General features: G+C 33.6%; 4 protein-coding genes and 1 pseudogene across 4 annotated transcripts; 4 read left to right on the top strand and 1 right to left on the bottom strand.

The window, feature by feature from the left end:
- The first annotated feature begins 3,296 nt into the window (after nt 1-3,296).
- On the top strand, nt 3,297-9,329 carry LOC148176910 (fatty acyl-CoA reductase 1-like). The gene is made up of 5 exons (XM_088032683.1): nt 3,297-3,517; nt 3,560-4,067; nt 8,386-8,578; nt 8,624-8,875; nt 8,923-9,329. The coding sequence occupies exons 1-5, from the start codon at nt 3,320-3,322 to the stop codon at nt 9,311-9,313; spliced, it is 1,542 nt and encodes a 513-aa protein (XP_087888809.1). The 5' UTR covers nt 3,297-3,319; the 3' UTR covers nt 9,314-9,329.
- Nucleotides 9,330-17,697: 8,368 nt separating this feature from the next.
- On the top strand, nt 17,698-20,885 carry LOC148176909 (thrombin-like enzyme cerastocytin). The gene is made up of 9 exons (XM_088033231.1): nt 17,698-17,714; nt 18,006-18,027; nt 18,070-18,084; nt 19,873-19,905; nt 19,950-20,011; nt 20,091-20,214; nt 20,305-20,415; nt 20,483-20,578; nt 20,631-20,885. The coding sequence occupies exons 1-9, from the start codon at nt 17,698-17,700 to the stop codon at nt 20,883-20,885; spliced, it is 735 nt and encodes a 244-aa protein (XP_087889357.1).
- A 19,238-nt stretch (nt 20,886-40,123) lies between these two features.
- On the top strand, nt 40,124-42,131 carry LOC148176908 (fatty acyl-CoA reductase wat-like). The gene is made up of 5 exons (XM_088033230.1): nt 40,124-40,321; nt 40,366-40,873; nt 40,926-41,716; nt 41,765-41,907; nt 41,951-42,131. Exons 1-5 carry the CDS (start codon nt 40,124-40,126, stop codon nt 42,129-42,131), a joined length of 1,821 nt encoding a protein of 606 aa, XP_087889356.1.
- A 7,238-nt stretch (nt 42,132-49,369) lies between these two features.
- On the top strand, nt 49,370-51,196 carry LOC148176907 (fatty acyl-CoA reductase 1-like; annotated as a pseudogene).
- A 9,829-nt stretch (nt 51,197-61,025) lies between these two features.
- Nucleotides 61,026-63,226, bottom strand: LOC148176906 (phenoloxidase 1-like). Its single transcript, XM_088033229.1, has 4 exons — nt 62,240-63,226; nt 62,031-62,195; nt 61,531-61,987; nt 61,026-61,477 (listed from the first exon to the last, which is right to left on the bottom strand). Exons 1-4 carry the CDS (start codon nt 63,224-63,226, stop codon nt 61,026-61,028), a joined length of 2,061 nt encoding a protein of 686 aa, XP_087889355.1.
- Between the last annotated feature and the right edge of the window lie 8,863 nt (nt 63,227-72,089).

The raw sequence follows: 72,089 nt of genomic DNA, 5'->3' as shown, positions 1-72,089 counted from the left end.
TTCTAAATTTATCAGTTCATAGTAAATTAAAAACCATCTCAATTGCTTTTTTAATTTTTGAAATCGGTTCATAAATAAAAATTCTACAACGCCTGCCGTTTTTTAAAAATCACCCTGTATTTAGATTCAATTATCGTTGGCCGCAAAGAACAATTCAATTATATTTTATATCAAACCTTAGTGAGGTCCAAAGGTTGATCCTGGCCCGAAATTTGGGACTGTACCCAAAAACTGTGTCGAGGAATGTACTTGATAGGGATATTTTTAAACACCAAAAGTTGCCGACATGCATGGCAGCATTTTGACAGGAACGTCAAAATTTGTAAACATTGATGAGACATTTGCATTTCGCGTTGGAATAACATTAAAAACTGTTGAATTCTTTCGAAAATATGAGGTTATTGCATTAAAAATTGGGATGGTTTTTAAATAAGTGGTTTCTTTGTTTGTTATTAACAGTGAAGTAATAGAATCTCGCCGACTATAGTTCGTACAGTGAGAGTTTGAATGACAGAAAAGTCACTAAATCTACGCAATAAAAAGTGTACCATACGCGCGAAATTTAAAATAACAAAATAACCCCAGTTACTGACAACCCTGTCAACCCATTTGGCGTAGGAATTTAGTGTTTTTAGTGTATTTTGTAGCATTATTTGCTGCCAATCTATATGTCAACTGTCGAAATCTCCCAATCTCTCACCGGATATACTATAGCAGTTTACTATTGTGTTTTTGAAACACGAATGTTTAATCAACTAATTAAAGGATTAAAGAGGACAAGAGAAGTGATGCAAGTGAAACTAAAATGAAATCTTAACCGAAATCTTGGCCTACTCGTCCACAAAGTAGTAGTAAATTCAAAATTTGATAAATTAGCTCTAACCTTAACCATTCTAGTTGGAAACTGTCTGATTTTACTTCATGAATGTTTGCAACTGTACTGCATTTGTGTAAATTCAGCACACATTATTAACTTTAGGACCAAATGCCCTACTTATGTCAAACTCTAAAGGAATCTTCAAATTCTAGCATTGTTAAATTTTTGCAATGAATTGTTGTCAAAGGCAAACACCACTTTTCTTGTAGTTTATAAATAATAAGCATAAAGCATAGATGTCAATTTTATCTCTAAACCGAGCTGCAAATCAGTTTTTGCTCCAAAAGTTTCTTCACACACGTTACTCTTTCTGCATTGATGTACAAAATGATATTATGAAATCTTGAAATCATTAATCTGATATAATCTTGCCCCAAAAAGCCTATAGCCTAGGGCGACCTCTTCGTATTAGATGTAACAGATGTAACCACCAAGCTGCTATTGAAGACTTCGCACTTCAATAGCAGCTTACGCACCGGTCCAGTGTAAGAAAGGACCGGTATCTCTTTTTTTAGTGTTTTGCCAACTACTTTCAACTTACAGTGCAGTTTTTAAGAGCCAGCAAAGTTCATAAATTTAAGTTTGTAGGTTAGTGTAAACAAATTCATTTTGACATATTGACGTTTTACACGATATCCCCCTCTTCTTCAAAACACCCCAATTAGTACCAACTTTAATGAATTTTACTAACACAATACAATACACTGGTCGTTCATGTGTACTAGTTAACACTAAAATGGGGGCCACACTATCAATTGGTATGACATATATATTGATACATTTTTTGTTCACGCAGCAATTTATTAAACACGAACCGTAAAAGAAGAACTTGGCAGGTGACAGGTGACAGCCAGACTAATTAGTTCTGCCAACTCTTTAAAAACACAATTTCCTACTTTGAGTTCTCTTATAGATAAAGTCCGTTTTTTTTTTAAACCACCAACACCGCACTCTCCCACCACTTTACAACCGGCAACGTCGTCGATGGTGACTTTTTGGTGATAAAATCAAATAGGTTAGTTGCCTAATTGACAATTTGATTACACAAAACGGCCTTTCAGGCTGTGCCGAGTCTTTTCACTATGAAATCCTTTGATTTGCAAAAGAAACGTTTTTAACGGAAACAGCCTAATTTTCAAAAATGTCAAAAATTTGGCAACTATTTTCTCACCAAAAATCTCCCTAGGCAACGTTGCCGGTTGTAATGCAGGGGAAAATTGGGGTGTTGGTGGTTTAAAAAAAAAACGGACTTTATAAACGACTCCAAATTGAGTACTTTAATAGACCTATTAAAGCGGCAAATTCAAAAAAGATTTTAATAGAGATTTAACAAGTTTTGGTAATGTTGTGCAAGACGATTAACTTCTACGCATGCCGTAGTTGTGTCAAGGTCAAACGTTTTTGCTGCCAATTGTAACTGATAAAAATCGCTAGGGGCTGCTTGCTGCCAACTTAACTTTTTGATGAGTGGGCCGATAGTAATGAGCTCTGGTTTACCTAAATTATTAGCTCAATTAAGACAATATTTCTATTTTTAAAGTCATATTAAAACATTTTTTATACAGCGCCATCTTGTGTACTTTTTGTGCACCAACTACAGAATTGACAGAATTGACAGATGACGAAATTTATAATGATCAGATGTGACAGTTCTCATAAATTTTGAAAAACCCAATTATTTCAATTAAAAGTTTTTCGGCCAAAAAGTTTAATACAACTCTTGTGCGTTTTACAGCGCTCAATCATTAAAGCACTAGTTACCACACGCGACTATGTTATTTAGAAGCTTTTTTCTCTGGGTCACGAGTTCTGGGACACTTGGATTTTAGTTTCATTTAAATTTATTGGTACTTCTTGCGTCTAGACTTTTTATTGAATTTCATTACTTTATCAGAAATTTTAAAAATCTAAACAAATTAGCATGCAATTTAGTCTACAATCGACCAAACTAATAATTTAATACTAAAAGTTCAGTACACTAAATATTCACAGAATGTGAAGAACACACTTTCAATTTTAACACTAAATATGGATATTTAAGTGGACTAGATGAAATGAGCACAATTTGAGAATTGCACCTCAGGTCCTTACAGTTTTTGAATTACAAATACTTTAAATTGACCAATCAGATAATCGCTAGATATGCGCTGTGATGACCAAATTTAAATGTTTGTAACTTAAATACTATAATCAACTCAGATTTGGATGTAAAATTTCCCGTCAATAAATAAAAAAAAATACATAAAATATAAATTTCATGTTTCAATAGTCCTCTTTCGTTATCGACCCTTGACATTTTCCCGCTTTCTTTCCGCCTAATTTGGTTTTACAACCAAATGCCCATCATTTCCGGTTAATGGGTCAACTTGATTGTATGAAAATGAAGAGTCTGGTTCACCGACAATGCGTCATTACCCACTTTCCTTTAGTCACACCAGAAGAATGACGCAAGTACCATCGATCCCCGACTTGTACGCCAACAAGAATATCTTCATAACCGGAGGAAGCGGGTTCATTGGTAAAGTTCTCATCGAAAAACTCCTTAGATCATGTCCAGATTTAAAGACTATCTACCTCTTGATGAGGGCGAAAAAAGGTCAAACCCCCGAAGAAAGAATAAAAAACATCACAGCTCTTCCGGTAAGTTCGTTCCCAGTTAGACTTCTTCTTATCCCCTTGTAGCTCTTTGATTTGATCAAGTCCCACAACCCGAAAGTGCTGAAGAAGATCAAGTTTGTCCTCGGCGACGTCAGAGAGCTCGATTTGGGTTTGAGTCCACAAGACCGGAAGTTGTTGCTCCAGGAAGTGAACGTGGTGTTTCATATCGCTGCTTCCGTTCGTTTTGATGATTCTTTGACCGATGCGGTGATTTTGAACACTCGAGGAACTAGAGAAGTGTGCAAGTTGGCTCTAGAAACGAAAAATTTACATGTTCTGGTTCATATATCCACGACGTATTCTCAAACTGATAAGAAAGTCGTTGGTGAGCAGTTGTACCCTGCTCATGCCGATTGGAGGAAGACGATTGAAATTGCTGAAAAGATGGATAAAAAAATGTTGAATGCTTTGACGGAGAAGTATATTTCCCCGTTGGTCAACACTTACACTTTTAGCAAGTCTTTGGGGGAGCATGTGGTGCATGACTTGTGTGCAGGAAGAATACCGGCTGTTATCTACAGACCTTCTATTGGTAAGTACAGTTGAGCGTTTCGTTCTTGAAGAAAAAGACACTAGAAGTTCCAAGAAAATTTTCTGGATCTTTATTTTATAAGTCTTCACTTATCGTTTTTTTTTTTTTAACTTTCTCACAAGTTTGAAAGCTACACTAGTCATAAAATTTTAGACAAATTTTAGACAAAATTTGAATTGGAAATGTGAAAAGTTATTAGTAAAGTAGAATTGTCCCTTGATTCTGAATCCAAAGCCCGTTTTTCTTCATCAAGTAAAGACTCAGAGATATTTGTAAAATATTATTTTTTGAGTACACTGTGTTCACTTTTGATTTTTTCAGTTTTGCTTAGCAACTTGCAAAATAAGAACGTTGATAATATATGGTTGAAAAAATAATTAAAATTAAATCCCAATGACATAGAAGTCGCCGGAAGAGTTAGTTTTTGCCAAAATATTTGAGAAAAACTGATAAAATCGAAAAACAAACTGTTTTAAAAAACTTCGGTGAACTTTTGTATTTGTATATTTTTGTTAATCCTAGCGACTTTTGACTTTTGGTATGGATTTTAAATCTCATTTCTCATTTAGGAAAATTTTATCAAAAGGGAAATAGGTTGGTACCACAATATTGAAATCGAACTATTGAAGATTAATTAAAATTCACATGTGTTCCTGAGAACTTTACTAAATGACTTTATTATGCCAACTAGCAAAATACAGGGTGTCCCAGAACTCGCGCCCCAGAGAGCAAGGGAGGGTGCCGACAGCAATACAGATACAATACAATTTTTGATTTGAAATTTACCAAGTTTAATAGTATTCAAGAACTGATAAAACGTTAACAACCAATCCCAAAAGCTTATTCGAGAAGTGGAGTAAATGGCCATCCCAATATCCTAGGCAACGAGAGTCTAATGTTTAACTGACCAATGGATGATAGTGTGTGTCCATAGTTACCAATTTCCAAATTCTGTTCAGCTTCGGGATTGGCTACAGTTTTTTTGTCTTACCTCGGTTATTTTTTGAGTTAAAAAATTATGGTTTCAAAATTTTGGTTCAGAATTGTTGCCTCCATAAGCCCCTTCTCTCTGGGGCGCGAGTTCTGGGACACCCTGTATAACTAACTACCTAGTCTAAATGCCACGTTTGATTCTTTAGATTTTTCCTTATTCTTTTTGATTTTCGTTTGCATTCTCAACATCTGATTAGGTCTTAATATTTTATATTTTCTTACATTTCTCCAAATTCTATGATTTTTTTTAAAACTCGCCCTCTAGTTGTATCAAAGTCAACAATAAATATATACAGATGACTCAACGAAAAGAAAACAGAGGCGTTTTTGGGCATTTACTCGTAGATTTTCAAAAAACGTTGAAACAGGTCAATTTTGGTTGGGAGGGGGACATACAACAGACGTAATTACATCTTTCTACAGTCAACCTCCTTTAAGGGGTAAAATTAATCCCTTTAATTTTTAAAGATAGCTATAGGTCATAGCATTTTTTGAAAAGACCCATTGAATAAATAATATAAAAAATTATTAGAACTACACAGTTTCGATTCATCTACGTAACAGCATAACAAATCATTAAAATAAAACTAAAATATGTAAATTTCATGAAAAAAAAACCTTTGGTAGACCTCATCTAAGGGGTGGAAATCACTCCAGGAATTGAACAATACAAGAATGGCAAAACAGAGTGAATATTTCGGTACAAATCAAGTTTTTCTTTATACAAAAACCATTTTTTATGGTTTCAGTGAATAGTATGGATTTGCTTGATTTCAAAGTAGTAGTTGATTTTATCTATTTCGTTGGTTTTACTGTTTTTTTCTTTCATTTTTTTAAAAAAACTAGTTCAAAAAAAATAGTGAAAGTTTTCCTCTTCAACAGCCATATACAATTATACAATTTTATTTTGTAAGTCTCCTGTACATTGTAATAACCCAAAAAGCCCGCCAAAAACATTAACATGCACAAAACATATATTTAAAACTGGCGCTAAAAGACCGCGAAATTTAAAATCCAAAGTTTGGCTTTGATCGTCACAAATGGTTAGGACCTACGTTGTGTTTGAGAAAAACAAAATTACTAAAGAAAATTTAGAAAACGGACCTCGGTTCTTTAGTGTAACGGGCAAAAGCGACACAAACGGAAGAGTGAAATAAAACGACAAATGGGTTGGAGAGTTGTATTAGTCAACTTTGATCTTTGATGTTATTTGCTTTGGAAAAAGTAGTGTAGTTAGTGACTTAGAACATGGAAAATGAAAAAACTAGTAATACAACGGACCGTTAGACCTGTAGTGAGAGTGTTTAGTCAAAACGTCAAAACGTACGAAACTCGTCTACAGTCATGAAAAACAAAAGCAAAAATTTCAGGAACACCACCACTCATTACAAGACCGGCTGGACTAAAAACCCAGTGGGATAAAAACCTAGCCTTCACAGTCAACTACTAAGCTACCCATAATCCTCGATCTTTTCAAAACCGATTACAAAGATTACAATGATTTGAACAAGAAAATTACAATTATGAAAGCGTAGTAACGTGTCTGTACGATTTGTTTTGGATTTGCGAGAAATTTGAATGAATTGCAAGTTGATTGTCGTATTGCGGTCTGCCTGCCTCTTCTTCTCAGATTTCGTCCAAATCGTGGCACATTAGAGTACATCTTTGGAATCTTCGGATAATAAATAACCCGGCCGACTAGCACCCGCAACACTCCACTGTAGGAGTACCTCAAAGGCCTCCAGTCAGAATACGGACACCCGAAAAGATAAAGCGTTTGAATTTGCCGCTGAAAACCGAACGACCAATGACACTCATTCCCTCCACATTCTCACTCTCGCGGGAAACAAAAGACGGTTTTAGCAATCACACTCTAATATCGACCGTTGATCATTACGATAAATCACCTAAACCAAAGTCCCGCGTGGTATCGGCTGAAACAGACAAGACATACATGATGACTTGGGCCCTCTTCTTTTTTCTTCATTTGTTAAACGACAAAAAAAAGAACAAGAATTTTTGAATCGCGGCATCGTACGACACGTTACGACTTGTCAGAAAATAGAATACAACAACGTTTTATGACGCGCTCAAAATGGCGCCCCCCAACCGAAGCGACGCGCCAGAATTGGCGCGCTTTTTCCCACGCCCATTCTGAAACATGCAAATTTGGAAAAGTCCTCGAAAACCGGCATGCGCCCCCCAACATTAAGTATTTAATCACCTAATTACAAATACAAGCAAAAGTAACAACTTTCCTGGGAGAACCACCCACGCTTCAAACCCCATTTTCCTTAACATTTGAACACGAAAACCTCCCAGAAACCTGTTGACTTACACTAATTAAAGTTTACAATTTAATAAAAAAAACACTAAATGTTAACGCATGCAAAACAAAACTAAAATAAACGAAACAAAACAAAACAATGCACAAAAAAAACACAAGCTGTAGCGCGAAATCACTACAAAAGAATTGTTTTACAACAATGGCGGCACCACTCAAACAAAAACGACCTGCTCTGTTTGGAGTACTAGGCGGAAGTGATCTCCACTGGTCAACATCCCTTTCCATGATCCCTTTCCGTATCTTCCGCTAGGCGGGCGGAGGGCGCATGGCGGTCTCACTTCCGCTCCGCAGCGGCGTTACTTTTAAATTCAAATCGTGCCATTACAAGTACTTTCTCATTCGTCTCGTTCTGAATTTTCTTCCCATTGCACCATTCGCGTAAACGAGCATATGCTTGTTCATACTTAATTCTTGATTTTTTTGGTAGAAGTGATAAAACTACATTTGTTGCGGCTTCTTCTACGTCTGATGGAAGAGATTCACACTCACTCATTCTGATAAAACAAGAAGAATTGCAAGAAACTGCACTTTTGCAAAATTGTTGATTACAAATTTACTCGTGTCCATAACGTCGGAAAACATGCATCTTTGATCTAAACTTGATCGAAATAAAAAAGATCTGTTTTTAATTATTTTTTTTAGATTTTAGTCGTAGATAAAAAGTTGTATTTAATACGTGGGCTAACGGCCATTAAAATGCTCATGCTCTTACGATAACTCGGGCTAACGCCCTCTAACGCCGCTATTTTAATAATGTCTTTATCTCACTGATTAAATAAATAACTATCATTGAATTGCGTGTGTAATTGGTTGTCTATAATAAATACATTAAATCATTCATTAATAGCCTACACTAAGGCATGATTTAAGCCGACAAATCATGCATTTATAGTACCTAAAAACAAACGATCGCCGGAAAAAGTAAATAAAACATCCTTAAAAGAAAGTTTCCTTCTCAGTAGTCTTCTAACTTTCCAGTAATTGCCACCGCCAAAGAGCCCATGCCAGGTTGGATTGACAACATCAACGGCCCCGTCGGTCTCCTCACCGCCTCCGGAAAAGGCATAGTGCGCATAGTTTACAGCGACCCCAATATAATGGCCGATTACGTTCCCGTCGACCTTACCGCCAAAGCGATGATAATAGCGTCATGGAAGCAGGCAACTTACAAGTAAAAAAGTCCCTAAACTTTTTATTATCTTACCATTTTCTTTAGAGACAACACCAAAAAGCTCGCTCCGTCGTTTTACAACGGGAGCAACTGTAACACTCAGAACATCACGGTGGGGGAAATGGTAGAACTTGGCTATGATGTGTGTCAAGAAGCCCCTTTGGATGGAGTCTTGTGGTACCCCAACTGTGGGGTCACAAGAAATTACTACAGTTTCTTTCTACAAGTGCTCGTTTTCCACGTGTTACCGGCGATCTTCATCGATTCAATACTGCGAGTTTTAGGGAGGAAACCGATGTTGGTAACGTTTCGTTGTCACCACCTGTTTGATCGATACCTTTCAGGTTAATGAAAATACAGAGACGAATTTACGCAGCCATGTTGGTCATCGCTCCTTTCTCTTTAAATCAGTGGGGATTCAAAAACGACAACGCAATGAGATTACAGTATGAGTTGCTACCGAAGGATGTTGAAACGTTTTCATATCGGGAAAATGAAATTGAAGTTCGAGACTATTTTGTAAAAGGATGTTTGGGGGCCAAGAAGTACTTATTGAAGGAAACAGGGGAGTTGGAAGCATCCAAGAAACATTTAAAAAGAATGTGGTTTTTGGCACAGTTTGTTAATATTTTGTGGTATTTTTTCTTGTTCTGGTTGGTTTTTGTTAAGATTGATGTCCTTTCATTGGTTGGGAATAAGTGGGAGGAGTGGAGAGTATTTTTAACTAGTGATTAAGTTTCATATGTCGACACGAGAGGACAGCTACCTAAAGTTTCTTGTAGGCATTTATGTCTGGTTTATTCTTATTTTAATAATAAATAGAAATACTTAAATACACCAATTTTTTAAATTTAAGAAACCTGGAAGTTACAAGACTGACGAAATTTTAGAAATGTATATAAGCCAAGTATTCGACCTAAGTAAAATTTATAAACCTAAAACAGTTCGCAATTGTGTAATAACAAAAAAAGTAAATTATGTCTGAAAGGATTCAAAACAAGTTAAGTAGATCTTAGTAACCTATAAGAATATAAATCTAGGATAATAATTTTAGGTTTGTAGGAAAGTCAAGAACAACCTATGAGTCTAATAAGAGAATTATTTACCCTTTAACTTTTGTAAACGTATACAGGGCTTTACGGAAATGTAGAATATGTTTTTGGTAGTTTTTATTAATTTTAAGGTAAAGGTTAAAATTCCAAAATCCGGACCTTACTCGGCGCCACTGATATGCACAAAATAACCTTGACAACAACGCAGAGCATTTTGTTCATTAATAATGTACCTATGCATAGTAACCTCAGTAACCTTAGTAATCATTGGCGTAGCATGAAAATTGGAATCAATTTTTTTAATTTTTTTTTTAAAATTAAGACGGCAATTTAAAAATCGAAACCTGCCAACTTCCTTCAATTACAATAAGCTGTAATAGATTTTTTTCTGCCTCTATTTCAAAATCACCCTGTATATACGTTTTGACATTTTTCTCATAAACTACAAACGATGAGAATTTGAAATTTTGGGAACAAAAATAAACGTAGATGTGCGAATATCTACGTGTCTCAAATTTTATTTAATTTTATTTAAATTATTTTACAAAAACAACCATAAATTGCAACGCTGGTGTTCAATGTTCTGCATACGGAATTCTATCAGTTGGCGGAGCGTGCAGCTGAGATGTGACGTCAAACCAATCAAAAAGTGTTTTAGCTCCCGCCTGAATATTTAAATTTCTTTAGCCAATTTTGGCAAAACCGTCATGTATTTTTCAAAAATTTTTGCACCACTGCGTTATTTGAACAATATTCTACAAAATTTGGTACAAAAACCTATAGGTTACATTTTTTGCATTCTCCCTATTGTAAGAATAACAATATCACTTTAGCAGTAGATTGTATAAAAGCACATTTAACAATCCTAGTGCTGTTAAAAATTTGGCAACAAAATTAGTGTTGGTAAATGCGCTTTTTTGCAATTTCTTGATTTTGCTCACCTGTTTACATCTTGGATTCTACTTAGTTATGGCCAACTAGCATTCATAATTTTTAAAGCCTTAATTTATACATATTCTCGAGTTTTAGTTTTTCAAACATAGTTTTTCAGATGTAAAAACCCCAATAACGTTATATGGTTTCGTAAAAATCTTTGATCAAAATAAAAGATTTAATTTTGTTTCTGTCAATCTAGCAAGTGAGGGAAACCGAAAGAAACGCAGTTGACACACTCCACTTGGTTTTCCACTGTGTCAATTCTCCTGCCGCCGTGTCATTTGTCATTCAACGCTCGTCAGCCAGTGGTCTTCAACCCTCTAGTCAATCACTAAAGTACGCTGAGACGTTTCTGCACACTAAGTTCAAGGAGTTAACTGATTTATTATTGAAGTCTGTCAATTAAGTTTACACTGGACCAGACTGTTTGTACAAAATTCAAAATAGAAAATTTAAACTGGTCTCTTAGCAACACGCGAGTGTATCATCCAGACCATTTCCACGCGGCCTTGTGATTGGTCAACTTCGTCATGTCTTTTCTCAGTTCCTCAGTTTTTCAGTTTCTGTTGGAGCTGGAACCGATATGTCCAGTTTCCGGCTAGGCATAAGTTCTGGGACACTCTGTATATATTGTGTGATTCATTAAATTTCCATTCGCAGTTTGAGAATTTTTGAGAAAAAAATTCATGTCGTAACTAACACCATTACAGTAGTTTCGACTTAATATTTGCGAGATTTGCTAGTTATCGAACAAGAACTCAACGCACGTCCAAAATACACGGCCACCTAGAATGGAAATTTAATGAATCACACGATATAACCATCAAACTTTTCAGTAATTTCCACTGTCAAGGAGCCTATGGCAGGTTGGGTCGACATTCTGAACGGGCCCATCGGCCTAATGACCGCCGCCGGAAAAGGTGTACCTACTACGTGTAATTTACAGCGATCCCGACATAATAGCCGATTATGTTCCCGTCGACTTAACCGCTAAAGCAATTATAATAGCGTCATGGAAGCAGGCATCTTACAAGTAACAAACTTCCTTAAAAGGCTGTTCTACCCCTCAACTAAAATTCGTGTTTTGAAAAATATGCAACCCAACATACTAACCATTTGACACATGCCAATCATCCATAAGGGTGAAAATCGTCTGTAAAATTAGCATATTTTCTACCACAGTTCAGCAGTAAACCAGGCAGATGAATTTGCCTTGCTTTGGAGTTTGTTTCGAACGTTTTCCCGATTTCGAAATATTATGTCTCTCGAAAATAATAAATGAAAAATAAAGAGAAATAATAAATGATGGCATCATCTAATAAACTTTATGTTTCAAGTAAAAAATGTTTCGTTAAAAATGTGTATGTTACCATCACAATTTTATTTTCAAAATTACACTGTGCGACAAATTCAAATTAATTTTGAATGTGTTATGTAATCCAAACAAAGTACATACCCAAAGAACATCCTTCCCTCAAAACCTTCACAATTTTTAACATATGTTAAGTAGTTGAAAAAAACACAGAAAAGAGATTCTTCTTCTATTTTACTTATGATTTTAATGTATGTATGGTTATCAATATTTAAAATACACATAAAAAAAACTAAAATAAAAAAAATTATATGCAAATCATAACTTGTTTAGCCGCCAACTTTGATACAATTTTTTTTACTCTTTATTACAAAATTCGATTTTTTTACAATAATTTTAAATTGATTGTATTTGACAATGTACAGACTTTTACTTTGGAAACAAAAATGTTTAAAACTTACAAAGTCATAGAATTTTACTTTTAAAATTAAATATAAAATTTGGTGGTGACTTGCGGTTACGAATCCGCGGGTATGTAATAAAAACAATTCTACCAAATTTTAAAATGGATGCTTGGGTACTTCCGAATAACACAAAATATTACAGGTAGGTAAAGAATACATATGTTCTAGAGCTACAATTTTTCTTATAAAATTGAAAAAACACTCAATCACGATTTTTTTTTTCGATAAATCGCTTATGCCAAAGGTATTTTTACCATGGCAACATAGAAGGTGGTGTGCGGTTGAGTCTTAATAATCTAAAAATTAGATGTAGAAGTTGTTTTTAATCGCGGAAAATGCAAGATTGTAGAAAAAATATTGTGTGTATTTCGAGCGCAAATTCAAATTACCGTTTTCGAGAGGTTGCCGCCCATCTTTAGACTTTTTGTCTCTTTTAATCGGCAATGTAAATTTTTACGCTCTTAATTCACAAATAGCTATTAAAATTTGTGTAGTTGTACTTTTGCCATCAGCTACTTATACAGAATGTCCCAGAACTCGCGCCCCAGAGAGAAAGGGCTTATGGAGGCAACAATTCTGAACCAAAATTTTAAAACCATAATTTTTTAACTCAAAAAATTACCGAGATAAGACAAAAAAACTGTAGCCAACCCCAAAGACGAACGAATTTGAAAATTGGTAACTATGGACACATACTATCATCCATTGGTCAGTTAAGCATTAGATTCTCGTTGCCTAGGAAATTGGGATGGCCATTTACTCCACTTCTCGAATAAGCTACTGGGATTGGTTGTTAACTTTTTATCAGTTCTCGAATACTATTAAACTTAGTCAATTTTTGTTTTGAAATTTACCATCTGTATTGCTGTCGGCACCCTCCCTTGCTCTCTAGGGCGCGAGTTCTGGGACACCCTGTATTAACGTGAGTTTCAAAATTATGAAAGATATCCATCGATCTAGAAGGATTCTAAGTAATACTGGTGTATTAAATTTTAACACTAATTTGTTTTTACTTTTTATACGTGGACGTCAAAAAACTATACATTTATACGTATCACGAAAAATTAAAAAATAACATATCTTGGCACAACTAATTATTTCAAAAATTGAGAACAAATGTCCACCTTAATGAATGTTTTCATCATTTTGGAAAAGTTTAAAAAGTTGCTACAGTAGCACAATTTGAGATATGTATAACGAAATCATTGAAAATGTAAAATCATGCTTTGGATAATTATTTTAACAAAGTTGGGGAAATTGCCAAAACACAGAAGTAACAATATAGAGCTATGCTGGTATCTAAAAATCAAATAGTTACGGGAGCGCTAAAAAGCTTTCAAACGTATAATCTTTTTATTTTAACCTGACGGTCATGTATGGGAGACAACTCGGTGCTGACCTTTTTGGTCTTATGGCTACTTGAGAAAACATTCCACCCTGCCTGCGGCAAAGGACCAAATGGCCAAATATGCAATAAAATGCATAACTATTAATGTATGAAATGCATTTAATCCGTTGTCCTATATACAGGGTCTATCAGAACTGGCGGACCAAAATCATCCCATGGATAAATGATCTTCTGCAGATAAAGAGAAAATTGTTTAAAAAAATCCATTCTTGTTGGCTTTTAAAATAAGAACGGTTTTAATTGACCAATCGTGTTGTAGATGTAAAATTACCTTAAAACATATATTTTTTACCATAGAAACCTATTTAATTGTTGCAAAAAATAATTGACTGTTATGTCATAACAAAGTATTTCTGACAATTAGACAGTCATTCCAAACGTTGATTTGTGGTTTCATTGTATTTAATAATTAATTATGTTTACCCCGGAAGAATATTTTGATATGGTCTTGTTGTATGGAGAGTGTAATCGCAGTGCAACAGCTACTATCCAGCAATACGCACTTCGTTTTCCAAATAGGGAACAGCCTAGCCGAAATGTTATTTTAAGATTAGTACAGAGAGGAAGAGAATCTGGTAATTTAAAAGTATGCAGAAGGGAGGTTGGGGGTGCCCCAAGAACTGCGAGAACCGTGGACAACGAGGAAGCGGTTATTGAGATTTTTGAAGAGGAACCTGAAACGAGCATTAGTATTGTGGCCAGAAATCTTGAAATGTCCACCTCTTCTGTTCAACGTATTCTTAAAGACGAACGAATGCACCCATTTCATTATACTAAAGTGCAATGTCTTACGCCGGAAGATTATCCTCTAAGAGTGGAGTTTTGTACTTGGCTTCTGCGGGAACATGAAGCAAATGAGAACTTCGTCAAAAGCATATTGTTTACAGACGAATCTTGCTTTCAAAAAGATGGATTTTTCAATCAAAGAAATTTTCATGTTTGGGGGCGAGATAATCCGCACGTCTTCAGGCAAAGTAATCCCCAGCAAAGATTTTCTGTCAATCTTTGGGCTGGAATTTTTGGGAACGCCATAGTAAATTGTTTTGAGAACAAGTTATACGCAATTATAAAACATCACATTCTTTCAGGTTGGCCCGTACGAATTTCCCGCCAGACTCAACGGCCAAATTTATACAAATTTTTTAGTTGATGATTTGGACATGCTGCTAGACAATATTCCTCTACAAAGATTAAGAAATGTTGACATTAACAATATTTGGTTCCAACATGATGGATGCCCAGCACATTTTGCAAATGTAACTAGGAACCATTTAGATGTTAGATTTCCTAATGCATGGATAGGCCGCGGAGGCCCAAGACGTTGGCCCCCCAGGTCGCCAGACCTTACGCCCTTAGATTTTTTCCTTTGGGGACACGTCAAGAATTTGGTGTACCGAAATATGCCTGAAAATATTAACGTATTAAGAAACCGCATTCAAGAAGCATTTGCTTCAATAACAGCTGAAATGGTCAGTAATGCTAGGGCAAGTCTACTAAGAAGAGCTGCTCTGTGCATTCAAGTGGAAGGAAGAAATTTTGAACATTTACTTTAAAAACTATTTACCTATTTTTTCAAATTTATACCGCTAATTCATTCATTTTTGTTATTTCTGTATTCATTTACTAATCTGTTTTTCGGATTCTGTTAATTTTAAAGTTTGAGTTTATTATTTCATTTTGTTGGTCTTAAAATAAACTTGTCAATTTTTATGAGAAGACGTCACCTAAAAAATTACGTCAGTGTAACAACAATGCAAAAATATTTAAGATGCATCCATAGTTACAAATAAAGCAGGAAAAGCTAATTTTCAGGTAACTTAACATCAGCAACACGATTGGTTAGTTTAAATTGTTCATTTTCTGATCACTATTAAAGATGGATTTTTTTAAACATTTTTCCAATTATTCCCAGAAGATTGTGAATACATCGTTTCATTTTGGTCCGCTAGTTCTGATAGACCCTGTAGAATAGACTGCTTAAATGCGATGTTGTAATGCAAGTTATTAATTGAGGTCTATTTCAAGAGTCAAAAGCGAATTTTTTGTCAACAAAGATGAGTTTGATTGCACTTAATCTAAACTCAAAATACTACACTCAACTGAGAAAAAGAAAGGTTCTGAACAGTGACTTTTTAATTATATTATCGATTGAAAACCATTTGCAATCGTTAATCTAATTATTAAAATGTCGACAAAATGTCTTAAAATTTATTTTTAGAAATCTTGCATGAGGGTTAAAATGTTATTATATTCAGATGCGGCAGTCTTCAATTCTTGGTAAGAAGTAGGTATAAAGTTGGGGTCCCAATGGTCAATCGCCGGTCGGCCGAGTTGTAGTCGTCGAACCGTGATTAGGATTAGAGACCCCCTGTTGTGAGGGGCTGTAAATCATGGCAACATTGAAGTGTTGGTTGCCGACTTTTTGAAAATTGGGGATCATTTTTACATTACATTTTATTTTTTTCTAAAGAAACTATTCATGTGGGGAAAAAACCAAAGAGTTTCCCGGATGTAGAATAAAATCCCTCATCTATCGAGTCGTAGTTCAAGCAAAAATTCCTAAAACTGTGCCCGTAAAACGACATGGCGTTTTTTCAGTTTTTATTTTTTTTAAATAAATTTATAAGAAATTTTTAAAAATCAAAGAGTTTCCCGTGTACATTTTGATAATATCTACACGTACAAAAAAAATCAAAACTCCAACTCCTAATTTGTGGCCGTAAAAAGTAATGGCGTTTTGCGCTATTTCCTATGCACTTCGGCCGGGGTAGGACAGAGCCTAGGAGCCTAGGAGCCTAGGACAGGCTTGGAGTTGAACTATCCATAATTGAAGATAGGGCGTTTCAATGTAAAAGTTCGTACATAAATTGCACAAAAACGAAAAGAGCTATTTAGATGCGGTTTTTTGTGTTTGAAAGAGCACAAAAAGTTGTAGTGACGTTACCCTTTGAGATTTATATCTTGGTTTTATAAATATTTTTTTTTCGATTTTAGAAAGTTATATTTTTCTTTATTAAAATTTGACTTAGTAACAACGCTACACATTTTCAAAACAAATCGATTGGCACAAGAAAAAAGTCAATTTATTAATTAGGGCGGCTGTAGTTTTGGTTAAACTTTTGAAATTTTAGCGATTTCGGAATGGTGTCTGTCTTTTTCTTTCGCCTCAGGCAAAGGCGACCCTCAGTGTAAAACCCCTCAATAAAGGTTATTGCTACGTAATTATTTTCTTTTGTGGGGCGATTTGTTGATTTACAACATAGTTATGGTTAACTAACTTTTAACTAACTTTATTAATGAATGCAGTTCAATTTTCGGGCGAAGGCGGGTGCATTATCAAATTAAAAATCAAGAAAATTTGATAACAAAAGTGGTCAGTTTTTGACCCGTCGGCGTGGATAGAAAACTATAATTCTACCTTTTTGGGTATTAAAAGGATTTAATTTTGAGGAAAAAAAGATAAAATTTTAAAATGACTTGCGGAAAACACCGGAAAAAGTTTTAAATATTTCATTGGCCACAACGGATCAAAGAAACAGTGTTTTGTGGCACTGTAAACGAACCCAAAGCTTTGGCTTGCGCGTATAAGTTATTAGAAGAAAAGGAGAAAGGATGTTGTCCAGAACAACTAAAAAATCTGAACCTGGACATTCACTGTGGAGATTCACCCCCACATGAACCAAAATTTCTCGCGGGTTTTCATATGTCAGAACAATCCATTTTTGGCAGCCTCACCAGATGGGCTGATAGGCGACAATAGGCTCGAAAATTTGACACCGCAGGAAAGAATTCTTGCAAAAAAATTAAATTTTGTTTGATCACTGGAGCAAACACGATTTCACTAAACAAAAACCATCAGCATTTTTATCAAGTCCAAAGACAATTGCTAGTTACGAGAAGAAGATACTGTTTTTTCATAGTTTGGACTCCAAAGGGGTGTTTATAGGATGAAGAATTTTGTGATGTAATGTTAATCAAACTAAAAGACTTTTATATGTCATGTATGTTACCCGAAATGGTAAAGAAATGCCTTTAGTGGGCTTTTCACATATTTTTTGTTTTTTCTTTTTGTTTTTATGTTTGAGTAAACATTTCATGTTTTTTCTGTATATTGTTATTTTTTTCTTTGTATTTTCTTTTTGTTTTAGTAGATTTTCTTTTTGGTTTTGTAGTTTTTTTTGTGTTTTTTTGTTTTTTTTTTCATTATATTGATCTGACCCTCGATTTGACCATACCCCAAACTTTACCTATCCAGAAGTGAGACGAGTGAGACCGATGCATAGTTGCTTCGAAACTGAAATTTACCGTTAGGATTTTAGCAGTTCAACCTTAAGGCGAGTGCCAAGACATTTTTCTTATGGAGAATCCCATGTAAAGTATCGTCTAAATATTTCGCTTATTTTTTCATGTATCAGTTTCGTTCTTATTCTCAACTGCTTGTATTCATATTTTCTTCTAAAACTAAGAATCAAACATTGGAAAAAACATTTAATTTAAAAGTTAAAGGACTTGAAAATTCGATAATTTAGGGGTAGTGTTACGAATAGAAGTTTATGTCCGATTTTTGTGAATTTTTAAACTTAGAATTAGTAAAGAATACTTTCAAAATCACTTTCCCGCTAAATTTAAATCGATATCATTAAAATTGGTCTAGTTATGAGTGAGATAAACTAAAAAATTTTCAATCGAAGCTCTGAGCTTTGCAGATAATTTACGACTAGGTTGATTTATAAGCGTACCCTCATTTGCGGTTTCTTCACCATCTTTGGAAGTTGTAAATCAAGGGATTTCTTCTAAAATTTTTACCTGCTTGTTTCGCACAGAGGATAATAAAATGGTTACAATTAGAAGAGCGTTATTAAAAGTGCTAATAAGTACAAGCACATCGAAGTTTCATAATGCTTGATGTATGAAATTATAGAAACAACTATGTAGTATGAAAATTCATTTAATTTATAGTCATGTTTTCAACTAAAGTCTTTCAATGACACACGAATTAATTTCTCGACTACTTCACGGTGTTGGACGTAAAATTTAGAAAATGAAATTTAATAAAATAGTAATTTATTATTATTTTTCTTATTACATATTTTATTATTTATGTTTATTTTTTTCTTATTTCACTAGAATTTAAAAGTTCATAAATGAATAAAAAATGTTGAAGGAAACAAAATTGTTTTGAATGGTATGACTCTATGGAGCGACCTGACCGGATGCAATTTACCTGATGTTTGCAATATTGGATTAGAGTTTATCTAAGAAACTGACCGGAGTTTTACTAGGTAATGACAATTTCTTTCATTTTGCCGCCGGCCGGTTCAACTTTTACTGAAAAACCCACTAAATCTTGTTCCTTTGAGAACAATATAAATTTTTTTTGGGAGAATAAAAAGGTTGACTTCTGGTAACTAGAAAAAAATGGAACATACATTGTAAATTCAAATCATAATTGGTATTACCAAATCCAAGGGCAGTTAAGAATAACACGAAAAAAAATGTGTATTCTGGGTGTTTGGTTTGGACAAGAAAGTGATATGAAATATGAATATATTTATGAAGACACAACTTTTTGGAAAAAAACATGGAACCAAAATTGATTAAGTTTTATTTTGATCACATGTTGCTGGAATTAATTGACTCTAGGAAACAAAGATTGTCTATTCCGATCCGCCGTCATTGAGTTTGTATTACCTATGTACTAGTTAATTGTCAATATTGTAAATAAGTACCTATTATGTAAATACCACTTTTCTTATAAATACTTACTAACATGTACATATTATACACATTATTATACTATGTATTTAGTATCTTTTGAGTATACCTTCATACCAAATACGTATCTATTTGGAAACAAATAAAATTAAACATAAAACAGATAAGTTTAGTTTTTTTTAGAAAATTTCTGTTTGGCATTTTAATATTAAATAATACTTTGATCTATTTATTATTTGACTAATTATTTTTTGAACAACGTACTGATGTACTTACAATTTTAAAATAAAAGTTTTTTATTCATATTATTTTACCCATGAAAAAGTATTTCTACCAGACAGAGACAAAATAAGCATTTATTATTTTACAATCACTTTACGATAGCACAGTAAGGGGTGTTGTATAAGAGAGTTACCGACAGGTCACAGTTTCCATATCAGGTAAAGGCTTCGATTTCTGTTTGAATTTTGCATTGAATTTTTAGGTTGCTATTGTTTTCAAATCTCTTAAATTGTTACATTGTGGAGGGACAATAATTCATAAGAAGTTTGTTTTAACAGCGGCACATTGCTGCTATGACAGAGACAAAGATCTGAGACTCTGATCTACATGTTGTGGTTGGCAGTCTAAAATTGTTTGATACTTTCGAGATTCATAACCGTTTCAAGAAAGTTCAATCTATGATTGTTCATAACGAATATGACATAGAAATTGAAGAAAACATAGAAAATGATATAGCGTTGTTGGAAGTAAGCACATTGTACAAATTCTAGAGTATTTTATATTATTGTTATTTATATTATTGTTATTTATATTTTATTACATTTTATTTTGTACAGATATCTAAAGGATTTGGAGACTGGACAAGCGACGTAAGTCCCATTAATATTAAAAGTATTCCAACTCTTTATGGAAACTGTTTTGTTTCTGGATTCATATACACTGGACAAGTAAGTATATAAAAATTCTATCTAATGTATTTATTACAGAGAGGTACTTTAATTAAATATTCTACAGACTGAATCTTCTCAGTACGTGCTTATGTATGCAGAAGTTTCAATACTAGACTGGAAGATATGCAACGAAATATTTTCAGAGTCACTGTCTAGACAAGTAATTTGTGCACGCGGTAGTTCAAGTACTTGTTTCGTAATAAAATTCACAGGATCGCTCTGGAGGACCTTTGGATTGTTCAAATCAATTAGCTGGATTGGTTGTCGGTGGTTGGGAATGTAGTGGTGAAAAAAATCTTACTAATACTTATACAGACCTCGTTCAATTCTTGGACTGGATAAAGTCCCACATTCCTAATGACACGCTTACAATCACTGATTCTACTCCACCCTCTTCAGCAGAGAGAAGAATTTCGTCACTGTTTTCTTTAATAATGACAATCGTGCCATTGCTCAGAATATTTTAAGACACGTTCACGTCAAACTTATGTAAAATTTTCCAAATCCAGGTCCGATACTTTAAACTTCTTCTGATTCATTTACTTTATTTTCTAGAATTTAACAGTAGTTAATTTCTGGCTATTATCTGGAAATTTTGTAGGATGTTCTAGGTCTCTTAAGTCCCAGTTGCTCAGTGCGCGCTTAAACCACGCTTAACTATAAGTGTCTCTTAATAAATCAGCTAAGTGAAGGCTTTACTAAGCCACCTTTAGTTACTCTTAGCTTCAAAGTTTTAAAAATTTATCTGCGCTGACATAATTAAAAAAGAAAAACGGAACCAGAGATTTTTACAAATAATCTTTCAAATCTTTGCTGGTAGTTTTTAATTTAGACTCAGATAATTTGAAATAAAAATCGATGATCGTCCCAGATATTAAAAAAATTATTGATTGATACTACATATTTCAAATAAGAACCTTCTCAGCTCATCTCAGCTCTCTCAGCCAGTTCAACCGGTTGATGTATACTTTGCCGCAGTGCTTTGTTGAATATTTTAATATCGTTATAATGGCAGAAATCATGCTTTTACTGTAGAGACAATTTTTTACAACCAGCAGCTTCCAATAAACTAATAGAGACATGAAACATAAAGTGCTTGTAACTCAAAAACTGTAAGGGCCTGAATATTGTGCGTCAATCAACTCAGATTTTGATGAAGAATTCCTCATTACAAGAAAATGCCAGCGATCTAATATTCACCAATTATGGCTCATTTTTTAGGAAATGACAATTTAATTCTTAAATTAAAATTTTTATTAGTTTAATTGTTCAATTATTATTATAGTTCACTCATTGTTTAATTTTAAGGCTAATAAAAGATAATACTAGTCAATAAATTTTGGAATAAATTTTACTGGAGAAGTGTAATAAACTTTCTATAATTTAAAAGTATTAAACGCCGTTTTCATTACAAAATCAACTATAAAAAATGAATCCGAAAAGACTCTCAACAAAATCAGTTGTCATATATCCCGAGGTTGAAATTTCAATGTTTTCCGAAAAAATGTTGTATCTAAATATAATTTTGTCGTTATCTCGCTTATTTGCAAGCAAAGTAAAATTATCAGAGAATTTCTCGTTAAATACAAAATTGTGCGGATTTTTAACATACGTCTACAAATAAAGGAATTAGAAGTCACTAGGTGGCCCTCGGAATTCTGTAGACTCGCTTTTTTCGTGGACCTCGCTTTTCCGTGGCGTTGAATATTAATTTGGGATTGTTTATTTGTTAGATTATGAAACAAAAAAGGCGAGTTTTACAGAATTCCGGGGCCACCTAGTTAATTGTATTTTGTCATTTAACATTTAGTAAAGAAAGTTTTAAATCAACTTAATATTTTGTGTTTTTTGATTTTTGAAACTCTGATACAAATAATTTTCTGAAAATTTTTTGAAAAAAAAACAGAGTTAAAGGTTTAAAAAAAATAACCAACGGGCTTCGCAATTTAAAATTTAACAGTACTACGCAGAACATTCATAAATCAGGCAGGCTGCGCCTTTAATGGTTTCTGAGTCCATTGCAAATTCTATTACAATCAAAGAAGAAAAAATATAAGTCACTCTCATTTGGACATCACGTCATATCAAGAAAAAAAGATAACAGAATCTCGCGAATTTATATAAATTGGTGAGTTTCTATGAATACATTCATTAATTCGCAAATAAACATTGCATTTCAATAATCCCCGATAATAAGAATTATTATTCACACAGAGTGTTTGAGATTTTCGCTGCCATATTTGAAACGGACATACAGAAAAATTGCCGAGTCAAAAAAATAATTTGATATTTCAGCAATAATTATAAATGGGCTACAATAATAATTTATATTTTGGAACTCATTTTTTGGAAACGAACTATTTGTTTAAGTTTATTCATTCATAAATTGGTATTGACCAGAGGCTGATTTTCTTTTGATGTCGTCTAACTCCTTATTTTCAATTGATATCTTAATGTCTTAATATCTTAATGATTTTTTCTCATTGTCTAGTGATTTCTCATTGATGACATGACTTGTCAGAGATTAATACTTCTCAAAAATGACACTTAACTTCCTCTTATTTCCTCGCTAATTTCCCCTGATTTCCTTTAGATTTCGTCTAACTTTCCCTGATTTTCTTGTGATTTCGTTTGATTTTCCCTGGTTTCCTATTGATTGCTCCTGATGTACTAATGATTTTTCCAACAATTTCGTCTAAATTTTATTGATTTTTTTTATTTCGTCTAAGTTTCCATGATTTCGTAACGAATTCCTCTGATTCATAGTGATTTACTAAGACTGATACACTGATTTCCCAGGAATATTGATCTCAGAAGTCAAAATTTTCAAAAATGGCATTCGCCAAACTTCCCTTAATTTCTTTGTATTTATTTTTGTCTAATTTCCTCAGAATTTTCTTATAATTTCGTCCAAATTTCCCTGATTTTCTTATGACTTCGTCTAACTTCCCCTGATATCCTAGTGATTTCCTCTGATTTCCTTTTGATTGGCCTCTGATGTTCTAATATTTTTCCCTGATTTTTTAATGATCACGTCTAACTTCCCCTGATCTAGTGATTTCCTCTTATCTCCTATTGATTGACCTTAATTTTCAAGTGATTTCTCATTAATTTCCCTGATTTTCTCGTGATTTTTTTGGGAGGCATCTCGGGTATCGCTGTTTGCAAAAAAGGTTTATTTGCGCTCTTTCTTGAACTTGCAAACTTGTGCAATTACACAATAGATTCGCAGTTTTTGAAGAAAGACTGCTGTTGATAATTTTCGTTTATGACGACAGTTCAATTCATAGAATTCCACAGTAATTAAGGCGATTTCTAAGTTAGTGTCCGCTAAATCATAAAATGGTTGGAACTCATGACAGGTCCCACAGCTTCTCAAACGCAAAACCGACAGCAAAAAATTGAATAAATTTTGTAACTTCAATTATCCCCGATAACATCATTGCGACTTTAATATTCTATTTATTTTGTATTATTTTATTTCTATGTTTAAATGAAAATTTATGCAGAAGGCGAATTCTGTTATTCTTGCCAACTTTTTTTGGATAAGTTTTGTTACTGCTGTTCTATTATCGATACCGTTTTGGTGGTTTGTTGTTTTCCTTTTCCAACCCCTGTTATCATAAGTTATGAAGAAAGATGGAGAACACTTAGTCAAGAGTCGTACCCGTACCACATTCACAAAAGAAAATCGTAAGTCGGGTAAATAGGATGTGATTATTACTGATTTACAGCAGCCCCATTTTATGGCTTAGAGGACACCAACTCAGAAATTGCCTGTACTTTCCGAAATATTTTATTTTTACCGAAATAAGGACCTAAAGAACTCATTTAGCACACCCAAAGCAAATACTTGTACCCGAAACATGCGTAAAAAATCTATTTTCTTGTAAATCGAGAGTAAACTTTCGTAATTAATTAATGTCAAATTGTGTTTTTTCAGAGCTCGGACAGATTTTAATAAGTGCAGTTTCTTTCGAAGAAAAGAAGCCGCTACCGTAAACTATATTTTATGTATTTAAACATTTTGTATAAACATCGTGTAATTGTAGATGTACGGTTTGGGGTATGTTCAAGGGTTCTGTTTTTTTTTTGTTGAATTACAATAAAACGACCATCAAGATGGTCAGTTTTTTCTGGTGAGAAAGGGTGTGGAGTGATGTCGATACTTGTCGTAAATAACAAAACTAATTAAGAATTATGTAGTGTGATAGTTTACTCTTTTTGTGTAATGAGTACCCCAATTAAGCCATACATCCTTGCATTTTTAGTCTCCCTAATATCTACTGCTTTAGAACGATTAAAAATCGGCCGAGTCGTAAATAGTACTTACGTTTTGGGGTATTTATGTTCAACGTTTTTTTTTTAAACTACAATAAAACGACCATCAGGATGTCCGGTCGCATTCTTTATATAAGTTTCGCATTCTTTATCTCTTGTTAATTTATTGTTTTTTTTGAGTTCATATTTGTTTATCGGTTCATTCGTAATGAACATTATTTTATTCGACCGTACATCATTAATTCTATTAGTTCCTCCCAAATTACTACAGACCCTGCGAAAGAATCGAACAACATTCGAAGCTCGGCTATGAACTTCTAGTTGTCGATACCAAATAATGATTTTAAAATTTTCTCATTCCGAAAGACATCGGTAAATTCGCTTAATTTGTTTAATCCCTCTAATATCTGCTGTCTTACAACGATTAAAAATTTGACCGAATCGTAAATGTTCACCAAAATTTAAACTCATCGCGTCAATTTAATTTATCTGTTGAAATTTTGTTAACTGTAAGTATATAGTATCCTTTTTACGTCTGCTTTGACTTTCGATAAGAATTGACACTTTCAAAAAAGAAGAAGAATAAGTTAGGATTCATTTGTAGATTTTTTTGTAACTTCTCCCTGTACCAAAATCACACGCTTGCAATAAAATTTCCATCGGTAACTGTTTCGAGAAATATCCCAATATGCGACATATTAATGAAAAATCGTATTGTTTCGAAACGCTATTGTTGTAGTAGGTCGGGAATGGATTAAAATTTAGAAAGTCGAAATTGATTACACGTTCGTTTCTTTGATTATGCTTTAAGTAATAAAGTCTTCGTCACCCGGAAGGGGCAGTTTGTTTAGATACCACTTCAGATCCCAAGAAAAGAGGTAAAAAATACTGGTCATAACACTCGGGCAATATTTGAAGCTCCGCTGTCAAGTTACAGTTACAGCAGGTACCAAATAGTGATTTTATGGCTTAATTGCAGTACTCACTATACAAAAGCATTAAACCGGTAAAGTATAAAAGCGGCTCACTATAGCAGATTCTTAAATTTTCTTATCTTTTACATCTTTTGTGTAATGAGTTCCCGCAATTAAGTCTTTCACACTTGCATTTTTTGTCTCTCTAATATCCACTGCCGCCGAACGATTAAAAATCGACCGAGTCGTAATAAAATTCGATACTCGTCGCGTCCATTTTATTTATCTGTTCTACTTTTGCATAAGTACCCCTAAAAAGGGCCTGTTAGATACTTGATATTTATGCAAATTTTTTATACAGACTGTCAACAAATGTTTGTCCATCAAATGATGATCTGTGATTGAACAATGAATTCGCGCTTTCTGATTTTTAAGTGTAAGTTACGCATACATACGGAAAACACACCTTGATGTCGAACTCGATTAAATAAATCAATCTCCGCTAATGTTTCCTTCGTTGCTGGGACCGATTTAAATAAGTGCCGAGACAAAAAAAAAACCGCTACCGTACATGTTGTGTGTACAAAAAATCAGACCCTTTTGAGATGTTTATGACTGAGTCTCTCGACTTAATGGTCATGGTTTTGTCCCCACGAACATTAAGGGTGGAACACCGTAAAGCAAAATTTCAGTTTTCGTAACTATGCAACCCAACTTTTAGTCGACCTGACAGCTGTCAGTCATCAATAAGGGTGCAAATCCTCTGTAGAAATTTTCTTTTGGAATGTTGTTTTAAGATCCAAATTTTCTACCTAAAACTACCCTGTCCCGCACCCACCATTGCACACAATAGAGTAAATGTTGTAAAAAATCTTTAACTAGCCGCAAGTGTGTCCTTCAATGCCAGATGTTTGTATCTCTTTGGCTTTTAAATAACTACGAAAGATTTGATGTGTTGATGAATACATAATAGATATTTCGCGAGCTGAGAATTACATACAAACTGACCTAAAAACTATAAGGTTCTAACTAACATTTGCATTAAATTGATCAGTGTTCACGTTATCAGTGATATCTTTTTAATTTATTAAGCATTTATTTAAAAAAATGGCCTATTTAAGTCATTTTGGCTTGTTAAAATATTAACTCACTTCTTTTTTATTACAAGGTGATTTTTTAAAAACGGCAGGTATTATAAACCGATTTCAAAAATTTTAAAAACAAATTAAATGGTTTTTAATTTCCTATAAACTGATGATTTTAAAAATTTTCTAAATGTCTTAGTATCTTTTGGGCGATACTTTCTTATTTTAAATTGACACCCATTTTTTTTTTTCATAGTTTAGAAGATATTAATTTTCTTGATTCAGAAATGTGTAATATGTTCTACTTTTACAAAAAATATTAAAAAAAAAATATATCAAAAATGAAAAAATTTAGGCAATAAAAGTTAATAAAACCTACGTGCGTGGTGTCAAATAACACAATATCGTTATTGTAATGTCAAAAAGCAGCAAATAACAGAAAGAACAAGTTTTCTTTCAACAAGATGGGGCTACACCTTACAATGCACAATGCATTTCTCGTAGGTGTCAATTATGCAATAAAAAAAAACGGAATGGCGTTTCAGCAGTATTTTAATTAAATTAGGTAGTTGTTTTTTCTGATTTGTAATTATTATTGTCTTTTGTTATTAATAATTTCAAGAAAAAATGCCGATCCTTTCTGTTATTTGCTGCTTTTTGACATTACAATAACGGCATTCTTTGTTTGACACCATGCACCTAGATTTTATTAACTTTTATTGCTTTTTTTTTCAATTTTGATAATTTTTTTAAAAATATTTTTGGTAAAAGTAGAACATATTACACATTTCTGAATCAAGAAAATTAATATCTTCCAAATTATGAAAAAAAAATGGGTTCCAATTTAAAATAAGAAAGATGTGTATCGCCCAAAAGATACTAAGACATTTAGAGAAATTTTAAAATCATCAGTTTATAGTAAATTAAAAACCATTTAATTTGTTTTTAAAATTTTTGAAATCGGTTCATAAATAAAAATTCTACAACGCCTGCCGTTTTAAAAAAATCACCCTGTACATGATAGAAAATGTTTAAAAAAATCGCAAAACAGACAATTTAAATTTTCACGAAAAAACACTTAGAACCTTATAATTTTCACGTCGCGATATTTTTAATTAAAAACGACAGAATCTATTACATAATATCATTTTGGGCTGATTAAAGTATTAACTTACTTCTTTTTATACTTGATAGAAAATGTTAAACAAAATCGCAAAACAAAGAATTTAAATTACATATTACAAAAAATCACTTAGAACCTTATAGTTCTCAGATCGCGAATTATGTAACCAGTGGGATAGAGACATCATTATAATTATGAGTGTGGTGAGTGACTTGTCAAGGGCGTTAGCCCGAGGCATGTAATAAGAGCACGAGATTATGACTGCTATTCTTCGTGTGAGATACAACGTTTTATCTGCGACTAATAGCCTACTTTTTTAATACAAAATAAAAATTGCAAAATTAAAAGAAAATTGTTGGATCAACTCTAGGTGTTGACAAAAATTATCAAAAATACAAATTTATTCCCACCAATTTGATGTTTGGGAATAAATTGTATTTTTGATAATTTTTGAGCAAAATTAAAAATCCAAGTAATAAGATATTCATGACAAATAAACCATCTTTCGAATTGCAAATTTTAGTAATTAAAGTTATACGGACTACGGTAAAAACTGTTGTTGACTCGAAACCCATGAAGTAAAAATTGTATTTGAAAACTCGGATTCTTTTATGACAGGATGAAATTTTGGGTCTCTTCAGTGCAGGCATAAAGGGACAGACACCCCATGAAGAGTATTAAGTACTTAACTGCATCCAGAAGAATGTTGAGTTGCCTATCTTCGCAAAAATTGCCCTATTTTGTGATGGACTTTTTTCACAATAACTAAAAAAGTTGCGACTTTTAAGAAAAAACGGCTTCGTACCATAATGTAAAATAAAAGTTACTATAACCTCGGCATTTTTTTAAAACGGTACGGCTTATAACTTCTTCTGAAAATGGATTTTAGAATTTAAACGTTTTATTTTTTATAAAAACAATTAACAACTTTTTTCAAAAACCGGCTTCGTACCCTAAAACAAAAGTGTTTCAGCAACTTATTCATATTTCGTTCACCATTCCAACTCAGGATGTGACCGCAATTTGGATTTTCGTTTTGCATTGCCAAGCGGTATTCTGCGCTTTACGGTGCGGGACCCTTAAAGCATTTTGAAACATTTACCACGTCAGCAAAGCCAGACGAACGAAAACGATTTTTAAAAATTTATTTCTCGAAAACCAAACGGCCGAAAAGGACGAAAACCGGCCACTTTGTTAGTTTGGAAACTCGTCGATTTTTCTAGCGGGGCAAAAGGAGCGAGAATGGTACGGTTCGGGAGGAGATAATTTTGAAAGTACGTACACGCTCGAGCTCGAACATCTCAACTTTAGAGTGAGGGTTACCCTACACGTTTTAGTATAGAGTTAATTACTTTTTTTAGTCTATTAACTGCTGTCGTTTCAGAATTAAATGTATTGTACTTTCAATAATTATGAGGCAATAAAAACGCAAATGTTCAATTGTTGAATTGAATTTGAAAATAAAATAAAGTTGGAATAAACAAATGATTACCTATATAAACACAAACTTTTTTGATAAATTTTACTTGTTGTGACCACAACAGAAGATTTTTGGGCGTTTCCATCAGCAAGAGAGAATAAATTAAAGGTTAGTGATGTTGCTTTTTCACTAAAATTTAATATACATTTTTATGGCAAAAATTCTGGACGCCAAAATCTAAATTCATTTTGGATTTTTTGTATTAAAATTTCAAAGTAAAAGATCTTTTAGGTAATTATTGACAATCTACCATAAGTTTTTATTTTTTACAGAATGGGTAATATTAAAATTTTGCCTACCATCAGTTGTCGAAATGCTTCCGCTAACTCAATTGTCAAAAACTTGAAAAACTTCAGCAAAGAAACATACTTTGAACTTTACAACGACACTAATCAAAACATCGTCGACACTCACATCTTCAGCGTTGATGACTTCGACTTTAATGGAGTTTCACGTCCAAATAAAAATCTCAATGGACGTAAAATTTCAGCCCATGGTCACATCCGCGAAAGAGAAGAACTCACTTTTATCGCCGCTAATTGCCCTTTCAAAATAAGAGTAACCTTCGACGATGGCACCGTTGATGAATTCCGCGTATCCCAAAAAGACGCAATCGGCGAAGGAAACGGTTTTTGGACCATCAAAGCATATCATGAGGTCCATGGCTACAGATCTGGGAAGAACACGTTTGTTGTTAAAATTCAGAACACTGACAAGCAACTCCGTGGCGAAAAAAACGCTGACGGGAACGAGGAAATGACGAAAAAAATATCCGAAGGTGCTTTAAACGTACTTCATGAGGATAAGGGAATTGATGCTAACATTGTGACTCGAAAAATGAAAGATCAAGAAAGCTCAATTTGGGATAGCTTGAAGTTTGAAGCAAACAATCTTTTTAACCATGCCAATAACTTGGAGCAAGAGACATCCTTATTGTTTAAAAAAATCAAGGAATCTAATGATCACAGTCAAGCCCACAAAGTTAAGAGTATGTACAAAGGAGTTGTCGCTATGTACGAATTAGCTGTGCTGAAATTTAAAGAACTTGCGAAGAAAGACAAGGATTTCATTGATAAAATCAATTTTACCAAGGAAACTATCGAAAAGATTGAGAAGCTGATTAATGAGATTGAAAACTTTGATGATTAAAAAGCGAAAATGAAGTATTCTCTACAATTTATATTATAATATTAATAAAGCAGAATCGTGTTACTATTATATTATTTTTCATGTCGTCTTTTGTCTTTTCATTCAAGGCAGACCATACGTAAACGTTTTGCTAGAAAACTGTCAATCGCTCAAATATTTTAGTTTTTATACGTCAAAACAGCGACGGTAGTTTTAATCAAGACGTTTCTACAAAAAGTTCAATTTCAAATTTTGTGCGAGAAAAATGAATTAAATTGACAATTTCAACTATAGTAGACACTGAAACTTGGACAGAATTGTCATTTGGTTCTCATAATTTCTAAACTGGGCTCTACGGAGGTCGTTTGTCTATAACCAAATATTTAATTTTTGACTCAGTTGTCATTTTGACATTTTAGCAGTAATAAAACCACTCGGCTACAAAACCCTTCGCCCAAGACCAAGTGTTGTAGCGCAAAACCAACTGTCGCTCTCTTATGACGGCGCATTTCTTTTTAACGTCAATCATAATGACAATAAAGCGAGGCTTTTTGAAATCACAAGATTTAGTGTTTACCATAGTTTACCTAATGTTATTGATTTTCGCGTTTTGCGTAAATATAAAAAAACTAAACTGAAGCTAGTTTGCTCAAAAAAATTTATTTCACAAATATTTGTAGCAAAACAGGCTTCAGATTTAGAATCAGAAGGCAATTCTACTTTAGAAATAACCATTCACTGCCCCAAAACAAATTTTGTTTAAAATGGAATTTTGTGATTAGGTACCATCCAACAGACAAAAGCCAGTAACAAAGATACGCAACAATTCTTAACTTCCAGTGAATTGCTGCTTTAATGATTTTGTCCACAACCGATATATCGTCGTCTAAGCGGCAAATAACAAGGCAATATCAATTTGTACAAAGTCATACGGGAGCGTATTTCAGACGAATAAATGAAGTGATTTATGAAATTTGGAATAAATGTAGTTTGAAAGTGTTTCATCATGATATTGAAAACTAACGTTTTTTCTCAAATTTAAAACACAATTTGCATAAAATTTAAAATGAGAACGGAGACTTTTTTATCACAGTTATGTTAAAAAAAAAGAGTTAGCGAATGTTTCCACTAAAACTCTAAATTTCACTTCTTTGGGCGTCGCGACGCCAAACTGGCTGTTTCACGGTGGAATGTTGTAACGGAATAGTGATTCGACTCAAATGATTTTTGGATGTTTATACTCTTTCGAGATTAGAATTTGGAATGCTTAAAAACTAATTTGTGATGTCTCACCCCACCCTGCCACAGTTGGTACAGAGGGGGTGGATTTATGAATTGGTGGTGTCCTAAACATTGGCAGTGATAAAAAAAGCGTTATATTCTAGAACTTAATCAACCATTAGTCGTAAGCATTTGAACAAAAAGCGCATATTTGTTTACCAACTAATTTTGTATTTTTTTTTTAAATATAAATTAGGCAATTTTGTGCTCTGAATTTACTTTAATTAGTTCAATCAAAACGAGAAAAAAAATGCATCATACTTTATAAACAAATTTCGGTATTTTTAAATGCTAATGAAACGAATAAGAAAGTGTATCTTTTGTGACTGCCGAAACCGAAATCTGCAGAGCGGGCTAAAAAGGAGCGTTGTTGCTCAGTGCGCGCTTAAACCACGCTTAACTGAAAAAACATCGTCTCAGACATAAAAAAAATCGGAGTGAAGATACATTTTTTAATCGATACTGTTTGTCTTATTTCTTGTATACTGGCTGACTGCTACTATTTCAAATAACAGTCTTCTCATAGCCAGTTCAACCGGTTGATGTGTACTTTGCCGCAGTGCTTTGTTGAATATTTTAATATCGTTATATGGCAGAAATCATGCTTTTACTGTAGAGACAATTTTTTGCAACCTGCAGCTTCCAATAAACTAATGGAGACATAAAACATAAAGTGCTTGTAACTAAAAAACTGTAAGGGCTGTCAATCAACTCAGATTTTGATGAAGAATTCCTCATTACAAGAAAATGCGAGCGATCTATATAGTAAAATATTCACCAATTATGGCTCATTTTTTAGGAAATGACCAATTAAATTCTTCAATTAAACATTAATATTTTTATTAGTTTAATTGTTCAATTATTATTAGTCTATAAAGTCACTAGTCAATAAATTTTATAATAAATTTTACTGGAGAAGTGTAATAAACTTTCTATAATTTAAAAGTATTAAACGCCGTTTTCATTACAAAATCAACTATAAAAAATGAATCCGAAAAGACTCTCAACAAAATCAGTTGTCATATATCCCGAGGTTGAAATTTCAATGTTTTCGAAAAAATGTTGTATCTAAATATAATTTCGTCGTTATCTCACTTATTTGGCAAGCAAAGTAAAATTATCAGAGAATTTCTCGTTAAGGCTATGTCCTACCTCGGCCGAAGTGCATAGGAAATAGCGCAAAACGCCATTACTTTTTACGGCCGCAAATTAAGAGTTGGAGTTTTGATTTTTTTTTGTACGTGTAGACAATATCGAAATGTACACGGGAAACTCTGTGATTTTCAAAAATTCTTTATAGATTTATTTAAAAAAAATAAAAACTGAAAAAACGCCATGTCGTTTTACGGGCACAGTTTTAGGAATTTTAGCTTGAACTACGACTTGATAGATAAAGAATTGTATTCTACACCCGGGAAACTCCTTGATTTTTTTCAATTATGAATAGTTATTTTAGAAAAAAATAAAATGTAATGTAAAAATGGTCCCCAATTTTCTAAAAGTCGGCAACCAACACTTCAAAATACAAATGATTTACAACCCCTCACAGCAGGGGTCTCTAATCCTAATGACGGTTCGACGACTACGGCTCGACCGAGTCGGGATTGACCATTGGAACCCCAACCAGATACCTACTCACTACCGAGAGCTGAAGATCATGAATCCCATAACATTTTAATTTCATTCTTATCAAGATTATTATTACTAAATTTTTTTGCCAGGCTAAAGCTCGCCCAATTACCAACGAACGAAAATTCTAATTATCAAATAAAATACACTCAATTAAAAAAATAATAAATTTGCAACTCTATTCACTGACTGCATAAACGTTTTGTACAAAGTGGAGTTTTGAAATGATAAAATTTGAATTTCATTTAATTGGCCACTTTTCTGACAAAAGTACTCCGCACAATTTTCGTGATTGCCAAAAATGTGTTGTGGGCCATTCAAAATATCTTTCTTCAAATTAGCTATCTTCTCTTGTAGTGGACAATCTTCATTTTTTCTAAATTTAATTGCGCAAACCACAGAGGTTCGAAACTTCAAAAAATTTCGTAAATTTGTGACCGTCCGCGGTGTTTTGGCAATTTCCCTAATCTTATTGCAATAATTACGCAAAATATGATTCCGACATTCAATTTTTTCTATAAAATATGCCGGACCATACAGCTTCCGTATTCTATTTTTTTTTAAAACACTTACCCTTCTTATAAAGATAAACAAAGCTCTCTTCTTTTTTTTAAATTACCTAGTTAACTCCTTCGGATTGGCACATTTCTAAGAAGTAAAATTCTGGTTTGCTAATGTTATTTGCAATCAGTGTTTACAAATATTTAATACTTTTAAAATAAAAATTTCTGAAAGAAAATATCTTATCTTTCGTATAATTGAGATGCACTCTTGTTTTGAGACGTCAAATTTTGAGTTATCTATTGGATCTCAAAATCTATCCTTTGGATTTCAAAAATATGTACCTAAAAAGTAATTCAGTAATCGCTATGCTTTTTCCAAATGTTAGCTTTGATCTTTATTGATTTATCAACTATAAATTCCAACTCAAATACAGGTGTCCCTGAACTCGCGCCCCTGAGAGAAAGGGCTTATGGAGGCAACAATTCTGAACCAAAATTTTGAAACCATAATTTTTTAACTCAAAAAATAACCGAGATAAGACAAAAAATCTGTAGCCAATCCCGAAGCTGAACAGAATTTGAATCATCCATTGGTCAGTTAAACATTAGACTCTCGTTGCCTAGGAAATTGGGATGGCCATTTACTCCACTTCTCGAATAAGCTTTCGGGATTGGTTGTTAACTTTTTATCAATTCTCGAATACTATTAAACTTAGTCAATTTTTGTTTTGAAATTTACCATCTGTATTGTTGTCGGCACCCTCCCTTGCTCTCTGGGGCGCGAGTTCTGGGACACTCTGTATAAAATACATTTCAATTTTAGAGATGCAAAAATAGTAAGGTAGTTAGGCTAAGTATTTTTTTTGATCCAAGATTTTTATTGTTTGTTAGTTTGTTGCAAATTAATCTCATATTTTCCAAACCGATGAAAATAAAAAATAAGTAAATAAATTAATAAATAAATAAATAAAAAAATAAATAACAACACATATATGTACTTACAAGTGGCACACTAATCTTGAAAGGAGGTAATTGGGTGGTCCCCCAGAATGCAAAAAAAAATGTTGAAAAAATTGCAGATTCTCTATTTTTGCAGGAGGACCAAAAGAAAATTAGCAAAATGGCAACATTGCTGCACTGTTCCTCCAATAATTTAAATTTCTAGTATTCAAAGCCATAGTAACCTCGGTTTTGTATTGTTGGCGTTAGTCGGTCAGGTCGGTTCATGGACGAGTAATATAACCATGGTTTCATGTGAACGATGTCACACTGATAGAGATTGTTGATTACAAAATTTTATAAACAGTTTTCTGCCATTTCTAACAAGATTTTTTCGATTTTTTTTTTGCACCATGCCTTTGCGTAAAATGTCCCTTTAAGTAAAAATTTTTTCTGAACCTAAAATTACTGCCCAGAAATCGTTAATTTTGGCATTAAACTTTTCCTCTTTAATCCATAAAAAAGACATGATTTTTTTTAACATTTTTCTGGTGATCTATGGCATTGTTCGATGATACAGTATCACAGTGGTGCGCGACTTTCCGGACACCTGTATGTATCGAGAGATCAAATAAAAACTCACCCTCAGTTGGGTTTGTTTCTTTTGATTCTGTCATGTGAAGTGTCGGTTAATCACATTTTAAAGACAATTTAATATTATACTTGGAATTCTTCTAGAAGGATGGATAAGCTTTCTTGCTTTTAGGACTCTACCTGAAAACTGGTAATGACTATGGTTTTGTCGCAAACCTCACTCTAATTTCTCTACCTATCAAAGCACATTTACACATATTTTAAAACTAATTTTGTTTTCGAAAATAGTTTATATGAAATATTTTATTTTATTTGAAAGTGCTGAAAACACACATGCGCCAGATTTTTAAATTTGTTGCAATGGATTTTATTAATAACAGCGTAAACATTCAAGCAAAAGAAATAACAAGATGGGAAAACAGCTTTATTTTATTCATTTTAATTTATTATCATTAATGATAATTTTCCAATACATTCAATTAATTTTGAGGGACATCGTATTTAGAAATAAGAAAAATCTATGAAACAAACTCCGAACCAAGGCAAACTTATCTGCCTGGTTTATTGCTGTACTCCCGTAGAAAATATGCTAATTTTACAGACGATTTTCACCCTTATGGATGATTGGCATGTGTCAAATGGTTTGTATGTTGGGTTGCATATTTTTCAGAACACGAATTTTAGTTGAGGGGTAGAACAGCCTTAAATACAAAATTGTGCGGATTTTTAACATACGTCTACAAATAAAGGAATTAGAAGAGATTAAAATTTAGACTTTTTTAGTTCGTTTGAAAGTCTATTTAACTATAAATAGGTGCACAGACATAACAAAATAATTTAAAAAAGCTGTAAGGATGTCGTTGAAAAAAACTTTTCTTCGATTAAAATTTCCATCAAGTACGGAAGATGAAATTTCCCAGACGCTTTTATTAAGTCTTAAAAAACTTCAGAAACATACGAAGCAATAAAATAAAAGATGTATTGTATCAAAATTTTGGTTTAATGTTTTAAACGATGTCAAATTTCTTGTTTCATATGTGTAACCAAATTAGTAACAATATTTACAGTTACAGTTAAAAATATTGTAATGAAGTTAAGAATTACCTGTACAAAAACTTTTCATAAAGAAAACATAGTTATCATGATTTTGTCTGACAGATCTTACACAAGTGAAATGTGAAGAATACAAGAATTGTTCTAGTGTAGGTAACATGTTTCAGTCGCACTGTTAAAACATAATGCACCATTCTCTTTTAATTTTGCTTGGTAGGTTTATAAAGTTCTATTCCTATTTCAAACGTTTTTATAAAAGCACCTTTTAGGGTTAATTCTAATAAAAACTAACCATATTAACACTACGGAAGAGCCCCGAAAATTTACTGGTAAGAGAGTTATATAAACAGAGGTACCGCTTGACAACCTTCCCGATGTGACAGCTCAGCTCGAATTCTGACCAGCGACGAGTCTTGGCACTCGCCTTAAAACTTTAAAATCTGACCATTTTCTTTAGAGACGACTCCAAAAAAAACACTGTTAATCTACAATGGGAGCAACATTCAGAACATCACAATTTAAAAATTGATTGAGATTGGTTTGGATTTATGTCCAGAAGCCCCTCTGAAGAGGGTTCGGTGGTAAAACTTGGAAAAAGAAACTGTAGAAACTTTTAGTGAACTTACAGTTAAGCCGCGATTCCACTTGCTTGCTCTAGCCCAGACCAGACCAGACATCCAAGATTTGAGTGACGTTTTTATAATTCTTCAGCCCCTTTCTGCGGTTGGGCCGTAATAAAACATTAAGATGTAATTGCATCCCTGTTTGCTGATGGCTTGTCTGGGCTACGCCAGACAGGCCAAGTTGGTTCGGTTTCATGGAACATGACGGACATTAATATGGTGCACTTGGTGATAACTGATATTGACTGATATTCGATTAATTACACAGTAAATTTTGTAATGGAAAAAAGGGTGTATTAATTTTTTGCTGGTTTTGAATTTTAATACAACGGCCGCCGAACCGCACCAACCGGGGTTGTCCGGGAACTCGCCAGACACGGGAAGTTGGTTGAGTTTTGTGGAACGGTGATGTGGACTGGTATTTTATTAATTAGACAAAAATCACATTTTAATGCAAATTTTTCCAAAATCATATTTTGTTGACTGCGTTTCTTAAGTATGATTTGTAAATTACTGTTAAGATCCAATCAAGTGATCAGTGATCAGTGATCACTTGATTGGACCTTAACAATTACATTATTTTGTGAAATATACAGGGTGTCCGGAAAGTCGCGCACCACCGTGAAACTGTATTATCGGACAATGCCATAGATCACCGGAAAATTGTTAAAAACAATCCATGTCTTCAATTTTTCGAGATATGATAGATTAAAAAGACAAAGTTTGATACGAAAATTAACAATTTCTGTGCAATAATTTTACGTTCAAATGAATTTGTTACCTAAAGGACATTTTGCGCAAAGGCATGGTGCCAAGAAAATCGGACAAATCTTCTGCAAAATGCCTGAAAACTGTTAACAAGATTTTTGACTTAACAATCTCGATCAGTGTGGCATCGTTCATGTGAAACCATAGTTACATTACTTGTTCATGAGCCGACCTGACTAACGACAACAATACAACAGCCACGTTACTATGGCTTTGAATATTAAAAATTTAAATTATAGGGAGGTTCAGTTCTGCAATGTTGCCATTTTCATAATTTTCTTTTGGTCCTCCTGCGAAAACAGAATGTCTGGAATTTTTTTTAACAATTTTTTGGTACTTTGGGGGTGCACTTTCCGGACAGTCTGTATGTATAAACTGCTTTCATCATGCCTTCATTAAATAAAATTTAATTAACTCCACAGATGCCAGTTTCTCAAAAATACCAACTACTTTGCAAATTTTGTCTGGATTTGTCTGATTTATCAACGTCTCGTTGAGTTCAAATCTAATCTCAATTATCAACTTGCTACAAATAATTTACTTCTTTTCAAGAAAGAAAACAATTTTGTCTGGTATTTATTACAGAGGCAAAGTTGATTTAGACGATTTTTGTGTAATTAATAAAATAGCATTTAAAATTCTGTTCCACAGAACCGAACCAACTTGCCCTGTCTGGCGAGTTCCCGGACAACCATGGTTGGTTTGGTTCGGAGGGCGTTCTATTGAAATTCAGAACCAGCAAAAAATTTAATCCACCTTGCGTTTATCATTACAAAATTTATATTATTTCTGTGTAATTAATAGAATATCAGTCATAATCAAGTGGATCATATTTATGTCTGCTGTTTCACGGAACTGAACCAACTTAGCCTGTCTGGCGTAGCCCGGACAGACCACCAGTAACTTGGGGTGCAAAAACGTCACTCAAATCTTGGATGTCTGGTCTGGTCTGGGCTAGAGCAAGCAAGTGGAATCGCGGCTTTAGGGTAAAGTAACCCAGAAGGTATAAGGCTATATTGCACTAATAAAAATTTTGACCGTCAATTAGCGTCGGGTAAATTTAGAATTAATCGCATTTCAGTCACTATTTTTTAGTCGTTTTTAGACAGTAAAGTAGGCAATTTTGTTATAAGTAATGAAAAGCGCTCGTTGACATGGAAACACTTTTGCTGCCTAAGCAGAAAAAATACTTTTTGTGACAGTTACTATTTGAGACTTACATTTTGAATGGCACTTGCTCGATTTTAACTTTTAAACTCTTTGAAACCAATATTCTTCACAGTAAATGTCATCAATGTTTGCTAAGAAATTGCTTGCAATTTTCTTTTTTTTTACCTGCAATGCGTATTTTTTTTGGACTCTTCGTGATAACGTGTTAGCCTAGGTTCTAGCTGCATATTCAGATACTTTTTTATTAAATTTATAAAATAATAGTGTTAGTATTTGGTGTGCCCAGTATTAGATAAAATCTTACTGATTTTTCTATATTCGGCATAGGAGTGCCCACTATTGGATGACGATATTTTTGATTCGTTTTGAAGTTTTTAGTTTTCTTTTGTTTACTAAATCACTTGCAAAATCTATTTTGTTTTCTTTTGTGTTATTTTACATTTCAGCACACCATATAATTATTAATAATAGACAGGGCCGATTATTGAATAACTAGGAAACCTACTTATGATAAAATTCTCAAATAAAAATAAACATTTAACATTTCATTAATACTGTTTGTATCTAATTTAAAATAGTAAAGTGTACTGCTCAAAAAAAGAATGATGAAAAGATAAGTAATTCTGTCAAAATCTATTTCTCCTTAGTAATGTCTTAATATTTCATACCAAAGTAAGGTTACTACCACAATAATATAAAAAAAAAACCGTTTGGAAAAGAAAGCTTTATGCTGTGTCTTGCAAATTTTGACGAATTACGAGTTTTTAACATTATCTAGAAATTTACAAATATTTTTACAAGAAATGAAGTTTTTCTAAGAAAAATGACAACAATCATACAGGCGTAGAACAAAAATTCAATTTTATACAGCGTTTTGAAGTAGAGAAATCTGCTAACGGTGCCGATAATTGTTGGTTTTACCATATCAACCTAATAAAAGTTCAAAAAACTCAGTGATAATTTAGGAGAGACTAGACAAAGAAAAATAAAAATAAATACAATTCTAAGAAAAATTTCCACTCTCCCATTTCCAATTCAACGCAAATTCCTGTCGTGTCGGTAAACTTTGACATTACAAACTTGCATAAATAAAAATCTCATGCAAATCCAACTATTGTTCCAACATACGCCAAAATGAACAAAACACCAACAATCCCGGAGTTCTACACCAACAAAACCGTCTTCATCACCGGAGGAAGCGGCTTCATCGGCAAAATTTTGATAGAAAAAATCTTGCGATCATGTCCAGACGTGAAGACCATCTATCTCTTAATGAGACAGAAGAAAGGAAAGAGCATCGACGAGAGGATTAAAGCAATCACTGACTTACCGGTAAGACCAAGAGAGTGTATTGAGCATACATAAAGTTCTTTTAGATTTTTGACTTGGTCAAGTCCCAAAATCCCGAAGTGTTGAAGAAGATCAAGGTGGTCAATGGGGATGTCAGAGAGGTGGGTTTAGGGATGCGACCTGAAGATGTTGAGCTGTTGGTGAAGGAGGTTAATATCGTTTTCCATGTGGCTGCTTCGGTTCGTTTTGATGATAGTTTAACAGAAGCGGTGTTGATGAACACCAGAGGTGCGCGCGAGGTAGTCTCTCTGGCTCTTGAAATGAAGAATTTAGACGTGTTGGTGCACGTCTCTACGACTTACTGTCACACCGACTATGAGGTTATCGAGGAGAAGCATTACCCTCCTCATGCCGACTGGAAGAAGACCATAGAAATCGCGGAAAAAGTGGACAAACACACGCTCAACGCTCTCACAGAGAAGTACATCCAGCCTCTCTCCAACACTTATACTTTTACTAAGAGCCTCGCAGAGCACGTGGTCTTCGACCTGTGCAAAGACAGAATTCCTGCGGTGATCTACAGGCCCTCAGTCGGTAAGTACAAGTATCATAGTACTACTATACTCACTATACTTATCCTCCTCAGTTGTAAGCTCGTTCGATGAGCCCATTCGTGGATGGATGGACAACTTCAATGGTCCAATGGGACTGATTGCTGGAGTTGGTAAAGGCGTCGTCAGAACTGTATTTTGCAACTCCAACATCAACACTGACTACATCCCCGTTGACTTAACAGTAAAAGCCATGATGATGGCATCGTGGAAACAAGCAATCGATACCCAAAAACTCACTCCGTGTTTTTACAATGGTAGTAATAATGGTGCCGAAACTGTCACCACCAAGGAAATCTTGGAACGTGGCCACGGATTGTATAAAAACGCCCCATTAGACTACGTTATATGGTACCCTGATTGTACCTTCACGAAGTGTTTCACCCATTATTACATTCTCTTGGTGCTGTATCATCTGATACCCGCACTGCTCATCGATGGTCTCCTCAAACTTTTGGGACAGAAGCCAATGTTGGTACGACTCCACCGGAAGATCTACTTAGCCACGAGGGCTTTGGAGTACTTCACTTTCAACGAGTGGGAGTTTCGCAATGACAAATGCTATAATCTTCAAAATCAGCTTCTACCATCTGATGTTGAAGCGTTTTCTTACAAAGACGAAGAGTCTGATCTTCAAGAGTTCATGGAATACGCAGTTTTTGGAATACGAAAGTATTTGTTGAAAGAAGGAGACGATAGAGAGGCTGCTAGAAGACACTACAAGAGAATGTGGTGGCTTTACGTCGTTTTTAACACTTTCTGGTATTTGACGCTGTTTTGGTTTCTTTTCATCAAAGTTGATGTTCTAAAAATCTTTTGTCACGCTGTTTTGTATTTAATCCCAAAAGGATTTTAATAAAAAGTTATAATTAAGCAAATTTGTTTGCATTGGCTGTCACGTGAGATCTTCCACTATAAGAACGACTTTGTTGTTATTGCTTTGATTATAATTCGAATACTCTATCCCGATGAATTAGCATACAATCAGAATTTTTGGAGTGTCATTGTGAACATGCGGTGACAAGTACGTTATAACAATTGTTTTTATCTATTGTAACAGGGTGGATTGCATTCAGACTGTGTCAATTAGAGAGGTCAATAGACGAAGAAATGATATTCGGAAAATTGTGAATGGGCAAAACACAAATGAGATAAAGCTCTGGAAACCAAAAATAATACTAAGATTCTCCAAGATTTTTACGGATCTCTGTGGAAGTCTAAGAATTTCGAAAATTTTTTAAATTGATGAAGAATCAAAAAGTCCTCTTTATATTTACGAATGTGATAAACCTTTGAGAAAAATAGATATCTCTACTAATTAAATACTTCTAATAGAATATTGTTTATAAGAGATCAATTAAATTATACTGTGGCGACCAAACTGAAGTGGTACAAGTTTTGGAGCACATTTCTTCAAAAATTGAGCTGACTAAAACAGGCTTTCAAAGTAGACATAATGATAAATTGAGGAGTCGTTTTTCATAACTCAATAAATTCAATTTTGACTGACATTGGGTTTGATGTAAAATTAGGGTTATTTTGCTAAAACATTGTGTTACCTTCTTATGCCAAAATAGTTCAAGTAAATTTGAAGAAAATTGAACAAATTATCTTTTTTTCTAATGCCTTGTTAAAATTTATGAAATGGATTTATCGAGTTTTGAAAATTAACTTCTCAAATATTGCAGGCTTAACAATGGCATTAATAAAACAAAGAAAAAAAACCATTGATGCATCTTACAGTTGTAGAGTACATACAGGATGTCCCAGAACTCATGACCCAGAGAGCAAGGGATGGTGCTGACAGCAATACAGATGGTAAATTTTAAAACAAAAATTGATTAAGTTAAATAGTATTCGAGAAAGGATAAAAAATTGGCAACCAATCCTGAAAGCTTATTCTATAGGTGGAGTAAAAAGTCATCCCAATTTCCTAGGCAACGAGAGTCTGACCAATGAACGATAGTATGTGTCCATAGTTTCCGGTTTTCAAATTCTGTTTAGCTTCCGGATTGGCTACCTTTTTTTGTCTTAACTCGATTATTTTTTGAGCTAGAAAATTTTTGTTTCGAAATTTTGGTTCAGAATTGTTGCCTCTATAAGCCTTTTTTCTCTGGGTCACGAGTTCTGAGACACCCTGTATGTTCAGGGTATTATACAGTGTGTTAGGTAACGTTACGGCCATAGAAAAAGGGGTGATGGAGGCAGCCGTGAAAAGTAATGTTTCCAAGTTTTTTTCGGGTTTTCTTGAACCGTTTAAGAGCTGGAAGGCTTTGAATGTGACCAATCAGGGAACAATTTGCATAAGGTTACAAAAATTTGAATCAGAGTTACTGAAGGAAATTTTTTGTTTAATGTCAAACTGACAGTTCTAATTTTTTATCAGTGGCGTACTTGTTCCATTTTTGTGGACTTTACAAATCAAGTTCGTCAAAACGAAAATGTGTTGGGTTCAATAAAGGAAACATTGTTGCGTCGTTTACAATTATGTGTTCAACAAGATGGTGGCCATTTTGAACATCTATTGTAGTGTTGCTTTATTGTCTGTTTTTTGAATAAAATTGCGTTGTTTTTCCCTTTTATTGACGCCACTGATTTCAAACTTCAAATGTGACGGGAAAGTGACAAATTATTCGTTTGGTCCAAAAGCTACTTGGATTTCTGTAAAATTGAAAAATTATTTGACGCCATTCTATTGGTCAACTTTAAAGCCTTGTAGCTTTTTAACTAAAACGAAAAAAAATAAAATTAATTGCGGATTCCAAGACAGTTTGCCTTCCTTAATTACCCATTAGTCTATGGCCGTAACGTTACCTAACACCCTGTATACATACACTGGTTTTCAATAACTCTTTTCCTGCGGTCTTTTTCGTAATGCTTAAGCTTTAGCTTGTAAACATTATTTATAAAATTTAGGAAAGTTCTGAGACACCTGCATACAGTGGTACCTTTTTTGATAGTTGGTGTTTTATGATCTAAACAAAGTGCAAAGTGCTAAACAAAGTGCCAAACAAACCCCCTTGGATTACCCAAAGTTATTACAAAAAATGATCAAACGCTTTCCATTGGACAATCAAATTAAGTTATTTGTAAAAAAAACACTTTTTAAATCGTTGGGTTCATTGCAACACTTTTAAAGAAACCAATGGCAAAGAATAAAAAAATTAAAACTCAAAATAATTCAAATTTGAACTTGATTTTTGCAGAAAACTTTAAAACATTGTTTTCTCGGAAACGGTGACGTTTTGGAACGCGAAATTTGGCTATTATGTCAAACTGCGATATCTGAAATTGAGGTTAAAATCTTTGCACTTTATTTGGGTTCACCCAGTATATCAGAAAAAACAAGAATTCAAAAAAAATATATGAAAATCTAAGCAAATCATAACTAGTTTAGACCGCCTACTTTGGAACAAATTTTCACACTAATTTTGAATGAATTGTACCTGAGATGTGTAATGAGTTTTATTTTAAAAATAAGAATGTTTAATACTTGCATTATACTCATAACCTAATAGATTTAGAAATAAAATTAAAAAACTTTGCAGGAAAAATAACGTAAACTACAGCTTATTTCTATCAGTCCACTCTCCTGTGTAAATTTTCAAAAAATTTTTAGTGTAAATCAGGCTTTCAATTCTTTAGGGAGAAAATTAGGGGAAAATTGAATGTAGCGATTTTTTAAGGTTAACACGTTGTCAAACTTTAGTGTATTAATCAATTATTTTTTAAAAATTTGTTGCAAAAGAATAATTTTAATACAAATTTAAGAAGTTTTGACAATGTTGCGAAAGCTTCTACTCTTGTCACAGTTGCGTCAAGGTCAAACCCTTTTGCTGCCAATTGTTACCGATAAAAATCGCTAAGAGCTGCTGCCAACTTAACTTTTTAATGAGTGGACCGATAGTAATGAGTTCTAGTATACAGATGATGAAAGTCTGTAAGATCGCGAAATTTTTGTTTTGTCTACAATTTTCGACTTTATTTGCAAAGAAAAGAATGCAGGTAAAAACAAAAGAAAAAATGTCCTAATTGAGAATAATTATGACGCTAAAAAATCTTCGATTCTTCTCGGTTTTGTTTCTTTGTTTCTCCCCCTTTAAAAAAATATCAAAATTGAAAAAAATAGGCAATAAAAGTTAAGAAAACCTAAGTGCATGGTGTCAATTGTGCAATGAAAAAAACGGGATGGCGTTTCAACAGGATTTTAATTAAATTAGGTAAATGTTTTTTTCTGATTTGTTATTATTATTGTCTTTTGTTATCAATAATTTCAAAAAAGATTGCCAATCCTGTCTGTTATTTGCTGCTTTTTGACATTACAATAATGGTATTGTGTCACTTGACAACACTCACCTAGATTTTATTAACTTTTGTTGCCTAAATTTTTTCATTTTTGATAATTTTTTTTGAAATATTTTTTGTAAAAGTAGAACATACTACATATTTCTGAATCAAGAAAATTAATATCTTCCAAATTATGAAAAAAAAATATAGGTGCCAATTTAAAATAAGAAAGTTGAATATCGCCCAAAAGATACTAAGACGATTAGAAAATTTTTAAAATCATCAGGTTATAGTAAATTAAAAACCATTTAATTTGTTTTTCAAAATTTTTCATAAACGGTTCTACAACGCCTGCCGTTTTTAAAAAATCACCCTGTATTAAATTGGCACTCATATTTTTTTTATAATTTGAAACATATTAATTTTCTTGATTTAGAAATGTGTAATATGTTCTACTTTTATAAAAAAATTAAAAAAAAAATAAAAATTGAAAAAAAATAGGCAATAAAAGTTAATAAAATCTAGGTCCGTGGTGTCAAATAAGACAATGCGGTTAATGTTATGTCAAAAAGCAGCAAATAACAGAAAGAACAAGTTTTCTTTTTACAAGATGGGGCTACACCTCACTCACAATGTACGAATTAATACGCAATATCTCAAACAAAGGGTCGGAGAAAGATGGTTTGGAACCCACTGTCCCATTTGGTGGCCAGCCAGGTCACCAGACTTAACACCAGTAGAATTTTTTCCTCTAGAGATATTTGCAAGATCTTGTCTATGTATATCACTCGTCCAAGAACAATAGAGGTTTTAAGAGAAAAAATTGTGACCACTTGTAGAAAAATTTTACCTAATTACTCTTCTACGCTCCGTAATGCAAATTTCTCGGAGGTGTCAATTGTGCAGTGAAAAAACCGGATGGCGTTTCAACAGTATTTTAATAAAATTAGGTAAAGTCCAGCTCATTCCTATCAGTCCACTTTCCTGTGTATATTTTCAAAAATTTTTGGGTTTACGTTACCTAACACCCTGTATACAATTCCTTGTCACAAATTAAGCCTATTAAAAAAAATGTTTTAGTAAAAGTATTTTTGTTTTCGAGATAAAATTACACAAAAATTTCAAATAATTTGCTTGTGCGTCACTGATTTGAAGGTGAACAAAAAATCGAGCTGCTGGTTGCTTAGGCAACAAATCACTCCAGGTACGTTATTTGTCAGTGGTGTAGAAAGAAAGGTACATGGACTGGGATTAATTTTATCTTGTTAGTTTTTTATTTAAAATTTGGTTTTTTATACTTTGTATTTTTTTGGAATAGTCTAGAACAGTTTTGTACATGCATTTCAAAAACAGCCTGTATATTCCTTTAGCATATATCGCTATAATATTATGTAACTTACTCTGTTGAACGACCAATCACAGAGCCGCATTTTAAATTTCGCGTCTACAAAAGTAATAATAAATAAAGTAAAAATAATAATAAGCGTTTCGCGGTCTAAGCCTCCAAAAAAACAAGATATTTTTTTTGTTTACCGATTGGTATTGCACTAGGGTCAATAAACACAGTCTGCTGAAGTATTTAACAAGAGTTTAGAATGTTTTTTTTTCCAACATAGTTATACAGGGTGATTCTTATTAATATTAATCAAAAGGTGCGTTAGCATTTTTTAAACATGTGTTTTCTTACAACATACGATTTTGCTGAAGTTAGAAAAAACTGCGTGCTTTGCACTGGTGAACGTTATTTTGTTATTTGTCACAAAGCATAACAATAAGACAAGCTCACAAAAAGTGTTCATGTGTCTTGTAACAACCACAATCCGCAAATCTAACACTTACAGCTGACTTGACAGATGACAGATCAGTGACAGCAAAGCTGAAGCCCAATGGCGTATCATGTGGTAACATTTCGCAGTAAAACAAATTCATTTTAATTGTCCAAAATTTGCTTTGACTACACTAGATCATTTCAGTTCGCATTAATGGTGCATAACAAGTAGCAGTAGTTCAATGTTCAATATTGCCGAAAAATAATTAATTAATACACGCACCCTACCTAACCCCTGTCAATTCTACGCTTATGTGTAACACATTCAACTAGTAGCGAATACGTCTATGATTAATATTAATAAGAATCACTCGGTATACTAGGCGAGGAAACTTGAAAAGTAAAAGTCACTAGGACAGAAAAGATACTAAGGTGGCTCGGGAGTGACAAAAATCCTTTTTTTCGCTTTTTTTGCCACTTTATTTCATATATATTAACTTGTTTACATCAAACTGTGTATTTTTTTATTTTGTAGAAAGGATGCTATGTTATAACTTGGTTCAGTTGTTTGTATCGTGATTAAAGCAAAAAACAGGTTTTTAACCATGTTTTTTCATAATTTACATTCTAAACCTTCATAAAATGTCACAAAAATTGGTACAAACATTTGATATGTCAATATAAAGGGCGCTAACTGTATAAAAAAATATAATAATTTACATTTGTTTAAATATTAATTATTTTACAAAATGCATGATATCTCTTCGAAAGAAAAACCTAAAAGCGTGCCAATCTTGGGTAAATAAATAGAAAAAAAAATATCTACGTTGAATCCAAAGTCCCTATATCTATAGGTCTGAGCGAGTCCACTAATCGCGTTTCCATGTTGATGACGTCAAAACGGTTCGCCTTTTGGCGCGAAGTTTGAATACATTGCTCAGCAAGCAAACTGCAGTACACCGGTGGATTTTTGCGTGAATGTATTTTCACTTTTGACACTCAATTCAGTCATAAACTAATTCGACTAAACAAGCTTTTTTTAAGGTTTCATGACGAGCACAAGTGGGGTCCCCAATCGCTGCTTGACCCAACTGTCTCTAATGAGAATAGTTATTCGCACTTGGCTAATTAGTATCAAAATGCTTTCAAATGTAAGATCGGAAGCTGCACTGTCAGAAAAGTTTGGTCTTACCTCACCATTTTCTTCCACAACCAGGTGGGGAACACCAAGAAAACCTCAAAATTTCGCACATTTTGAAATGGTCTGCCATATAGCAATTTCTGCCAGGAAATGGTGAGGAACACAAAACTTTTTGACAGTACAACTTACGATCTTTCAATGAATAAAGTTTTTGTCATTGAATTATTTGTGTCCCAAGACTGAGTGTTTTAAGATCCTGGGATATTTGTGATGTGTTTTTCTTCAAATAGGAGGTAAATACGATGATAATAAGCAGGCATAAGAGCCAAAAAGAGACTGAAATTTTTTTTTGGGTAGAGGACCAATCATACAAATGCGCCACTGCTCTCTGAAGGAACCCTGTCGAATTAAATGACACGAACCGTTATGACGTCACATTCCCTCTCGCCCCCCGTAACGGCACCCACCCATACTTGGCAACTCGCTCAGACCTATAGATTTAGGGACTTTGCGTTGAATCCACCAAAATTTTTTGCTTATAAACCTGTCCTTTTTTTATTATAAATTATTGTTTGTAAAGTTATTTAAGCAGTTAGTTCGCCTGTTTTACCGCTGGTGGCGCAAGAGAAATTTCGAAATTTGCGAACCCCAAAATATTAGTAGTAGCTTTAAAACAATGTAAAACCTGGAAATTTTTAATTTAGTTTCCTGTTATGAATATCATTGTTAAAAAACGTAGTACATTGAATAACAAGTGTTGAAAATGGAAGATTTCACACGAGTTTTGCAGAATTGAGCCACGAGCCGTAGGCGAGTTGCTTAAGCAAACGAGTGTGAAATCGAATTTTCAACACGTGTTGTACACGATATTTTTCCGACGACCACAAATATCGCAGAGTTAATATTTATTTTTTTTAATTAAAGTTTATGGCTCTTCCACTTGCTTATAATGGTGCAAAAACACCTCAAGTTATCTCTGGTCAAGTTAAAACTTAAAATGTCATTCGGCAGAGCACCTAGCCGCGGACAAAATAATTATGCCGTTGCGCCGAAAGTTAGATCTGCGTCAACCTGTGTGCAATATAAAAACACACAGTTGTCGGCCAATCAGAGATCTCAAATTTTTCATTGCACACGGGTATGCGCTTCGTTCGTCTTCGCGCTGAAATTGTTTGCAATTTTAAATTTTCACTACGAGAAAACTGTATGAAATGTGGCATATTTTATAGTGGTCGTCGGAAAAAGCCATTTCTCTGTTATATACTACCCATCCAAAACCAAACATGTCTACAGTTCCAACAATACCGGAGTTCTTTAGCAAAAGTATCTTCATAACTGGAGGAACAGGCTTCATTGGCAAAGTTCTCGTCGAAAAACTCCTCCGGTCATTTCCTAACATTGAGAACATTTATTTGTTGATGAGGCAAAAAAAGAATCGCCCTTTGAAATCAAGACTAAAAGACATGTTAGAGCTTCCGGTAAGTTGCATTTAATGCTTGCTATTAAAGTTGGTCTAGTTGTTCGATGTCTTGAAGTCTCAAAACCCCGATGTATTGAAGAAGATTAAAGTGATTAGTGGTGACGTCCGCGAGCTGGGTCTTTGACTTTCACCAGAAGACCGAGAAGTGTTAATTTGCGGCGTTAATGCGGTCTTCCACGTCTGCGTTTTTTATCGTTTTGACGATAATTTAACAGAAGCTGTGTTACTGAACACCAGAGGCACTCGTGAAGTTGTTGCTCTGGCTCTCGAAATAAAGAAACTAGACTGAAGAAACTAGACGTGTTGTTGCACGTCTCCACAACGTACTGTCACACCGACAAGAAGGTCATCGAAGAGAAGCTGTACCCTCCTCACGCTGACTGGAGGAAAACCATCGAAATTGCAGAGAAGATTGATAGAAATGTTTTGAACGCGTTGACGGAGAAGTACATTTATCCTCTATCCAACACCTACACCTTCACTAAGTGGCTGAGCACGTCGTCCACGACATGTGCAATGGAAGGATACCTGCAGTCATTCACAGACCATCAGTTGGTAAGTGGTCAAAATCCAAGCTGGTACAATTGCGTCCAAAAATAATGCACCATCCCATTGCTTATTTCCAAACAGCATCGGAAAACATTTTGAGGGCCTCGCCGGGGAAGTCCGTTCTTGACCGTCCCAGCACATCTGGGTAGTCATAAAATGGTAATTCTTCAATGTTTGCAAAAATCCTGTTCTAAAATTATTTAGATCTTATTACAGTTTATCAAACGCTCTAGTGCGGTTATGGCTTTGACTTTTTAAACCGTTTATAGCCACCTTACCGCTCATCTCATCTGGCTTGAAATGAACCGTAATAAATATTCTCAATCTCTTTTCAAATATGCAATTTAAAAGCGCATTACGAGTTATTGGTGATTATTTATTTCAAATCGTGCGTGTAATAGTCGTAATTTTTGATCCAAAAATATTTTTTTGAGCATATTTTTACACTAGGTTTCTTATGCTTTTAAGAAAAATTAGATTATCTGGACCTAAGTCCCACTTAGTAATAGAAACTTTCAAAAAAAATTAACAATGTTTTGACAAAAATAAAGATAATACGTTATTAGAAATAATAACTAACAAAGATATATTAAAATTAACCCAAATTCAACAACTTTTATGGACTATTTAACCTTAAAAATAACGTCCACAAATTTCGTTCTTGTGACACCAAAAATGTGGAAATTAAACCGCGTTCAAGTTTTATTTGTAATTTTTCTTTAGCTACTCGAAATAAAAATTTCTACAAATTCTCCTTTTCGCTTTAAATTTTTGTAAATCGGCACTGTAAATAAGACAGTCAAGAGTGATAATCTCCACAAATTTAGTTAAAATTACTTAACAAATAAAGAAATTGCAGGATCTTAAAAAAAATTGGTGGCAATTTTATGGTCTTAAACGAAAATTTTTAAAAATTCGTACCTGTAGCACTAGAAATAACGAAATTACAGTGTTGAAAAAATCGACATTTTCTCTGTTGTTTAAATAAAAATTTTTCTAAATATTCTCCTTTTTTGGTCTAAATTTTTCTAAAACTCTTAATAAGAGAGTTAAGACTTATAGACTTCACAAATTTGGTTAGAGTGGCATTAAAAATGAAGTACAGGTCGTTTAAAATTTTTGGTCACATTTTTTTTGGTTAAAAAACAAAAATTTTTCTTCGCTCCTCGAAATCTAAATTTCTAAAAATTCTCTTCTTCAGTCTAAGTTTCAGTTTCTAAATCAGTTTTTCTAAATCGACGTTCTTAATAAGGCAGTCGAGAGAGATAATCCCCACAAATTTCGTTAAAATCGCATAAAAAATAAAGAAATTATAGGATTAAAAAAAAATTGGTGGCATTTTTTGGTCTTAAAACGAAAATTTTTAAAAATTCGACCTTTTTAATCAAAATTTTTGCAAATTAGTGATTACTAAAACAAACAAAAAAAACAACATGCATAAATTTCGTTTTTGTCGCACTAGAAATACAATGTTGAAAAAATTGACATTTTCAAATTTCTAAATATACTCCTTTTTGGTTTAAATTTTTCTAAATTGGCACTATTAATAAGACAGTCAAGACTTATAAACTCCACAAATTTCCAAATGTTCCAATACACATATTTTTTTCTTTAGTATCCCCAATTAATATAATTGCGTTTATCATCAATTTGAGTAAGTTTGGGTCAGGTGAGTAGCAAAATCACCTCGAAATGTAGACCTCTAAGGAGTTGGTTTGTAAGACTGACCAGCTGGGAAAAAATATTTATTAGAAAAGACCCAACCATTTGAGCGTTATTATGTTTATGGGGGTTTGCTGTAAACGATTTAAAAAGTCAAAGATATAACCGCACTAGCGCGTTTGTTAAACTGTATTTTGCTGTGCTGTGATGATAAAAGACGCGTATAAATACTGTGGTGCGTTTATGGCTGCAACTTTTAAACAGTTTCCACCAAACTTACCGCAAGACCCTCTAAACATAATCACCCTTAAGTGGTGGATTTTGTCTGATGACCAGAATTGAGCCCCAATAAGTTACAGCATTTTTGTAGATTTAAAATTACTGGAATTAGGGAAAAAATATTTGGAAATAAAGTTTCAGGACACACAAACAAATATAGTAGATTACTCAACGTGTGAAGATGAGTTTTGTTTTAATCTAATGTGGACTTGTAATAATAGAGTTGACGAATGATTAAAATTTAGATTATCTTAAAAATGCAGTATGAAATTTTTCAAATTTCGCTTAAATTAAATAAAAATATAATTGTCAATTTTGACATTTCAAATCACTTGCTCTCATTGTTTTGTAACTTTTTCACTTACTAGATAGTAGAAACATAAGTTAATCACTAGTGAAAAAAAAGAGGTCTCAAACAATGACAAATAATTAAAAAACTTATAAACCCGATTTACAGAAAGAAAATAAATCTTTGATTTTGATTAATAGTTATTTACAGTCGCGTGTGGTAGGTAACTTACATTTTACAACGCGAAATCAGTTTGAAGCACGACGGCGTAGCCGGAGTGCTTTAATGATTGAGCGCTGTAAAATGGTTAACACACAAGAGTTGTATTAAACTTTTTGGCCGAAAAAATTGAATTTAAATAATTGGGTTTTTCAAAATTCATGAGAACTGTCACATCTGACATTTGTAAATTTCATCATCTGTCAATTCTGTCAATTTTGTAGTTGGTGCACAAGAAGTACACAAGATGGCGCTGTATAAAAAACGTTTTAATATTACTTTAAAAATAGAAATATTGTCTTAATTGAGATATTAATTTAGGTAGATTCAACTTTGGTGATCAATCTTCATTATGGTAAAGTGATTTTAATTTATAAACGCATCTGAAGAGCAGACGATTTGGGCAATTTTTACCGCACGGCATGTGTAAACGTCCAGGGCACTTGTAAATCTAGTGTTTCCGAAGTTGTCAATTGAATGTTAATTTGACGTTTACAATTCATGAGGCCAAAAAGATTTTTACGAAACCATATAACGTTATTGGGGATTTTACATCTGAAAAACTATATTTAAAAAACTAAAACTCGAGAAAATGTATAAATTAATGCTTTAAAAATTATGAATGCTAGTTGGCCATAACTAAGTAGTATCCATGATGTAAACAGGTGAGCAAAATCAAGAGATTGCGAAAAAACGCATTTACTAACACTAATATTGTTGCCAAATTTTTAACAGCACTAGGATTGTTAAATGTGCCTTTATACAATCTACTGCTAAAGTGATACTGTTACTCTTGCAATTTAGAATAAAATGAAATATTTAACATTTTGTTAAAGTGGCATAAGTAAATTGCAAGTTTAATTAATTTCAAGTAAATTATTGCGTTAAACCGGCCTATACTTAATTTCTTACTATTGATTAGAATAAAATATCGATTGTTCTAAAATTTACTTTTTTAACAATGAAAGTGAATTGTATAAAGAAAAATTAACGTTAGAATAATCAATAATTTTAAGAAATAAATTAAAATTAAAAATTGCATCTTTAATTAAAATTAATATTTAATTCCATCAAATGTCAGCAATCAAACTTAAATGCAAAGTTAATTTAATTGCAATCATTGTATAAGAATACAAACATTGATTCTAAATTTCTTTTAATATTCTTCAAACCATGTAGTTTTGTCGAATCTGCATGAGTTGTCGAGTGAGTTGTAAATTAAATTTGGTTGTCTGACGCACCCCTGTACAAAAACTGAACGCTCAGATCTCAAGCAGACCAACCCAAAAGTTCTAGGGGTAAAATCTATTGTTGGGTGCATATTCTGTTCATACCATGGTGCATTATTTTTGGACGCAATGACTGACCTGACTTGACCTGACCTGAAAGATTACCAAGAGTCAGGTCAGGATAAAAGTCTTACTTATCATAAATTTATTAGGGGCTAGTTTGCGGTTCAGAAGCAATTGTCATAAATTTTTAAGAATTATTGAATATCTCGTTACTACATCTTTTAATTCACATTTTTATATCATTTTCAAGTTTTCGGCGATTAAAGGAACATAATAGGTTAAGTTTGCCACCAATTTCTTAATTTTGTTTTTTGAAAAACGTAGTTTTTGGCCTTTAAATCACATATGGTTAGCACTAGATTAAAACTGATTAAACGTCAATTTGAAGCGCTCCGTTTCCTGTACATGTACAAAAAAATAATTTTTATAGCGTTATAATAATAATTTATGTATTAAGGGCATAATGTGGTACATACAACGTTTTATGTCTTACCAATAAATTTTGATTTTTCAAAAATAAATAATTTCTCCACAAATACAAATTTCTGTTCTTGAATCTACATAAAGACTTTATAAAAAATACTTCACATGTCGTTTTGTGTTAGTTTAAAGACTTAATCATATTAATTACTAATGGCTTTATATACAATTTCTGATTTTTACACTGTTTATTTGCGATAACACAAAATACTATTGCAGTTGATTTATAATTTATTAATCATTAGTTAATTCGTTAATTACTAGGAACTATATTATTAGCATTATTTTTATTATTGTTATTAAAATAATCTAGTGTCATGTCAATGAAATTAATCTTAGAACGCTTTGCAAAACAATTGAAAGCGTATCAAGATGGCAGGTAAAATTCCATCTAAAATTGTTGAAAACGCTGCAAAAGCTACTGAAAGTTTATTACCAACAAAATCTAAAGATTTATACGATAAAAAATACGAAAAATTCACAACATGGATAACCCATTTGACATAACCTCAAAAAAACGCGCGCACAGTGGAGCACGGCTATGCAACGCAGCGAACTGCAAAGCTTGAATGTGTTACAGCCTCTAAACGGAGAATTAAGGACAAAAAAAAAACATTACAACCAGTTTATTTATTCAAGGTACCTTTTGAATTTGACTGTTTGATGATAATTAAGTTTAAATGCAATTTGAATATGGCGGGCAAAGAAAGCAAGTCGCTGTTTGTTGTGAGGTTGCTATGACACCTTAATGCCCTAGGGCGTAATTGTACCTCTAACGTACCGCAAATCCGAGCCATAAAGAGCCAATAATTAAACGGTAAGACATAAATAACTATTATAAGACTAGTGTTGGCGGACCATGTAAAACATTCGTGCATATGCGGCTTTAAAACACTACCGACGTTATCCGTTATGCGTCGTACTATTTAACCCATGATCGTGTTTTAAAAGCCTGCTTATGCATTTGTATTATAATATACTAATTTAAGAATTTTCACTTTGAAACCAACCAAAACTTTCTACCCTTAAATTTTTTATTAACTAGGACTGTAATTTTAATCTCAAAACAATGAAATTTACAGGTTTTACTACATTTGACTTAATTATCTACTGTTTATCAACAGGATTTCAATTGATTATTTACTACCATGAAAACAGACTAATTATCTCATAAATCATTAAAATTGCGTGAGTAGAAAACACACATCCTGTTTAATTATTGATTTGTTTACACTTTTTGAATTTAGTACAAGCTTGATCACGCATCGAAAGTATTATTTTAACGCCGAAAATGAGAAGCGGAAGTTGATTTTCTCTGCCTAGGAGCGAAAGTAATACAATTGTTTCTTTTCTATCTCGACTTTTTTAACAAAACGTCCAACAGGGATCTTCTCACAGCTATTATTACCAGACATTGTAAATTAAAATAAAGACGCCAGTATGTACTAAAAATGTAAAAGTTACGGTAAATAGCGTTCGTTTGTAATAGTTATTTACAGTCGCGTGTGGTAAGTTAGGTACATTTTACAGCGCGAAATCAGTTTGAGCACGACGGCGTAGCCGGTAGCGCTGTAAAATAGTTAACGCACAAGAGTTGTATTAAACTTTTTGGCCGAAAAACTTTGAATTTAAATAATTGGATGTTTCAAAATTCGTGAAAACTGTCACATCTGACATTTATAAATTTTGTTATCTGTCAATTTTGTCAATTCTGTGGTTGGTGCACAAAAAGTACACAAGATGGCGAACTGTTAGGTGCAATAAGTAGCCCACATTTTATAAGACAAGTTTACTACTAAGAATACCAATTTTTAAATTTAATTTTTAAATCAAGTAGGTTATGAGAATATTGCAAGTGTTAAACCTTTATGTTTTCAAAATAATAGTAGATTTTGTTATTCGTCAGAAAAATGGTACTTTTTGTCGAGCAAATAGAACTATAACATGGATGGCTATGCCATGTAGTTGTCATTGACGACATTTACTGTGAAAAATATTGTTTTCAAAGTGTTTCAAAGATAAGATCGTGCAAGTGCTATACAAAATATAAGTCTCAAATAGTAACCATTACAAAAAGTACTTTTTCTGCCTAGGCAGCAAAAGCGTTTCTCTTTCATAAGTGACTTTTTGTGACGTTTGGAGAAAAAAATGTTTTTTTGGTCATCCTTCAAATAAAAAATTCCAAAATTTGTGTCTATTGCTTTTAATAAAAATAAATGTTTTTTTGTGTAATCCTTTAAATAAAAATTTTTAAAATTTGTCTCTGTTGCTCTATAATATTGAAACTTGGCGCAGTCAATAAGCAGCTTCAAATTAGAATTTCTGTAATTTTTATTGCTTTTATTCAAATTAGTAACTGTGATTTTCATTGCTCTACCGTGAAAATTACCGGAGTTAAACGTCTTTCAATAAAAAAAAAATGTTTTTTTGGTTAATCCATCAAATAAAAAATTTCAAAAGTTGTCTCTGTTGCTCTATAATTTCGAAACTTGGCACAGTTAATAAGCAGCTTTGAATTAGAAATTTCTGCAATTTTCATTGCTGTACTGTGAAAATTGCCGGAGTTAAACGTCTTTAAAAAAAATGTTTTTTTAGGTCATCCTTCAAATAAAAATTTCCAAATTTTTTTTCTATTGCTTTATAATTTTGAAATTTAGCACAGTTATTAAGCAGGTCTTAATTAGTAATTTCTCTAATTTTTATTGCTCTACCGTTGAAATTGTCGGAGTTACACGTCTTTTAATAAAAAAATGTTTTCTTTTGGGTAACCCATCAAATAAAAAATTTCAAAATTTGTCTCTGTTGCTCCATAATTTCGAAACTTGGCACAGTTAATAAGCAGCTTCAAATTAGTAATGTCTGCAATTTTCATTGATCTGTCGTTAAAGTTACCGCAGTTACACACTTTTTAATAAAAAAAAATTCTTTGTTGTTCATCCTTCAAATAAAAAATTTCAAAATTTGTCTCTATTGCTCTATAATTTTGAAATTTGGCTCAGTTAATAAACAGGTCTTACACAGCTTAAGTACAATTTATTCAAAATTAGTGTAAAAAGCACTTCAGCTTCAAAGTAGGCGGTCCAAACCAATTATGATTTGCATAGGTTTTCTTCAATTTTTTTTAATTCTTGGTTTTTCTGATATATTTTGAATCTTTATGACTATAACTACGTTAATATCTTAAAAATAAACATAAAAAAAACGTATGTTTTTAACTATTTTTCAAAGTGACATAATAAAAAAATCGTACACGTGATACGAAGATTTTGATGTGAAGATATTGTTTGACACTTTGTTTAGATCACAAATCACCAACTTTCAAAAAAGTTACTCAAAATTAATTTGAATTTGTCGCGCAGTGTTATTAATGTTTTTTTTTTGTTTTTATCTTAATAATGGAGGCTTTTAGAAAAAATATAATACAAGACTGGTCACTGAAATGTCAATACTTGTTTCGGAACCTTACAAGATTCGGCATAAAGTGCCTCGTTTCTCAATAGGCTCCTCGACAGTAATGAAACATTTTCGTGACTCTTACGTAAATAGCTATTGTTAATACATCGAAATTCGCATTTAATAGCTATTTAACAAACAAGTTGGTTAATCAATTAATAATTGAGCGATTTTAATCGACACCAACATAGTGAGTGCCGTTAATAAGCGAGATTATTAATCGCCCATTAACCATTAGAGATAGTTACAAAACATTTCCGGTGATCAAATGTTGAAAAATTTATCAACAAGAGTTTTTTTTAAATTGGTACAAGACGAGACGAGACTAATGTGAGGTTATGTGTATGATGGATGATGGATGTGTCGAGTGTCAAATTTGAGTGTAATTTAAAAATTAAATGACTGTGGTTATTAGCATTGAATATTAATCCAAATCATCTAATCATTTATTAATAGCCCACTTTAATGCATGATTTCAGCCAAAAAATCATGCATTAATAGAACCCAGAAACAATCGATCACCGGAAAAGTAATTAAATTGTAGCCCGATTTTTTTCCATTGGAACTAAGAAAATTTTTTAATCAGTTTTATTCAAATTTCTTTGTAGATAACTGTTTACTAATTCTTCAACTGTCTTACTCTTATCGGAAGGTGAAAATGTTACCAACACTATAAAAAACGTAGCCACAGTACTGAAGATACTCAAAATCGTCGAACGCCCAATAAGAAAAAACCTCGCGGCACTAAAATCCGGAACATTCAATGACAACACGTTGCTAAGATTATTCAAATTTTCACGGTCGTGAAGATCCAGCGCTCTTGCTGAAGACTTGCACACTAGAAAAACAAACTTCTGGTACTCTTCAACAACGTGGTCACACTTCAAAATTGTCCGAACTGTTGGTACCTTCAAACCAAATTTTAGAACTTGAAAAAAAATCGAAGTCACAACTTACAAAAGTTAAAAATAATCAAAACCTGCGATATGATAGTCCCCATCAAATTATCTTTCCCCTAGTACTCACTTTGAAGATTATATTCAAGGTAATTCAAAAACTGAAGAGTAGTAAAAGCTATCAGTAAAAAGAACGACCACCCGAAGTTGTCGTTGAAAAAATTGACGACTTCTTTGAGCGAGCAAACAACGAAACAGATTTGATCCGTTTTCATTGTTCTTTCATGAAACTGTTGCTTGAGGCCTTCATATCTCGCACGGATCATCTCCAAGATCGTGTGGATATAAAACGTGTAAAAGAACTGAATGAAGACTTGAAACATTTCGACATTGTACTGCTTCACCTGCAGGATTCCCAGCATCGATATCCAGTGCCAATTAGTGTAAACTTGAGTAGCCCAAAATAAGATTTGCGGGAAAAAAAAGTTGAGAAATATCGTCATTTGATGGTTCTTGCAGTCTTCACTGTCGACTGGTAACACAAGCGCGCTCTGCTTCAAACCATACATCAATTCCGACCACTTTTGCACTCTCCCAGCTTCTATGATTACTCGACAAGTAAAAAGACATAAGGTGAAATCAGTGAGAAAACAAACTGTGATTTTCGTCATGTTCAATTCCATGTAGAAATTTTTGTAGAACATCGACACCACAACACCGATTATTATAAAAATGACCATAAAAGTTTGATGAAGACACCGACATTTTGTACTTTTTTCACTCTCACACCACCATGGTGTTATCGCCAAAAATTTTCCCACTTTTACGTAAATTTGTAGTAATTGGAAGGTCATTTTGGCGTATTTACGCCGTCGTCGAACATAATGAACTGTTTGGTTGTAGATTACCATAACGAGTCACGCAGTTTTATAATAGGACTGCTCGAAATTGCGTAAAAATGCTTTAATTGCGTACGAGGGGTTAACATTTCAGTTATGAGAACGTCGCTTATTGGGAATTAAATTTATTGATTCTGAGGCGCGTGCACTCAACTTGTCATGTTTGAAACAAAATAACAGAAATTAATTATTAAATTATGAGAGAATTTTAAAAAGATAACACAGTAGAAAGAACAGTCTTATTCTATTTCGCGTTCATAATGAAGATATTTCGACACGTATTTCGGTATCATAATGGACCAATCTTGTGCCAACATTTCCAGGAGCATATATTTTTCTTACAATTTAGATTTTAGTTTTGATAAACCACGATAAATCGATCAATACACTACTATTTCTTGTTGTACTTGGCTTAATAATTCATCGGAGAAAAACTCTTTGGATGCGAGAGAACCATCATGATCATGATCAACATCTTCGCTCTCTTGGCTCCCTTGCGCTCCGATAACCTCAAAACGTCACACCTGTCAAACTGACTGAAATTGGATTTGGATACTTCGAACTTTTTTCCCAAACATTTTGCAAATGCCAACTACCCTAAAATTCCCAAGATTTCGAAATCAAGTTTTTTCGTTTAAAATAAGGCGAAATAGAAAAAATAGCGTATGATACTTGTTCACAATGCATTTTGCCGCACTTACTACTTTATGACACTCTTCGCTGCGCTCGTCGTGTCCTAAAAACGTGTGTGCGGCAAAATGTTCATTATGAAACGCGTTTTATAATATACTATTTTGTTACATATGTATACATTGTTAACATGGCCGGCAAGGCAATTTTGAGATGAAAAACTCCCAAAAAAAATATGCTCGTCGTCAAAATAGTATTTAATTTATACAACAAGAGCTAAAATAGTGCTTTTTTTACGCGTGGGCCATTTATATGAGCCGAAGGCGAGTGCTATATAGCCCACAGGTAAAAACAAACACTGTTTAGCCACGTGTTATGTAAAATTCTTTTTGTACGACTATAATTTGACACTTGTTAAGAAATCTAATTTATTTTATTTAAGTCAAAGTAATTCATAAACTAGAAATGAAACGTAAGCTACTTGAAATAAAAATGATGAATCTCGTATCCAAAGTTTTCTTGGATGCGAAGAAAGTTCCTCTCCTAAAATAAGACAAGAAGCAAATGATGCATTCCTCGATTTATTACCAAGAAAGCTTGTAACAAGATTTTTTTCTAAAATATTGCGATTGTGTACTTAAAGTCACCGAAAATTTTCTCTTCGCACTTTGAGGAATCAACGAATGGAAAAATGCTCAGTTCTTTAAAAAAATAAACGACAAAAAAAGAATGTCAAAAAAAGAAATTAACACAGATTTGCATTGCTATATAAAATGTTTATTCAAAAATTAGCCATTATCCTTCGTTTAGTTTAAGCATCCAATTTCTTTACAATCCTGTCTTTGTAGTTGATGGTAACATTAGCCACGCGCATGTTGGACGTCAAGAACTGTTGCAAATTCACAACACCATCCCTTGGGAGACGGTCAAAGGGATATCCCATAGAGCGCCGATCAGGATACAATTTGTCTTTGATTCCGCAATAGCTTCCAGCATCATTGCAAACTCCCTCCATGCTCTGCTCGACTCTATCATCATCATAGTTGGAGATCATCACGAAAAGCTCGCACTTCATTCCTTCAGCGGTTCCTTTGGGAATCAAGAGATTTTGCGGCCATCCACAGCCACAGAAGTTGAAGCGGTCGAGTGCTTCAGTACCTTCACTCGGTCGACTTGTGTCTAAATCCCTGAAGGTTCTATCGAAAGGAATGGTAACTGAAGATCTGTGGGACTGGTGGACAATGGTGTTCATTCCTTGCTTTACTGTAAGTTTAATTAGATAATAAAAACGAGATCTTTGATGTGGTTCAACGTACGTGTTACAGTAAATTTGTCCAATTCGATAAACATCTGTCGTTGGTCTCTGAAGAACCAGGTTTTGCCGGCTTCGTCGAATTTCGGCGATAAGAAAATGCGACAAGTACCCATCTTGGTACCAGGGTTGGTGTTATTCACCGTAATGTTATAAGAGAAGGGTTGGTGTTGAAGATGGGTGAAGCGGACGAAGATTGGACCTTCTTCCTGGAAGTCCATGCCTCTGGATAAATCAATATCGGATTCTTGCCAGAAGGTGTTGAAGACGTTCGCGGGACTCCCTTGGGAGTTAACTTCGATTTTGGTGACGCTAACACCGGGATAATCCAACTGGTTTTCGGTGTAGCGAGGAAGAGTCTCTTTGTGCTTCTGGAAGATGCTGTCAACCAAAGCGTGCCAGCGGTAGAAGACCGGATCGCGCATGGCGGTAGCCACATCACCCATTACCCCGAAAGATTCCTAAAGTCTTCAGTTAAGACAGATTAAGACGAGATTTTTTTACCAGATATCGGTGGTCCGGGTCGTGGATGTACGCCAAGAAGACGTGCCCCATGTTGTGCAAGTCTCCGTAGAGTTGTCTGTTGGGCGAAAGAACGCTTGACTCGACAATGTTACCCAAAGTATCAATTCCTCCACTTTCAGTTAACTCAATGGTTTGTCCTTGTCCCTGTGAAGAAATTAAGAATCTTCCACTTCCGTTAATAAACTTACATTTTTAAGAGTTCCGCTCTGGATGGCGCTTAAGATCTCATCATGCCACCTCTTCAAATCATCAACATCCTGTCGTATCTGATCCGCGGCCCGATGGATGTCTTGGAGCGTCTGATTGGCGGGTCTTGCAGCATAAGCTCTGCTCGCCACAACACTGTTCAACTTCGGGAAGTACCCTTCTTTAATCGGCTTCTTGAAATCACTGAGTCGTTCAACACGCTTCAACTTGTTGCAGAGTCGCTCGAAGTTGTACCTCGCGATGATCTGCTGGTGCATGTAATAGAAGAGTTCGCCTCTCCGGTTTTTAGCGACGATGGCTTTGTCGCCGTTTAAAGGATACACCAAGTGCCAGTGCCAGTGGTGGAGGTTTGCACCCAGATCTTCTCTAAAATACGCCAAGCGTTGCTCTTCTTCAACTTCCGACGCTGTGTAATCTCTAGGAATGGGAATTGGTGTTCTTGATCCTTCCGGAACAACCTTAGCTTCTTCCCTTGCCCGCGTGAAGATCTTTGGATCAACGTACTTGTCCGGGAAGTTGCGGACAAACGACGGCAGATCCAAATTCTGCGTGTCCTTTCGATGTAGCAGAGCAACAGAAAGCGCATAGTTGAACAGGTACGGATTAACACGATCACGTGCATAAACCGCCATCGAGAGCAAGTCATCGGTGTCTCTCATCCCCATAAAGATCTCAATGAGTTGACCGGCAATTTCGCGATGTTTTACGAAGAACAAAGAGAAGTTTTCATCGCGTTTCAAATCTAGAATCTCACCGAGATGAGGAACGGAGATCTTCTTCAAACGAATCGCTTCTTGGCCTTTGTCGCCAAAGCGGGTTGCGAGAACTGGGGCGAGGGGTTGGTAGTTCTCCGGGAGGTACTCTTGGGGGACCTGAAAGACGGTTTTCTTGTCGCCTTTGGGGATGAATGACGGCTCCAGAGGGTGGTCGAAGAGAAGCAGAAGGTTCTTGTTGTTGCGTTTTGCCATTGCTGTGTCAGTGGTGCAGAGAGCGAACTGATGGTTTCTCGAAGGGGAAAATGGGGTTTTATAGGGAATTAGCCCCGGATGTGAGGATCACAACAAAGTGATAAGTGGTTGTTTTTGCATTTCGTGAAGAGGAAGTGGTTGGGGATGACATGGGAACGTGGTGGTTGCCCGTTTTGCTTATCGCTTATCAGTGATGAAAAATAACAGTCTTACGAGATTTAATTTTGAATATCTGTTAATATTATGGGTTATCAAAAAAATAGTAAAATAGTAAAGAAATCTTAAAGATGAATTGCAATTTATCAATATACAAATAAAGAATGAGATTTTTTGACGCCATCTATCCACGAACTGTATTTTTTTTATTGTTTTTAGTTGAAATTATTAAAACAAGTTTATTAAATTCTGTGAGGTTGCTTTCGCTCTGATGAAAAGCAAAAACAAGTCGTCTCTTTTTTCGAAGTTTTCTTGGTCCCAATATATTGTAAAATCATCCCCAAATTCCAAAATTTATGGGTGGTATGTTAAGGGTTGGGGTTGGAAAAAAGAAAAAAATGGGTTTTTTATTTTTTTTTAATTTTTTAAGTGCTTCAAAACCCTTAAGTCAAATTTGGCGTTCTTAAGGGAATTATGGAGCTCACAATAGATTCATTAAAATTTAACGAAACTGTCAAAATTATGCATAAGAACCTGATATGAACAGGAGAAACTAGTTCGAAAAGAAAAATTTTACGGATACCCAGAGAAAAATCTACACTTCGGCGATAGCACTTTCATACTTTACTCATCAGCAGTGGGATTTTACCAACAAGAAGTTGTTAGATCTTGAAGAATGCCTTTTTCCGGGCGATTTTGACAGTTTTCTCACTAAAAAATCTGAAATAGATTTATCAAAATATGTTTTTATTGTTGTTAGAAATCTTAAGAAGTTCATCTTGAAGGAAGAAGATGATTTTAAGGAGTCTGCGAAGAAACTTTACAAAATCAAAGTTGCGGCTCTTATATTTAACACTTTGTGGTACAACCTTGCTCTGTTTTGGTTAGTTTATGTTCCAATGGACGTGATTTCTGTTGTTGGTAACTTTCTAACAAAATAAAGACAATGTTGTTCGTAATTTAACCACATTTTTGTTGAGATATTTTACACATATCATCACTGTTTTGAGATTATCGAAAAAAAAAATGGAGATGAACAAAAAAATTAACCATTAAAGAAGCAAAACAAAGAAGAGGAACCACAAAAAAGTTGAAGAGGAGGATAACCTGAAAGTGACAATCAACCCAGAAAAGAAACCTATCTTGTGTGAGAAAGAAAATTTGATCTCTTTTTTACACTTTTCAATTGTCTTCAAATGTTGTTTATTATTGGATTCTTGTTCGTACCATATGATTAAAAAAAAATCTGCAAAAGAGGCAAAGTAGGCATCCTAAGAATATTATTCGTTAATGTTTAGACTGACAGTTATAATTTTATACCAGTGGGGTTGTTGGTTGGTAATTGAGAAAATAAACTTATTTGCTGCACAATACTGCTACCGTTATTACAGCGGTAACATGTTTGTATTATTGAAAATTTTGATCATTTTGAACATTTATTTAAAAATGTGTTTTACTTCGCTGTGTAAATAAAATTGCAGAACTTTTTTTCCTATTATCGGCGCAACTGATTTCAGCGACAAATTATACTGTGTCATAGAATTTTGCAAAAGTCATATTATATTTATCTGATTTTTTTTGTTAATATATTTGCAATTTGGCTTTCTTCTAAAGAATATAATTGTTATTTGTCAGTATTCCCAAGAAAAATAATAAAGTCATTTGTTTCTCGCTTTGGACAATTAACAATTAAAATAATTTTGTTAGCAAATGGAAATTAACAGCAATCCAAAATAACAGTCAGTGAAATGATTCTGAAGTTCTTCATATACTAAGATTTATAAATGTCATTGGCTTCAAAGACTCGCGAATACCGTGCCTTTAGACTCGAGAGCCAATTTCCACAAAAAAATGAACCCTTGACATATCCGATTTGGAGATTTTAATGCCGAAATAGATTTCAAACGCTTTCCAAAATTTTTTCGCAAAAAGTATTTGGAGTTTCACTTGTTTAATTGTTATAATACAGGGTGCTTGTATAATGTGGATGAAAACGGTTGTAGGCTAACAATCCATAACCAACAGACTGTATTAGCGCAAAAAGAAGTTCGTCGAGTACATTTGATTGCGCCTGAGCATGCTGAAAATGTGATGATAGCAATGTTCGTTAATACTGGTGGCAGAGCTGTCTCACCAATGATAATCTTCAAAGGGCAAAGACAAAAACCCGCACCCGCGTTCAGTGATGACTTGCCCACCTGGAAGTTTGGTGAAAATGGCTCCAAAAAGAAGCATGACCTTGGAGTTATTCATTGAATTTATCAAGCATTTAGGAAAGCATAAAAAAGGGAAAAATTTTGTTAATTTTTGATGGAGCGTCCTCGCATTTGGACTAATAGTTGAAGAAGCTGAAAAACATATTATTCTTTACTGTTTACCGAGTAACACATCCCATGACCTCCAACCACTTGATAAATCGGTAATTAAATCTTTTGAGCATCACTGGGATCAAAAAGCTATGTTATACATGTATCAAAAACCTGATAGACGCTTAACAAAATCAAATTTTAACAAAATAATCTCTAAAGCCTGGTCCATGTCTTGGACTCATGAAAATATTATTAATGGATTAAGGGGTACTGGAATGATTTCTTTTAACCCTGACATTTTGCACCTGCAATCTTAACCGAACTTCCTTCTTCTCCACAAATTCCATCAACAATTATTAACGAGTTCAACACATACAATCGTAAAAATATGCCACCTTATGACACTACTTCGCCTTCAATATTGAACACTGAGGAATGTAGTTCTATATTCAGAACTTAATCCCCTCAAAATTTTTTGGAAAAAATTGGTATTATTACTCTGCTGATTCCCTATCGAACTAAACTACTCCAGCAAAGTTCTGCAAAGTATAAATACAGACCGGGTTGCCTCAATGCAATCACCAAAACCATCTACATCGGGTCTTGTGAGAAAACCTCCAGTAATTTTTAGTTCAGATTCAGAAACTGATTCTGAGTCAAACACTGAACAGTGTTTGATGTCGTTCCATAAATCTCCCTACAGAAAAATGAATATTTACAGCTCAGACGAAAAAGGAGATGAATTTAATTCAATCGATGACATTCCACTGGCTAATTTGAAATCTGAGAAAATAAAATCCCCATTTCAAGGACTAATGCCAACACCAAATTATGCTGTAATTAAGAACAAACCTAGAAGAAAAGCCATTAATTATAAGGGTCATCGGGTTACTAGAGATCTTTTTAAAAAACGGGAAAAACCTAAAGAAAATGAGAAGTCAAAGAATCAAAAATCTGTAGCACTAAAAAAAAAATTATAGATGGTAAGAAAATATTGAGAATCACAAAAGCTAACGAGAAGGTTAAAAAGAAGAAATCATTACGCGAATCTGATTGGTTCTGCCATGCTTGTAATGAAACGCGTTTAGAAACTTTAACTTGTGACTTTTATTCAAACTGTGGTCCAAATTAACATAACAAGAATCGAAAATCGTATTTTGAAGCCATGAAGAATCTACTGTGAATAATTCAACCTTTTAAGCCGACTCATTACCGAAACCACCGAGTAAATCGACTTTATTATCTAAAAAGTATTATTATTATCGTCCAGAAGTTATTTCGACTCACCCCAAGACCCATTTCATAATTCACTGCCATAAATTCGGAGAAATTTATTCTGAAAGTTTTTTGATTGGTCAAAAAGATAACCAAAATCCCACCCTAGGTACGAATTTTTGTTCTTTTGATCCCAGTCGTACCAATCTGTTCGTTTTAAAGTTTCGAAGACTTCGTCCGACTAAAAAAATCTCTAGAAAAGTCACTGAAAGTCACAGTCTTCGAGCAATTGTCCTGACAGGATCGCGTGGCATAAAGTAAAAAGATAAGAAAGACCAGAGCCAACTATAGCTTACGAGCCTACGCCTAGGAATCGTGACGTCACATCAGTGGCCGTACCGCGCTTCGAAAAATGCATTGGTTTAAAGGGAAAGACGCCGTCCATACTTCATAAAAAGGCCTCTAAAAACTTCCCTCTAAAAACATACAATATACAGTATGTCCCCGGATTGAGTTCACAAGAGGAAAAAAAACGTTATTTTTCATTTTACAAAAAAATGACAAAGGAATAATATTTTTTGCTTAATTTAAAATAAATAAATCTTTAATTAAAACTTTAATATTATGAAGCTGTGTTCTTAAAATCGAAAAATAAACAAAAATTAACGAAAAACTTTTTTATTTTTAATTTTGCAAAAAATGTCAAAGGAATGAAATTTGTTCCTTAACTCAAATCAATTTCCACTATTTGACTGACCCATTACCAATTCTAACTCGTAATTCTTTAAGACTGTTTCGAATTTTCTCAATTATTGTTAAGGATGCAATTGCATTTTTTTCCAATTTTTTAATACTTACACATTATTGGGTAAATTTTTCTTTAATCTTTAACGCACTATTTGATATTGTGAATCCACAGCCTGCTATTATTTAAATACGATTACAAAATTTAATAAATTAAAATAATGCAAAAATTAATTTTAACAGTACAAACTAATAGTTTTAAAATTTTAATTGCAAATTTATCTGTTTTGAAATAAGCAAAAAATGTTATTCCTTTGTCATTTATTGTAAAACCATATTTAAATGAGAAACCAATACACCAGAGCAGATTTTAACAAATCTTTCATCAAAATGTTTAATACACACAACACTGCTCTTGTTAGGTACAAAGTTTTTTCTATTTATACACTGTATCCACTTATCTTTCAGAAGTTTATTCTTTGGAAATTGAAAAATCGACATTTTTTCACTTTTATTGTAATTACTTCTACAAGTAGGTACACAGCAACTATTTGGCATTTTGATTAAAAATTACTTAAAACTTAAATTACTTAAAATTACACCTATTATATGTATGTAAACAACAGAATAAGTAAATCAGTTAATTTACAACTTTGGTCACACACCTTGTTTGCCCTTTCGAAATGAAGCAAGTACTAAAAACATTTTCATGGACATGGGAGTATTTATAAAACCCAGAGAAAATGATGGAAAGGGGTATTTTGTCATATTCTGGGAAAAACATTGAAGGAAAAAATTCCGAGATCCTTCTCAACCCAAAAAGTCAGAAAAAGAGGTAAATCTTTAATATTATTCCGAGAAGATTTAATGTAAACATGAATGCTGAATACGTTTCCAGAAATAGAGAAAAATCTGGTCACATTTTTTTCCATTTTTTGTAGAACTAGGAAATTAAATTATTAGATAGGCATAAAAAAGCTTTGGGTCGATGGTCGATGTCCTTTTTAAGAAAAATACAATGGTTTTTGTATTTCATGATTGAAAGGGTGCAAAGTACCTAACAGTACCTAAATATGGGGCTGTTTGTTCTCGCTTGACCTGCCCTAAATCCGGCACTGCTATTTAAATGTCAACTTTCAGCATTTATTACACAAAAAAATTATTTGTAAGGTTTCTAGGAAAATCAAGTTTTTAAAACTATTAACCGTGTCCGCCCCAGTAAAAAGTCACAAAAAAAGAAGTAATTCCGTAATATTTTGAGAAGAACATTTAATGATCAGATTCTAAGAACATCCCAAAAATTGTCATTCCAAGCAAAACGCAATTTACAATGTCCAAGTTTGTTAAAATGAAGAAAAAAGACATCTCATTCCCATATTTCCATAAGCCGCAATGGTGACCGTTCGGCCACTGTGCTGACGTCACATCGGGTCTCCGGCCGCTAGGCGTAGGCTCGTAAGCTATAGTTGGCTCTGGAAAGACTCATTAAAATAAGACGAGGATATTGTCCTTTGAACGTACCCTGAAACTTTGAGACGGCTTAGGGGTATTATAAAAAGAGTTGACTTACTGAAAAGTAAAACACGAAGATGCTGATGCCTAGAATAGCACAGGCAATATTTAAGATAAAAATGTACGTGTGTATGTATTATTTAAACTTGGCTTGGAACTCGCTAACGACGCTACGAAAAAGATTTTAGTTTCTTTAAAGCTTCAACTTACCCCCAAAGATAGATGTGTCGTTCAATACTAATTCGAAGCTTCTCTCTAATTGCCCTGTGGTATTGTTCTTCCTTCTTAGGATTATTTTCATGACTAACAGTCTCCAAGAAGTCGATTAAGAGATATAACTGCAAGCGTAAAATTGTTGTAAAGTAAATTATTATATTGAAGGCAGTTGGAACTAGAGATGCAACAAGAAGAAAATTGATTCTGAAGCCCCAAGATAAGAAGGTTTTCCACTGGGGAACAAATTGCTTGAAGATGGCCAAATGAAAATACAGATCAGTATCGTCTTCCAGAGGCTTGAGTTGAGCGGCTCCAGAAACTATCTCGATGACTCTAGTAATGACAAGAGCAATATTAGTCAAAATGATTTCATGGCGGATCCTTCTTCTGGTAGCCAATCTCGCCGTTTTCAAGCTCCAAATTGTGAAGTTACTATTAACACACTCTTGGCATATTTCAGAAGTTCTTGGGATCACGTAGAGAGCAGCTACAAACTACAGAAACACCTAAAGATCTAGAGATTCTCCTTGATACTTACAAAAAATGAAGCTCCGTAGAATGCCATGTACTTAATGAAATACAGCGAGTTGAACTCTTGCAAAAAGATAATTGTCTGGATCACCATTTGAACGGCCAGGTTCATAGCAAGAAACTGGGAAGTTATTTTTATGAGAGAATTTTGGTACAAATCGACGAACAAAAAGCCCAGTACCCAGAGGTCATCTGAAGAAAGAAGTAAGTTTTTTAGAGTCATCGCTGAAATTTTATTACCTTTCTTTGACAACTTCTTGGAAACAGGAGTGACTGTGTTCATGGTCAAATTAAAACAGCCGCGGAAGGGCACTCAATGGATCATTACAGATGTACAAAAACCAAACCGTTAATAGCTTGAACAAACATTAAAGACATTTTTAATGGTTATTTTCTACTTATCATTTGAAATTAAGTCGAATATCAAAAATGTACGACATTTGTTCGCTACTAATGGCTAATTTATCGTTTTTTTAATTGCTGTTGCTACTCATTGTCTTTTTCAATTAATTTAGTAGGTGCTTATTTTATGAAAAAAAAAACTTTTAAGGGCATTGAAGGTTGCATAGCGAATGTTATTTATTATGAAACAACCGTAAATATAATAATACATATACAATAGAGAGCAAAAGTTTGTCATATTTGGTTTTTGAAATATTATTTTGTTTTCGTTTTAGTTATCAAATTATACCTTATCCAATGATTTTTACAATAAAAAAATAACATTTATTTTTAAATTATTATTTCGAATGTGTCATTAACTTTTTTTATTGTGAAAATCTTTTCTAAATGGACTTAAATAAGATTAATTAAACTTAGATGATATAAATGAAAATGTTAGAGATAATGTAAACGTTACAACTGAATTTGTAAGTGCAAGTGATGCGGCTAATAGTGTATCAAAAAAGTGAAAGTGAAAACGAAGAGTCGAATCAAAGAGAAGAAGAACCAATTTTGGAACCTTGGACTATTTATGTTTCAAAGTTTGGCAGAAAAGTTAGGAAGCCAAAAGACTAATAGAATATTGTATATTTTTTCAAAAAGAGGAAGATGTCATAAAGAATTGTATATATTGTATATAAAATAAAGGCCAGTTGGCTCTGGGCATTTGTAGTGTACGCACGCGACCTACCCCGACCTCCAAGAGATATAACAGACGCCGTGTGATTTCTTTCAATGGCCGCATCTTAAAAACAGCATTTTCCAAACATCAGTATTGAATTTAGACGATTTACGACAAAGAATTCAGCAAAAATGCAAAAAAGCGAAATAAACAATCCCATTATGTTGGAAATCGTTTGTCGAAATTTTGAGAGGAGAGTCCGCCGGTGTATTGAAGCAAAGAGACAACATTTTCAACACCTTTTATACTTTTACCTTTAAAAACAAAAATCATCATTCCAAACATCTGTACTAATAAATAGAAACGTTCAGTTTTCAGTCATTTCATTTAAAAACAGTGATAAACGTTATGTGAGTGCATTAAACAAAAAAATTAAGTTAGAGCGTGCACATTAATACGCCGGAATTTTTACAAAAAAGCACCGCCAACTTGATGACTTTTTCAATTGAACACCCGGTACAACATATTTCAACTAAAACTGTGTAAAGCACTAGAAGTGTCGCAAGATTCTCTCCAATCTGTTCCAGGTTTTAAAGCGTTAAAAACTGACACGATTAGGCTAGGTTCAACTACAACCCCTATTGGCTGTTATATTGGGGGTTTTATTACACCCACATACTTCTTCTTATACAGGGTTTCCCAGAACTCATGACCCAGAGAGCAAAAGAGGGTGCCGGCAGCAATACAGATGGTAAATTTTAAAACAAAAATTGCTTAAGTTTAATAGTATTCGAGAAAGGATAAAAATTTAACAACCAATCCCGGAAGCTTATTTTAGAGATGAAGTATAATTTCCTAGGCAACGAGAGTGTATACTAGATTTCAGTTCTTAGCGAGATCCAAAGGTTGAACCTGGCCCGAAATTTGGGACTGTACCCAAAAACTGTGTCAAGGAATGTACTTTATAGGGACATTTTTAAACACCAAAAGTTGCCGACATGTATGACAGCATTTTGACAGGAACGTCATAATTGTAAACATTAATGAGACATTTACATTAGGCGTTGGAATAATATCAAAAACTGTTACAAATTGAGATCGTTTTTAAATAAGTGGT

This window comes from Gnatocerus cornutus, chromosome 3, assembly GCF_029298725.1.
Source record: "Gnatocerus cornutus isolate USDA-ARS CGAHR chromosome 3, icGnaCorn1.1, whole genome shotgun sequence".
Taxonomy (NCBI): domain Eukaryota; kingdom Metazoa; phylum Arthropoda; class Insecta; order Coleoptera; family Tenebrionidae; genus Gnatocerus; species Gnatocerus cornutus.
This window is presented reverse-complemented; position numbering and strand designations above follow the sequence as displayed.

Excerpts from the sequence above, each read along its gene's own strand:
- LOC148176908 (XM_088033230.1), top strand. The coding sequence starts at position 40,124 with ATGAACAAAACACCAACAATCCCGGAGTTCTACACCAACAAAACCGTC. Across the intron at positions 40,322-40,365 it reads AAGCAATCACTGACTTACCG|ATTTTTGACTTGGTCAAGTC; the intron begins GTAAGACCAAGA and ends AAGTTCTTTTAG. Across the intron at positions 41,717-41,764 it reads TAAAAATCTTTTGTCACGCT|CAAATTTGTTTGCATTGGCT; the intron begins GTTTTGTATTTA and ends GTTATAATTAAG.
- LOC148176906 (XM_088033229.1), bottom strand. The coding sequence starts at position 63,226 with ATGGCAAAACGCAACAACAAGAACCTTCTGCTTCTCTTCGACCACCCT. Across the intron at positions 62,196-62,239 it reads AGAGCGGAACTCTTAAAAAT|GGACAAGGACAAACCATTGA; the intron begins GTAAGTTTATTA and ends ATTTCTTCACAG. Across the intron at positions 61,478-61,530 it reads GGACAAATTTACTGTAACAC|TAAAGCAAGGAATGAACACC; the intron begins GTACGTTGAACC and ends TTAAACTTACAG.
- LOC148176909 (XM_088033231.1), top strand. Across the intron at positions 19,906-19,949 it reads GGTCACAGTTTCCATATCAG|GTTGCTATTGTTTTCAAATC; the intron begins GTAAAGGCTTCG and ends TTGAATTTTTAG. Across the intron at positions 20,416-20,482 it reads GATTCATATACACTGGACAA|ACTGAATCTTCTCAGTACGT; the intron begins GTAAGTATATAA and ends AATATTCTACAG.
- LOC148176910 (XM_088032683.1), top strand. The coding sequence starts at position 3,320 with ATGACGCAAGTACCATCGATCCCCGACTTGTACGCCAACAAGAATATC. Across the intron at positions 3,518-3,559 it reads AAAACATCACAGCTCTTCCG|CTCTTTGATTTGATCAAGTC; the intron begins GTAAGTTCGTTC and ends ATCCCCTTGTAG. Across the intron at positions 8,876-8,922 it reads GTTTTAGGGAGGAAACCGAT|GTTAATGAAAATACAGAGAC; the intron begins GTTGGTAACGTT and ends GATACCTTTCAG.